This window comes from Phyllobates terribilis, unplaced genomic scaffold (genome assembly GCF_046119375.1).
Source record: "Phyllobates terribilis strain yellow unplaced genomic scaffold, ASM4611937v1 Scaffold_15__1_contigs__length_34870131, whole genome shotgun sequence".
In the NCBI taxonomy this organism is placed as follows: Eukaryota; Metazoa; Chordata; class Amphibia; order Anura; family Dendrobatidae; genus Phyllobates; species Phyllobates terribilis.
In genome coordinates, this window is record NW_027362775.1 from 25,880,819 (window position 1) to 25,952,907 (window position 72,089).

General features: G+C 46.5%; 1 long non-coding RNA gene across 1 annotated transcript; it reads right to left on the reverse strand.

The window, feature by feature from the left end:
* Nucleotides 1–14,633: 14,633 nt before the first annotated feature.
* On the reverse strand, nucleotides 14,634–51,801 carry LOC141175995 (uncharacterized). Its single transcript, XR_012253084.1, has 3 exons — nucleotides 51,717–51,801; nucleotides 49,486–49,581; nucleotides 14,634–14,790 (listed from the first exon to the last, which is right to left on the reverse strand). It is a non-coding gene; the product is annotated as an uncharacterized lncRNA (long non-coding RNA).
* Between the last annotated feature and the right edge of the window lie 20,288 nt (nucleotides 51,802–72,089).

Genomic DNA, 72,089 nt, shown 5'->3' on the forward strand with positions numbered 1-72,089 from the left:
GTCACGTGTTGTGACCACCAGCTATTCCAGACTCTTGCCCGCTCACCTGGGAGCGCTTCTCCATTACCTGCCTGCTTGCCTGCCCGGAGGCTCCGCTGTCACGTGCTGTGACCACCAGCTATTCCAGACTCTTGCCCGCTCACCTGGGAGCGCTTCTCCGCTACCTGCCTGCTTGCCTGCCCGGAGGCTCCGCCGTCACGTGCTGTGACCACCTGCTATTCCAGAGACTCTCGCTTGCTCACCTGGGAGCACACATCCTCCATCTGCCTTGCTAGCCTACCTGGAGGTTCAGCCATCACAGGTCATACCTACCCTTTACCTAGAGACTGCCCCGGTCACTTGCCGTGACCTCCAGCCCGTTCTTCCAGAGACTGCCCCGATCACTTGCCGTGACCTCCTGCCCCTACACCCAGAGACTGTCCCGGTCACCTGCTGTGACTGCCTGCCTGGTCGCCACCCGCTCCCTTACAAGGACCGCCCCCTTGTATAGTAGCCCAGAGGTTCCGCCTCCCAGACCCGTTACAGCTTATACCAAAGACAGGGCAAATACAATCATTACATAGCCCTTATTTGTTTACTGTTATGTATAACATTTCCTGTGCAGTTTTTCTGTTATTATTGATTGAATTTATTTAAATTTAATATAATATTTGTTATAAATAATAAAAAATGTTAATAGATAAATAAATTTCTTTGTCTATCTTTGATTTTGGGACTTTCTGATATATTGAGAATTCATAAAAAGTAATAAGAAAATTCCGTCACTCTGAAGTGAGTATGATGAAAAACATTAAACTTTTTGTAACATCCCTGGCGGCGTGTCGCCATGGCTTCCTATCGCTCACCATGCAAGGCTGCCATCCAGGCTGCGCACTGTGTTCCTCTTCTTGCTGTGTGCATGTTTCCTGGTGGAATGCCTAGAGCGGCGGCATCACTTCCTAATTCTTAAAGGAATATTCCTAATGCATCCCCAGCCTATTGCTGTGAGGCACTGGGTACTTAAGGCACATCCACCCAGTGGGAGGTCCCTGAGGAACAGTCGACGTTGGTATTGCCAATCCTTGGTGAGTTGACCCTCACCCCCATCTTCTAACCCCAAGAACGACAGACATTGTGGCTTGGATACAATTGGCCACAGTGGCCCTTTATTATAGCAGTAGCAATTAAAACCGTGTTATATAAACAAATTGTCTTAGGGTCCTTGAAGCCAAGAAGAGTCTGGTGACCCCAATGAGATAAACCACACTTACTCCCAGCTGCGAACCTCAAGCTCAGGAGCTCCAAGAACCCCCTCGAAAGGGGGTTCAGAAACGGTTAAAACCGCCACACCCGGGACTCGATATTCCTTTGTCATAAGTCCCATAAATCACCAGACCCAAATACCACTTATAACTGAGGGATCCATGTCCTGTTGACACTCCCATACCAATTTATAACCAACTTCAAGGACCCTAAAGCACGCCACCACAAGAGTAATTGACAACCTTAAGTACTCGAGACCCCCTTTCCTTTCATAAACATCGCCTGCTCGATGCCCCCTTGTAAAGCTAATGACCATAAATCAATTCCGAAGTTGTTCAAATGAACTCCGTCAGCCAACCAAAAATCTTCCGAGCCATTCTCCAAATCAAAATGCCGAATTGACGCCCCCCCATTTCTGGAAACAAAATTGGAAACCGCTCTGTTCACCTTCTTCTGTGCTCTATTCAAACTCTTTATGGACCAGGCATTTTGCCATTTCTTTCGGGGAACAATCTCGGAGCAGATCGTTATCATCCCCGGAAAAGATGCCCAAAGCCGTAATAAATCGCGTCTCTGATTAGATCCCTACACGGCCGAACCCTTAAATCATTACCCCCTACGTCCCTACGTGTAATAACAGTATGTCTGGGGGGGCGATCTAAATGGACAAAATTATTCACCTGCCGCAACAACCTGTTCCACCCCATACCCCTAAACCCAAGCCAGCGAGTAATAGCTTTCTCCCTTGAAGCACTGAGTTGCCTTCCATCTCGTCGTATGTCTGCCCACACCGAGCCCAGTGGACATAGGCGTGGCCCATTATCCAAATCAATAGAGGGAAACCTATCCAGAAACAACATGTGATCAGAACACAACAATACACATTTTTTTCACAAGTTAACTGTCGACTCCGGTCTCACGCAAGACAAAATCCGCCTCGATTCCCATCTCCCTATCCATTTTACAATGTTCAAATTCAGGACGCAAGCCACCGCCTCCATAGCGGCCCCTATCCGAAAAGAATGAGGGGCACAATTACACGGATCCAACCCCAACTTGTTCAAGCACATCCTAAAAAAGACGGTGAATTGATACTGCAATAATGTTCAATCTTCGTGACACAACAATGGTACGTCTGAATTCTGCCCCAGTCCCCTGGAGGACTCAAAAGTTTTTAAAGGACACATCCCTGACCCTTGCACCTCTCCTAACCATACCTTTTTTTCCCCTTCCTAACTGGTCTGTTTTTGAAAGCCTCAACCAAAATTCAACACCTTGTTTTGTTGCAAACACATCTCCTGCTAGTACCCCCCGCCTTTCTTCTTAGATGGAGCTACTAGCTCGCTAACCCTTAGGTTTTTCCTGGGCATTTTTTGGGGCACTAACAGGAAAAGCCTTACCTCATACTCCGAGCTACAAATACCTCCCAGTTCCTTTCCCAAATATTTCAGGAGCTTAAACGAAACCGGGTGCTGATCATCCCTCTGTGCCCGCCCCCTACGAATACCCTTAACTGTTTGCTTCACTAGGAAATTCTTTGTCAGATCCCTACCACCCCTGATCTTAAAGCCGAATGCCAAAGCTGCAATCAACCGATTAACCTTGAGCCCCCTCCCCTAACCGTAGGAGCAGCAAGCCTACCTGATCTTCTTCAGGCAAGGTATTTTTGATACCCCTCAGCCGACCCTCCCACAGCCCCCAAGCAGCTTGATAGGCCTTCCATGTGCTAAGGGATATGGATCATTTAATTAATGGTTGGGCTGCACAAATACCAAGTTCCATAAGTGTTGTGGGCACTCGAGCCCCCTCTCCTCTGCATCTGGGGCCAGCGACCGAAAGCGATCCCACTGGAAACGAGAAAGGGCATCAGCAATTGAATTCCTTTCAGCTGGAATGTGAGAAGCTGTTATACATTATTAAACATTCCAATGCCAGTTACCGTAACACCCTGATTACTGGTGGAGAAGATGCCGTAATATTGTTGATCGCCAACACTACCCCCATGTTATCACAGCGGAAACTAATCCGTTTGTTTTGAAATTGATGACCCAACAGTGTCACCACAAACATTATTGGGAAAACTTCCAGCAACGCTACGTTTTTTAACAGCCCTTCCACTCTCCAACTCTGGGGCCACTCCCCTGCACACCACTGGCCCTTGAAATAAGCGCCAAAACCTGTGCTTTTGTGTCCACTTTGTCTGTTACCTCTTCCATTATCAAAACGCCCATTATACGCTTCGAGGAAAGTGTCCCACACCGACAAATCTAATGTAATGATGAAGAGCCTTTACCCCCGCCGTTGCATTTACCAGCTTCTGGAGAAGACCCTCCCCATGGGCATTACCCTACATGCAAAATTCTACTTGCCTAGCAGCGACTGTGTCTCCCTCAATGTAATCTTTTTCAGCCACCTAGCCCTTGCCACCACCACTTTCTCCTCTTGTAATCTGAGTTTCCACTTCTCTGAATCAATAACGATCCCCAGAAAACAAATACAAGACGCCAGGCCCTCGGTTTTTTCAGAAGCCAGGGGGACTCCAAACAGCTCGGCAATCAATTTCATGGCATGCAATGTGGATTCACACAGCGGTGAATCCTTCGGGCTGAAACACAAAAAATCGTCCAGATAATGAATGATTGGTACCCCCCAGACACGTCTCGGACAACCCATTCCAGGAAGCAACTGAATGCCTCAAACAAGGAGCAAGAAATGGAACAGCTTATTGGCAGGCAACGATCTATGAAATATGCTCCGTCCCAGAAACAATCCAGCAGTCTAACGTTTTTCCTTATTTCTTGACCCATCCCACCGCCTCGTCAAAAGAGGTATAAAACAACGGAACATAATTCTGTTGCAATTCCATCATTCACCGACCTACCCCTTGGATAAGAGACATGATGAATTAACCTAAATTTGTTGGGCTCCGTTCTTGCAGGGAAGATGCTCCTGGTGCCGTCCGGGCTCCACAGTCGGCGATCCAGCCACTTGCTCATCCAGCCAGCCAGGGGGGTGATCCATTGCCGACATCCTAAGGGTCTCCAGCAGCAATATTTGGTATTGCCGCATCTGGAACGACCTGACCTATAAAACTGTCCCACTAGTTAATCTCTTTAGTTAACATGGTAAAAAAAATAAAATAAAGCAAAAAACGATGCTTTATCATCATACTGCCAAATAAAAAATGGAATAAAATGCGATTAAAAAGACAACTGTAAATAAATATGGTGGCGCCGAAAAGGTCATCTTGCCTCCCCCCCAAAAAAAAAAGCCGCCATACAGCTCCATCAGCTGAAATTTAAATAAGTTATATCTCTCAGAATAAAGCAATGCAAAAAAAAATATTTTTTCTATTGTGTAAAAGCACCAAAACATAAAAAGAAGATATCAATGTGGTACCGCTGTAAACGTACTGACCCGAAGAATAAAGCTACCTTATCAATTTTACCACACGCAGAACGGCATAAAAAAAATTTCCTGAATTGTTGGTTTCTGTTTATTCTGCCTCCTAAAAATCGGCATAGAAAGCGATCAAAAAATGTCACGTGCCCGAAAATGGTACCAATGGAAAAATTATAGCTCTCTAAATATGGCGATGCAAAAAAAAAGGGATTTTTTAGTGTGTGACAGCTGTCAATCATAAAAACCCGATATGAATCTGGTATCGCTGGAATCGCACCGACCTGGAGAATAAAGTCATCTAATCACTTATACCGCACGAGGAAAGCTGTAAAAAATAAACTCTAGGGTTAAGATTGTGCTGGGATTAAGGTTGTGCTAGGGTTAGGTTTTTGCTAGGGTTATGTTTTGCCAAGTATTTAAAGGGCTCGGATGCGGCTTTAAAGAAGGCAATTAATTTTTATTATAATTAAATGATTACAGAAAATAGGAAATAGTGTGATATTGCGTACACCTTTGCATAATATAAATCACAAAGGTAAAGTACTTACAGCGCACACTATACAGGAAAAACTTCACCAGGAGCAACATACATCATCTGTCTGGGAGACATCAGCCGTGAGGAGCAAAATAGCGAAGACCAAGAAAAGTCCTGGGATGAATCCACACTGCGTCGTCGGGGCATCCCCTTTTAGTCCACAGGTCAACAGGCTTCTGTCTTAGCTGAAAACTTCACTAGCTTATATCTTGTTTAAAAACAAAATGTTTGCGTAACCAAATGTTACACAAGTTCTGACAGAGTCTATTTGTTCAATATAGTATCTTTCTTCTGAGTGACCAGCTCTTCCGATGTCACTTAACACCGATCAAATATAGTTATATGAATAAGTTTGGGCACCCCTATTAATCTTAAGCTTAATGTTTTATAAAAATTGGTGTTTTTGCAACAGCTATTTCAGTTTGATATATGTAATAACTGTTGGACACAGTAATGTTTCTGCCTTGAATGAGGTTTATTGTACTAACAGAAAATGTACAATCTGCATTCAAACAAAATTTGACAGGTGCATAAGTATGGGCACCTCACCAGAAAAGTGACATTAATATTTAGTAGATCCTCCTTTTGCAAAAATAACAGCCTCTAGTCGCTTCCTGTAGCTTTTAATGAGTTCCTGGATCCTGGATGAAGGTATTTTTGACCATTCCTCTTTACAAAACAATTCCAGTTCAGTTAAGTTTGATGGTCGCAGAGCATGGACAGCCCTCTTCAAATGATCCCACAGATGTTCAATGATATTCAGGTCTGGGGACTGGGATGGCCATTCCAGAACATTGTAATTGTTCCTCTGCATGAATGCCTGAGTAGATTTGGAGCGGTGTTTTGGATCATTGTCTTGCTGAAAGATCCATCCCCTGCGTAACTTCAACTTTATCACTGATTCTTGAACATTATTGTCAAGAATCTGCTGATACTGAGTGGAATCCATGCGTCCCTCAACTTTAACAAGATTCTCGGTGCCGACATTGGCCACACAGCCCCAAAGCATGATGGAACCTCCACCAGATTTTACTGTGGGTAGCAAGTGTTTTTCTTGGAATGCTGTGTTTTTTTGCCGCCATGCATAACGCCTTTTTGTATGACCAAACAACTCAATCTTGGTTTCATCAGTCCACAGGACCTTCTTCCAAAAAGAAATTGGCTTCCCCAAATGTGCTTTTGCATACCTCAGCCGACTGTTTGTGGCATGCTTGCAGAAACGGCTTATTTCGCATCTCTCCCATACAGCTTCTCCTTGTGCAAAGTGCGTTGTATAGTTGACCGATGCACAGTGACACCATCTGCAGCAAGTTGATGCTGCAGCTCTCTGGAGGTGGTCTGAGGATTGTCCTTGACTGATCTCACCATTCTTCTTCTCTGCCTTTCTGATGTTTTTCTTGGCCTGCCACTTCTGGCCTTAACAAGAACTGTCCCTGTGTTCTTCCATTTCCTTACTATGTTCCTCACAGTGGAAACTGACAGGTTAAATCTCTGAGACAGCTTTTTGTATCCTTCCCCTGAACAACTATGTTGAATAATCTTTGTTTTCAGATCATTTGACAGTTGTTTTGAGGAGCCCATGATGCCACTCTTCAGAGGAGATTCAAACAGGAGAACAACTTGCAAGTGGCCAGTTTAAGTAGCTTTTCTCATGATTGCATGCACCTGGCTATGAAGTTCAAAGCTCAATGAGGTTGCAAAACCAAAAAAAGTGCTTTAGTAAGTCAGTAAAAAGTAGGAGTATTTAAAACAAGAAAATGATAAGGGTGCCCATACTTATGCACCTGTCAAATTTTGTTTGAATGCAGATTGTACATTTTCTGTTAGTACAATAAACCTCATTTATAGGCAGAAACATTATTGTGTCCAACAGTTATTACATATATCAAACTGAAATAGCTGTTGCAAAAACACCAATTTTTATAAAACAATAAGCTTAAGATTAATAGGGGTGCCCAAACTTTTTCATATAACTGTATATCACCGGAGATGAAACATGGCAAAGGCTCCTGGTACCAGATGTTTTACCATTCTATAAACACAGCATATTCTTACCAAATATTGTTAACGAATATAAACATGCATCGTTCTCACTAAACATTAATAAAAGAGCTATGTGGTACTGCTTGATACTATAAACTAAACATTGATAATAGAGCTATGAGGTCCAGGCGTTTGGAAAATGACAAGGCTAACATAAGCTGAACTGTTAAAGGGTTCTTTAACCACTTCGCACCAGAGCCCGTTTTTGCCTTCGTGACCGGGCCAATTTTTTCAATTCTGACCACTGTCACTTTATGAAGCAATTACTCTGGAACGCTTCAACGGATCCCCCTGATTCTGAGATTGTTTTTTCGTGACATATTGTACTTCATGATAGTGGTAAAATTTCTTTGATATCACATGCGTTTATTTGTGAAAAAAATCGGAAATTTGGTGAAAATTTTGAAAATTTTGCAATTTTCAAACTTTGAATTTTCATGCCCTTAAATCAGAGAGATATGTCACACAAAATACTTAATAAATAACATTTCCCACATGTCTACTTTACATCAGCACAATTTTGGAACCAAAATTTTTTTTTGTTAGGGAGCTATAAGGGTTAAAAGTTGACCAGCAATTTCTCATTTTTCCAACAAAATTTACAAAAACATTTTTTTTAGGGACCACATCATATTTGAAGTCACTTTGAGGGGTCTTTATGACAGAAAATACCCAAAAGTGACACCGTTCTAAAAACTGCACCCTCACGGTGCTCAAAACCACATTGAAGAACTTTATTAACCCTTCAGGTGCTTCACAGGAATTTTTGGAATGTGGAAGAAAAAAAATGAACATTTAACTTTTTTCACAAAAATGTTACTTTAGACCCCATTTTTTTTATTTTCACAGGGGTAACAGGAAACAATGGACCCAAAATTTTTTTGGGCAATTTCTCTTGAGCGTGCTGATACCCCATATGTGAGGGAAAACCACTGTTTGGGCGCACGGCAGGGCTCGGAAGGGAAGGAGCGCCATTTGACTTTTTGAATGTAAAATTTGTTTGAATAATTAGCGGACGCCATGTTGCATTTGGGGAGCCCCTGATGTGCCTAAACAGTGGAAACCCCCCACAAGTGACACCATTTTGGAAACTAGACCCCTTAGGGAACTTATCTAGATGTGTGGTGAGCACCTTGCACCCCCAGCTGCTTCACAGAAGTTTATAATATTGAGCCATAAAAATAAAATTTTCACATTTTTCCCACAAAAAATGTTTTCCTTTCCCTAATTTTGTACTATCATAAGGGTAACAGGATAAATTGCACCATGAAATTTGTTGTTCAATTTCTCCTGAACACGCCGATACCCCATATGTGGGGGAAAACCACTGCTTTGGTGTACGGCAGGGTTCGGAAGAGAAAGGAGCGCTATGTTGGCTGGGATAGGCAGCAGACACCATGTCACATTTGAAGAGTCGCTGACATGTCAAAACAGCAGAAACCCCCACAAGTGACCCCATTTTGTAAACTACACCTCTCAAGGAATTCATCTAGGGAAGTAGTGAGTATTTTTTAATTTTTAAATTTATACCATTGGGCAGTGAAAAAAGCATAATTATATTTTTACCACAAAAAAATGTTTTACCCTCAGATTTTACATTTTCACACAGGGCAATGGGTAAAAATGGTGCCGAAATGTGTCACACAATTTCTTCTAAAAGTGGCAATACCCCATATGTGGCTGTATCGTACCGCTCAGCCATATGGCGAGATCTGGGGGGGACGGAGTGCTATTTGACAATTGGAGAACAAAATATTGTAGAATAGGCATTTGGATTTGGGAGCACAAAATTTTTTGAATTTCTTTTGGGGGGCAAGGGCCATTTCGCTTTTCCAGAGCCTTTCTGCTACCAGTAACTTGGAAGTCCCTTATATTTTTAACAGATGACGGACCTGAGTGGGGACTAGCTTTTTTTGAGGACTGAGTTGAAGCTTTTATTGGGAACATTTTACGTAACATTTATCCGGCGCTCTAGGCTGAGCACTTACATCGGGGTTTCCATCTAAATTTCCAAGTGATGTAATTCAGATGAAACCCCTGCGGGATCCATTCACTGTAATGAGGCAGCAGAGTTACTCTGGACTCCATCTGGCCTCTGTTTAGCGGTGTCCTTTTTTTCAGAAGTGCACAAAACTGTGGCCAACCGCACTTTTATGCACGCCTAAAACAAATGACACCGTGGGATCACAGGCCAGAGGGCATCCACAGTGGCCTATATCTGCCTCATTACAGGGAATCTTCCGTCATGGGTTCTGGCTGAATCACATATTTCAGAGATTTACACGGAAACTCTGGCGTAAGTGCTCAGCGCAGAGCGCAGGATAAATGTGTGCCGAGCCATACTGCGATCTTTGGGAGACATAATAAACAAATCAGCAGGTGAAGAATTGGTTTTATTTATTTTTTACGCCGTTCCTAGTGTGATATAACTGATTAGATTACTTTATTCTTCGGGTCGGTGCGATTACAGAGATACCAGATTTATATCGGGTTTTTATGACTGACAGCTGTCACACACTAAGAGACGCTTTTTTTTTTGCAAAATCTAGTTTTTGCATCGCCATATTTTGAGAGCTATAATTTTTCCATATTTCGGCCGACAGAGTCATGTGATGGCTTGTTTTTTGCGGGACGAGTTGACATTTTTTATTGGTACCATTTGTGGGTACGTGACATTTTTTGATCGCTTTCTATTCCGTGTTTTTGGGATGTAAAATTAACAAAAAACAACAATTCAGGAATTGTTTTGAGGTTTTTTTTTATGCCGTTCTGCGTGTGGTAAAAGTGATCAGGCAGCGTTATTCTTCGGGTCAGTACGTTTACAGCGATACTACACTTACTGTATATTTTTTTATGTTTTGGCGCTTTTACACAATAAAACAATTTTATAGAAAAAATATTTTTTTTGAATTGCTTTATTCTGAGAGGTATAACTTTTTTATTTTTTGGCTGATGGAGCTGTATAGCGGCTTGATTTTTGCGGAACAAGATGACGTTTTCAGCGGTACCATTTCTATTTCCATTTTGCTTTTTCATCGCATTTTTTTCCACTTTTTGTTTGGCGATATGAGGAAAAAGCATAGTTTTTTGCTCCGTTTTTTATTTATTTTTATTACGGTGTACACATAAGAAGTTAATTAGTGTGACAGTTTTATAGCTCGGGTTGTTTCGGACGCGGCAATACCAAATATGTGTACTTTTTTTATTTTTGCATAACTATATGGATTTATCGGTTTAATATTTTATTTATATATTTTGTATTTTTTTTTTAACAGTTTCAAAACATTTTTTTTAACATTTTTACTTAGTCCCTGTATGGGACATTAATTTTTATTTTTCTGATCCCTGATCTCATGTAATGTAATAGACATGTATTACATTATATGAGATCTTCACTTCATAGATCGCAGCATATAGAAGACAGCAAAGGGTTAACATCACTGGGACCTGATCTAATCAGGTCCCGATGATGTTCCCTGTCAGAGCTAATGCTCTGCACCGCTCTCACAGCGCTTGCAGGACCCAGGGGGTCCTGAGCACTGCGAGACCACCCACCGTTTTTAAACGTCCGCGCTGTACAGAGCCCAGGCAGCGCGGACGTTTATCTACAGTGGGCGGTCGGGAAGCGGTTAAAGACAGGCTACCAATATGGATTCCTGATGGACATTAAAAACCTTAGTACTATAAACCACCCTTGATCATCTGGAAGCCATATATCATTTACATACAATACCATATCTCAAGAGAATATCTTCAGCAGATGAACGACACGTTGCTATAAAAGAAGGAATACATTGTATACAACAGCATAAGGCGATACAAGCACAGATTATAGCAAAAATTATTCCTAAAATATAGCGTAAATAACCAAAATCAGGCAACCAATAAAATAACCAATCCCACCATTTACCATTACTCTGTGTGATGTGATCAATGTCATCATGTAACTGATCAATCTGAAATTGCAAATCCTGACTATGATCTGACAAGTTAAAACAACACATACCTTCAAACTCTTCACATCCAAGGTGGTGAATTAATAACAAATAATCTATAGTCGCTCTATTCTGTAAGACAGCTTTTCCGGTAAATTTGTAAATCTAATAATATATCTTCTAAGGTTCTACTGGTAGCATTTATTGATCTAGCTACAAGACAAGAAAATCTCCCTACAGTCATAGCAGCATATGGGACTATGGCAGGAGATCCTACAATCGTAAGGGATAACCCTAGAATTTCTGATTTAGTTAAAAGGTTTACATTATACTTATAGGGAAAATATATATTCTTGTACCCTGTTAGCCAGTAGATAAAAAAATATTTAGATTTGAGAGTCTTCAGTGGTTGATACCTTTTAATGGCTAACTGAAAAGATGGTAACAAATTGCAAGCTTTCGAGACTACTCAGGTCTCTTCATCAGGCATAGTATACCATAAAATCTGAAGAGTCACATATTTATACACAATAAGACATACAAAAAAATGCAATAGGTAAGACAGGTGATGAAAAGCAGAGTTATTATGGAAGAGAAACAGATCTGGCTATAAATATTTTAGCAGTTAATAGATAAAGAGTGTGAAGGTTTTATTGTCCTGCGATTAGGTCCAGTGTTATGATGGCCTCACAAGTCTGAGGAGCAAATTCCTTAGTTGATGTAGAATGACATAAATCCATGCGACACATTCATTCCTGCTCTGAAAGTGTTAAAGGTCACCATCAGTTTATATTCTGAAATTCTTCAGACCCCCAGCTGGACATTTGGTACATATAATTAAGTACACTACATTAGATGTGATGCAGCTGAACGTACCTGGGATCTTATAGTCCTGATGTGAATTGGGAATATTTATCTTGTCTGTGGTCGTTATAAACGGACAGGTTTAAAAAAATTTCTGGTTGCAAGGAAAGGTTACTGTGCGCCACGGTTGCGGCGATGGGGCCGCGTCACTCCATGGCCAGGCATGTAGCGGGGATGGCGTCCCTGACGACGGGGGCGGTACTTCCGATCGCGTGACTGTGGATCATGTGACGCCTCTCCATGGTGACTGGGATGCGTCTGTAGGAAGTCAGGTGATTGGCCTGTGCGCGCCGCTGGATACTTCCGGTATGGCGGTATAGCATGCGCACACTTCACTAATTGTCACAGGGTATATTAGGGTGGGTGATCAGTATGCATGAATACCCCTTGAAAAAGGTTCTTACCGAAACGTGCGTCGGGGTGACGCCAACAGCGGTTCGTTTGGTGGCCAAGTGACTATCCAGGTATATGTTTGAGCAATGCCATTCATTTGAATATGGGGTATGTTCTTTAATAACCATAATTTATAAGTATTCTGGATGTCATAATTAGATTTAAACAAATTGGGAGGATGAAATACTCTATATTTTATTGACAAATTTACATGCAACATTTATATATTGGAGATAGAATGTATATATTTTTTTCATTACCTCCCCTTAATCATCTACTATACGTAGGCTCACCAATTGTGGCCGCTGTGTCACATGGTTTTTATGGTGTAACTTTGTAATCCAATAGTTTTGGTCTCCAGCATTGTGTCCACATGATGTGGTCTGTTTGTGCATAGATACGAATTGTTTTGATGTGGTATTTATATTTTCAATAAAGATATTTTTATGAATTTGTACGAACTCTAGTGGCCATCTTTTTTTCTCTGCTCAGCAGAGACCTCCTAGTATATTTATATGATGGTCCGTTCTGACTTAAAGTCCAGCATGCAATAACATGGGTCCATATGGATTTTATGTACTTCAACCCTGTTTATTGATTTGGTTCTTTAGCCTTTCATTTCCTGTAGATATATGTTGTTATCAAATTCAATGTAATTGTGTGTGAGGATGAATTCTGTAAGTTTGACCACAGAATCAGCAACAATTCCTGTATTTTCTATGAAGATTTTGCAGGCATTTAATCCATCCTTGTGTGGGATATTAGAATACAAAGATTCCACATCCATGGTGGTCAGGATGGTTCCTTCTGGTAGAGGACCTATTGCTGCTAGTTTATTCAGTAGGTCTGTCATGTCCTGAATGTATCTGGGTGTACTCTTTACCAGTGGTTTAAGAACACACTCTACCCATCCAGAAACTTGCTCAGTAAGGGTGCCCACACATGAAATAACTGGTCTTCCTGGATTTCCAGATTTGTGGATTTTGGGGAGCATATAGAATGTCCCTATTCTTGGACTCTCTGGTATCAGGTCATCGGCTCTTATGGATTCGTGAGGCAGACAAGATACCAACTTGTTTAGTTCCTTGTAATAGTCCTGTGTAGGGTCAGACTCCAGTTTTTTGTAGTAGCGCGTGTCCATCAGTTGTCTGTTTGCTTCCTTCATGAATATAAACTGATGGTGACCTTTAACACTTTCAGAACAGGAATGAATGTGGCGCATGGATTTATCTCATTCTACATCAACTAAGGAATTTGCTCCTCAGACTTGTGAGGCCATCATAACACTGGACCTAATCACAGGACAATAAAACCTTCACACTCTTTATCTATTAACTGCTAAAATATTTATAGCCAGATCTGTTTATCTCTTCCATAATAACTCTGCTTTTCATCACCTGTCTTACCTATTGCATTTTTTGTATGTCTTATTGTGTATAAATATGTGACTCTTCAGATTTTGTGGTATACTATGCCTGATGAAGAGGCCTGAGTAGTCTCGAAAGCTTGCAATTTGTTACCATCTTTTCAGTTAGCCATTAAAAGGTATCAACCATTGAGGACTCTCAAATCTAAATATTTTTACATTATACTTACAATCTTCAGCTAAACAGGAAAATCCCCTCTTTGGACGTTTAGCTTTATGGGATGGAAACAAAGGATACATCATTAGGGCTAATCTAGAAATAACACATGGCCCACCTATTATGTTAGCTGAAATATAATTAAAAGTTGTATTCCCACAAGAAAACATCCACCCCTTGGGCAATTTTACATGTTGTATATGTGAGAGAGAGAGATTACTGTTTTGTTGCACTTCATGTTTTTCGCTACCTCATTCTCTTGAAATTTTTATCTGAACGTGAACCGCACATGATATGTTCATTGTGCCTTTTGTTACCTTCTATTTTTACCTATTTTATTTTGATTACAAGTCATTTGATAACATAACTCAGCAGATGCATTATTTTGAGTCTTTATAGTTATCATGTCTTCAGTAAGGAAGTCCTCTCCAGTACAGTTTATACAAGCGTAATACAGGTTATATGTATCATTTTGGATCACATCTCCTTCAATCTCCTCATCTTGGACAAACCCCCCTATTGAGTTTGTCCACAGTTGTAAGGGAGTTGGTATAGCTACCATACAATTCTCTAGTATATTGGTAGCGGTAGCAGTATTTGTCATACAAAAATGGCTCATGTTCATCAATTGTGCCAAGTAACTCCATAGGTTCTGTTTAATTTTACACAATGCCACATTTTCTTTGACTGGCACTTCTTCTCTTTGTTGATACTACGGTTGGGTAGAGACAGAGACCGAAAGGACCATGCCTGTAACACCGATCAGCCACCATCTCCATATTTGAATTGGACACTAAAAAGAAAGAGCAGATTTATTATTCTCTGAGATAACACCTGTCTGCTGGAATATGTTCCCATTTTTCCTGTCCTGGCTTCATCACTATTAACACATTACCTGCCCCTCTAGCAATCACCTCTGCAGGCTCTGGGGGACCTTTATCCCCAGCTTGTTTTATCCATGTTTTTGCACCATCATTTAAAGAATGACTGGAACCAAAATCTTTATCTCCTCTGACAGTTATTACTGTGGGGGCTGTTCCCTTGATCACCTTCATTTTCTGGATGGATAAAATCAACAATTGAGCTACCCTGTCTCCTTTTTGAATCAACCAGTCACTATCCCCACTATTCAGCAGGAGTACCTTAATTTCACTTTGATAGTCCTGATCTATCACTCCTCCCATCACCTGAATTCCCTTTAAGGCTAAATCTGACCTTGGAGCTATAAGACCAAAATGTTCAGGAGGCATTTGTAATCCTATAGCAGTTCTGATTGCCTTTATAACTCCTGTTCCAATCTGATTTCCTCATGGGATTGTAGATCTAATCCTGCAGCTTGTGGAGTAGCCCTATAGGGTCCTAGTGCTCCCGTCTCCAATTCCCAATAGAGAACCGTCTGTTCTGTGGTAGAAGCTTTTAAGGGCATTATCTGTAAATTGGGGGTAATCATCCTCATTGATGGTGTTTCCTGTTCTCCAATTGGCCTGTTAAGAATGTTAAGGGCTTCATTTAAATGTTTTCTCCACCCTTTGTAAGTTCCATCTCCCAATTTCTTTAATTGTTCTTTGAATAACCCATTCATCTGCTCTACCAATCCTGCGGCTTGGGGATAATATGGGATATGAAAGATTCACTCAATGTTATGTTCTGAGCAAAATTCTGCAACCTTCTTGTTCCTGAAGTGACTACCATTGTCACTCTGAATTTGTTACGGAATTCCGTAGTATAATACTATGGTTTCCATTGTTTTGATCGTACTGTTGGCATTGGCCGCTTTACACGGACAAGCCATCATGTACCCTGAGTATGTATCCACAGCCGTGCATACATACACACATCCTCCATCTTGTGGAAGGGGACCAATATAATCCACCTGCCAAATTTGTCCAGGCAATTTGCCTCGGGCTATATGGCCCCTAACCACATGGGGAATAGGTCTCTGTTGTGAATGTTGACACACTGGCCATTTCATAATTGTTTCCTTAATTACATGTAACCTGAGGGGCACTCCTCTGGTTTGTGCCCATTCATAAGTAGCTTTTTCTACAAGATGCCCACATTTCTGATGTGCCCATTGAGCCAATCCAAGTTGCTTTTCAGCTGAGTCAGGCTCCTCACTGGCATCAGCAACTGATATTTTGGAATGTTCATCCGCTATTGAATTGAAGAGTCTTTCTAGGTTATCTGAAGCACAATGGACGTCAACGTGAAATACGGTCACTTTAATTCTTTGCACAATTGCCCAAACATCTTGCCACAGTTCTTTCCCCCACACATCTTTGCTGTATATTTTCCAGCATATGGAGTGGGACAGACTTAGGTCTATATCATCAAAAGGAGTATTTGGCTCTGATCTGATGAGTGTTTATAAATGATGATGGAATAGCAACCTCTATAGGTCATGGGGAATACTAGATGAATCTCTAAATAAAAGCTACAGCAAGAGAGACACTAGAAGAAGATTTATTTGTTGATTTCTCAGTGGAGTAAACAGAAACTGTTATCTGTAATGTGTTATACATAACCATATATTGGCTTGTTAACTTGTGTTGCCCCTGAAGAGCCGCTACGACAGTTGGTGGTGAAACGCGTCGGGCATTAACCGGTTCCCGACCGCCCACTGTAGATAAACGTCCGCGCTGCCTGGGCTCTGTGCAGCGCCGACGTTTAAAAACGGTGGGTGGTCTCGCAGCGCTCAGGACCCCTAGGGTCCTGCAAGCGCTGCGATTCCGGTGCAAAGCGTTAGCTCTGACAGGGAACATCATCGGGACCTGATTAGATCAGGTCCCAGTGATGTTAACCCTTAGCTGTCATCTATATGCTGTGATCTATAGTGATCACGGCATATAGGAGACAGCAGGAGGAGAGGGGGGTCGTCAACTTACCTCTCCGAAGACCTCCGTGTCCTTCCAGGACCTGGGGTTGCTATGGCAGCTGGAGGTCACATGACCGCCTCCAGCTCTGCCATATATGGTGTCCTGTCTGGCTCAGCTACAGCTGAAGCCTGGCAGGACACACTGACTGTGTGAAGATCTCATGTAATGTAATATATGTCTATTACATTACATGAGATCAGTGATCAGAAAAATAAAAATTAATGTCCCATACAGGGACTAAGAAAAAATGTGAAAAAAAGTAAAAAAAAAGTTTTTAAACTATTAATAAAAAAATCACAAAATAAATAAAAATAAATAAATAAAATATTAAACCAATAAATCCGTATATTTTTACAAAACCAAAAAAAGTACACATATTTGGTATCGCCGCGTCCGAAACAACCCGAGCTATAAAACTGTCGCACTAATTAACTCCTTCTGTGCACACCGTAATAAAAATAAATAAAAAACGGAGCAAAAAAATATGCTTTTTCATCATATTGCCAAACAAAAAGTGGAAAAAAATGCGATCAAAAAACAAAATAGAAATAAAAATGGTACCACTGAAAACGTCATCTTGTTACGCAAAAAAAAAGCCGCCATACAGCTCCATCAGCCGAAAAATAAAAAAGTTATAGCGCTCAGAATAAAGCAATGCAAAAAAAATATTTTTTTCTATAAAATAGTTTTATTGTGTAAAAACGCCAAAACATAAAAAAATACAGAAAGTGTAGTATCGCTGTAAACGTACTGACCCGAAGAATAACGCTGCCTTATCACTTTTACCACACGCAGAACGGCATAAAAAAAAACCTCAAAAAACAATTCCTGAATTGTTTGTTTTTGTTAATTTTACCTCCCAAAAAACGGAATAGAAAGCGATCAAAAAATGTCACGTCCCCAAAAATGGTACCAATAAAAATGTCAACTCGTCCCGCAAAAAGCAAGCCGTCACATGACTCTGTCGGCCGAAATATGGAAAAATTATAGCTCTCAAAATATGGTGATGCAAAAACTAGATTTTGCAAAAAAAGCGTCTTTTAGTGTGTGACAGCTGTCAGTCATAAAAACCCGATATCAATCTGGTATCTCTGTAATCACACCGACCCGAAGAATAAAGTAATCTAATCAGTTATATCACACTAGGAACGGCGTAAAAAATAAATAAAACCAATTCTTCACCTGCTACTGATTTGTTTATTATGTCCCCAAAGATCCCAGTAAGGCTCTGCCCACATTTATCCTGTGCTCTGCGCTGAGCACTTACACCAGAGTTTCCGTGTAAATCTCTGAAATACATGATTCAGCCGGAACCCATGACGGAAGATTCCCTGTAATGAGACAGATATAGGCCACTGTGGACGCCGTCTAGCCTGGGATCCCACGGTGTCATTTGTTTTAGGCGTGCATAAAAGTGCGGTTGGCCACAGTTTTGTGCACTTCTGAAAAAAAGGACACCGCTACACAGAGGCCAGACGGTGTCCAGAGTAACTCTGCTGCCTCATTACAGTGAATGGATCCTGCAGGGGTTTCATCTGAATTACATCACTTGGAAATTTAGATGGAAACCCCGATGTAAGTGCTCAGCCTAGAGCGCCGGATAAATGTTACGTAAAATGTTCCCAATAAAAGCTTCAACTCAGTCCTCAAAAAAGCTAGTCCCCACTCAGGTCCGTCATCTGTTAAAAATATAAGGGACTTCCAAGTTACTGGTAGCAGAAAGGCTCTGGAAAACCAAAATGACCCTTGCCCCCCAAAAGAAATTCAGAAAATTTTGTGCTCCCAAATCCAAATGCCTATTCTACAATAATTTGTTCTCCAATTGTCAAATAGCACTCTGTCCCCCCCAGATCTCACCGTATGGCTAAGCGGTACGATACAGCCACATATGGGGTATTGACACTTTTAGAAGAAATTGTGTGACACATTTCGGCACCATTTTTACCCATTGCCCTGTGTGAAAATGTAAAATCTGAGGGTAAAACATTTTTTTGTGGTAAAAATATAATTATGATTTTTTCACTGCCCAATGGTATAAATTTAAAAATTAAAAAATACTCACTACTTCCCTAGATGAATTCCTTGAGAGGTGTAGTTTACAAAATGGGGTCATTTGTGGAGGTTTCTGCTGTTTTGGCATATCAGCGACTCTTCAAATGTGACATGGTGTCTGCTGCCTATCCCAGCCAACATAGCGCTCCTTTCTCTTCCGAACCCTGCCGTACACCAAAGCAGTGGTTTTCCCCCACATATGGGGTATCGGCGTACTCAGGAGAAATTGTACAACAAATTTCATGGTGCAATTTCTCCTGTTACCCTTATGATAATGCAAAATTAGGGGATGAAAAACATTTTTTATGGGAAAAATGTGAAAATTTTATTTTCACGGCTCAATATTATAAACTTCTGTGAAGCAGCTGGGGGTGCAAGGTGCTCACCACACATCTAGATAAGTTCCCTAAGGGGTCTAGTTTCCAAAATGGTGGCACTTGTGGGGGGTTTCCACTGTTTAGTCACATTAGGGGCTCCCCAAATGCGACATGGCGTCTGCTAATTATTCAAACAAATTTTACATTCAAAAAGTCAAATGGCGCTCCTTTCCTTTCAAACCCTGCCATGCGCCCAAACAGTAATTTGCCTCCGCATATGGGGTATCAGCGTGTTCAGGAGAAATTGCACAACAAATTTCATGGTGCAATTTATCCTATTACCCTTATGATAATGCAAAATTAAGGGATGAAAAACGGTTTTGTGGGAAAAATGTGAAAATTTTATTTTTACAGCTCAATATTATAAACTTCTGTGAAGCACCTTGGGGTTCAAGGTGCTCACCACACATCTAGATAAGTTCCCTAAGGGGTCTAGTTTCCAAAATGGTGTCACTTGTGGGGGGTTTCCACTGTTTAGGCACATCAGGAGCTCTCCAAACGCAACATGGCGTCTGCTAATTATTCAGACAAATTTTACATTCAAAAAGTCTAATGGCGCTCCTTCCTTTCCGAGCCCTGCCGTGCGCCCAAACAGTGGTTTTCCCTCACATATGGGGTATCAGCACGCTCAAGAGAAATTGCACAAAAAATTTTGGGGTCCATTTTTTTCCTGTTACCCCTGTGAAAATAAAAAAAATTGGGTCTAAAGTAACATTGTTGTGAAAAAAGTTAAATGTTAATTTTTTTCTTCCACATTCCAAAAATTTCTGTGAAGCACATGAAGGGTTAATAAAGTTCTTAAATGTGGTTTTGAGCACCTTGAGGGGTGCAGTTTTTAGAACGGTGTCACTTTTGGGTATTTTCTGTCATAAAGACCCCTCAAAGTGACTTCAAATATGATGTGGTCCCTAAAAAAATGTTTTTGTAAATTTTGTTGGAAAAATGAGAAATCGCTGGTCAACTTTTAACCCTTATAGCTCCCTAACAAAAAAAAATTTTGGTTCCAAAATTGTGCTGATGTAAAGTAGACATGTGGGAAATGTTATTTATTAAGTATTTTGTGTGACATATTTCTCTGATTTAAGGGCTTAAAAATTCAAAGTTTGAAAATTGCAAAATTTTCAAAATTTTCGCCAAATTTCCGATTTTTTCACAAATAAACGCATGTGATATCAAAGAAATTTTACCACTATCATGAAGTACAATATGTCACGAAAAAACAATCTCAGAATCAGGGGGATCCGTTGAAGCGTTCCAGAGTAATTGCTTCATAAAGTGACAGTGGTCAGAATTGAAAAAATTGGCCTGGTCACGAAGGCAAAAACAGGCTCTGGCGCGAAGTGGTTAAGCATTTTTCGGGCATTAAGCATTTTTCATCTGAAAGGATGGTTATAGTTGAAATTGGGTACTAGGCATCTTCCTTTGAGTGGATGGTTATAGATATGTCATACTGAAATCATCTAACCAATATACTACTTGTTTAGGTATACCTAGGAGAGTATAGGCTGACCTCGGACAATATAACTACTAACAGTAGATGGGAAGCTGAACCATGATTATAATCTAGGTTATTGGTTGGGGTTTTTTTCTGTTTGATTGGTAATTAGTATACAATGTTTAGTCTGTTAGCCTGTGAGTCAGGGTTGTTTTGTTTTTTTGCACAATTGTTTGGTATGTTTTTAACTTTATACCTTAATAAATATATAATTTTAAAATGTCTTCCCTTTAGTTTATATACTGTGATTGGTTAAGATTAATAACATTTATTGTTGTGAGCCCCTATTCTTATTTTGCCAATTAATGACCAAATTTACATGAGGGCGTCTATCTATGTGGAGGGCTCGGCCAAGAAGTCAATCACTTGTGTCTCCCTCTGACTGGGAAACCTCTCTGGGAGAAAAAGTCAACTCCTGTCGCTGTGTTTTGACCTCCTGCAACAGCAATTTTACTTCAGCGTAAAGATCCTCAAACCCCGGCGCTGTGGGTTTCACTGGGGACGAAGTGGGAGTGGGCCCTCCCGCTCTCTCCGTGTCCAACTACGCCCACGCTGTGGGGATCCAGAATCTTCCACTGTCACCTTTTTATTTTGTGAACTTCCTGATTTCTTATGAAGCCCTCGCTTTTGGTATAATTTCCACATTTCATCAGTACTAGTGATGGGCGAGCACTAAAATGCTCGAGTCGAGCAAATTGGAATGCTCGACCCGAGCAATGAGCCCAATGTAAGTCTATGAAAAATTCGAACATTTTTCAGGCGGCTCCCCCCGGAGGTCTGCAGAGGCCTAAAAATTGCCCAAATCGATGGGAACAGTGCTCAAATGACATGGGAACAGCATGGGGAAGACCCCTGAAAGCATTTCTGACTCCCAGGTCACTGCTGTGAACAACGTTGTCAGAGGTATTACGCCACTTTTACGAACTCACAATAAAACATACAAAAACGAAACCAAAATGGATTTTCCTGGGAAATATGTTAAGGAACATCCTTTACAGGGTAATGACTTGTATATAAGGCAAAATAAATAACCAAAACCAAAAATACTCCTCCACACCAGCGTTTTTTGATGCCTTTTTGCATTCAACCGTGACAAATGCATTCACCGGGAGATGTAATTTTAATATTTTACAACCTTATCTGGCCATGTGGTGTGTGACACATCATCAGACACATCCTGTTTCATTTATGAAGGAGGCACTCTGAAAGTCACAAAGCCTATTTTTATAGGGTTATCAGGCGGCCTTTTCTATTCTTAAAGGGCCAGCAGTCGGCCCTTACCATTCTTAGAGAGCCATCAGCCGGCTGTGCTTTGTTGTTCCCATTACTAAAGAGTGGGTCTCCTATACTATTATTGCGTATGCAGTGAGTGGCAGGGCTGCACAAAATTTGGACGCACCCCAATACCCCTTTGAAAATTTGGACGCACCCCAGTACCCCTTTGAAGAGACTTAGAGGAGGACCTCCTGAAAACAATGTTCCCATTATTAGAAAGTGGGTCTCCCATGCTGTTTGCCTATGCAGTGAATGCAAGGGCTGCCAAACATTGGGAGGCACTCCAATGTCCCTTGGAAGAGACGTGGAGGTTAGAGGGCCTCCTGAAAACAATGTTCCTATTAATAGGAAGTGGGTCTCCCATTGTGTTGGCCTATGCAGTGAATGCAAGGGCGCCAAAAATTTGGAGGCACTCCAATGCACCTTGGAAAAGATGTGGAGGAGGGCCTCATAAAAAAATGTTCCCATTAGAAAGGAGCGGGTCTCCTATACTTGTAATGCCCATGCACTAAGCGTATGGGCTGACAAACATTTACCCCTGGGGGGTATAAATGAACATATTGAAGACCAGAAGCAAATATCCAAAATCAGGAAGCGTATACCCATGTGTGGCTGTGAAAAGATGCATGGGAATACACCTCCCAAAAAAAGACACTGGATTTAAGTTTATGTTACGCTGCTATCATGGTGGTGTTAAGAAGTCTGGCCCAATCCAGCCCTTGTTCATTTTTATAAGAGTCAGCCTGTCAGCTTTTACAGTTGACAGGTGGATGCTCTTATCAGTTGTAATTTCACCAGCGGCACTAAAAACCCTCTCTGATAAAATGCTAGCGGCCAGGCAGGCCAGGACCTCCAAGGCGTAGAGAGTCAGTTCATTCCACGTGTCCAGCTTGGATATCCAATAATTATAAAGGCACAGAGGAATCATGGAGGACATTGGTACAGTCGGCAAGGTACTCCCTCAGCATCTTCCCAAACTTTGCACTCCTTGTGAGAGTAACCCGCACCTCAGGGCCTGTGCAATGGGAGGGGCTGAGAAAACTCTCCCAGAACTTTGACAGTGTTCCCCTGCCTCTGCTGGATTGGAGTTGTGTCTCTCTCGGCTGTACTCCTTGGTTGTCCAATGAACTGTGACCTCTGCTGCCAGCGTTTTCAAAAGGGAATTTTTTTAATAGTTCCACAACAAGGGCCTTCTGGTACTGCCCCATTTTTGTAGACCTGTCCGCCTCAGGAATAAGAGATATAATGTTTTCCTTGTAGCGTGGGTCTAGAAGTGTCATCAACCAGTAATGACTGTCACCCAAAATTTGGAGAACGCAAGGGTCACGGGAAAGGCAGCGTAACACAAACTCAGCCATGCGTGCCAGACTGCTAACAGGCAAGACTTCCGTGTCCTCACCAAGAGGATGACTGATCATGCTCTCCTCCTCCTCTTCCCTGTCCTCAGGACATCCACGCTGAACTGACGGTATGACAGTTGTGCAGGTAGTACCGTCTATAGCGCAAGAAACTAGCTCCTGTTCTTCCTCCTCCTTCTCTTGCTCATTGTCACCCAATCCCCGTTGGGATGAGATGAGGCTGGACTGTGTGTAATCATCCTGTATGGTTCCTTGCTCCATCTCATTGTGCTCCGCCTGCAATGCATCCTCTTTGCTTCTGAGCAGAGAGCGTTTCAGCAGACAGAGAAGCGGGATGGTGACGCTAATTATGGCGTCATCACCGCTCACCATCTTGGTGGAATCCTCAAAATTTTGGAGGATGGTACAGATGTCTGCTATCCATGTCCACCCCTGAGGTCTTGTGTGGAGTCTGAACTGAATACAGCCTTGTTGATGCTGGTAGTGAACAACTGCCCTCTTCTGCTAACAAATTCTTTCCAACATCTGCAGTGTAGAGTTCCAACGCGTGGAGACATCACACACCAGTCGATGAGCCGGAAGCTGCAAACGCTGCTGAAGCACGGCAAGGGCAGCGGAAGCTGTACCTTACTTTCTAAAATGGGCACACAGGCGGCGTACTTTGATGAGCAGATCCAGCAGCTCTGGGTAGGTTTTGAGAAACCGATGAACCACGAGGTTAAACACATGGGCCAGGCATGGTACATGTGTGAGCTCGCCTCACCTCAGAGCCGCCACCAGGTTCCGGCCATTGTCACACATGACCATGCCTGACTGTAGGTTCAGTAGTGTCAGACACAGATCTGCTTGCTTTTTCAGAGCTGTCCACAACTTTTCAGCATTGTGCAGTTTGCCACCTAAGCATATTAGCTTCAGCACAGCCCGCTTGGCTGAGGCAGTGCTTCCAGCTTGTGACTGATGAAGTTGACGCGCCCCCTGGGCCATATTCTTTAGGGGAATACCCGGAGCCGGATCAGATGGGGGTTGTAGTCTCCGAGTGGCGGTGACCCGGTCCGTGCCCAGGGCGTCAAGCTCAGTGTGTGGCAGTCCTTACTGATGTTACTAAAGTTCTTTATGTCGACTACGCCACCCGTTGTATTGCGGTCACTACGGCCGCCGCTGCAGCAGGGTCCACTGAGGCTGATGGTGTGTGCGCAGCTTAGGTAGTATAACCCCCAACGGGAGGGGTATAGCCTCAGGGGGTCAGGTGCAGAGGATGGTGGTTGTAGAGGTGCAGAGAGGATGGTAATGAGAGACAGAGTCGGGTTCTGCAGTTCAGGGTTTTTACTTACTGCTGTTGTTCCGGTCACTCCGGCCTTGAGTGACCACCCGAGCCGTGCTGCGTCCACCAGGTCCTGGACTCGGCCAACCCCCAAGTAGTTCTGGAGCGTGGTTCTGAGCTCCCTTTCTGTCCTGTCCTCGTCTCTGGCCGTCCCCACCAGGGATCCACCTATGTCCGGCTCCCTCGGGCCTCTTGTTGGTGAACCCTTGTCACTGGGTTCCCTGACCCTACTCGTGGTCTGCCTTCCGGGTGGATTTAGTGGGTGGTCGTGGCAGATGCTGCCCACGACCTCCGGTCTCTGGCTGAGGTGTGCTGTAGCCTCCACCAGCTTGGGATCCGGTACCCTGTTGCCAACTCTTCACCCTCTGGTCTGATTTGGGTTCTCAGAGTTCTTTCTTTCTCCCCCTCTGGGTCCTTCGTTCTCCTCTCTCTCTCTCTGGGCCTGGGGCTGCTCTGCTCTTCTGCTTCTTTCCTCCACAACAGGCTGGCTGGTGACTGTCTGCCTGTCAGACCCTCTACAAAGACCCTGTTCTAAGATGGTTCCCACCTTATATACTCCCTCTATGTGTGAGCTCAGGTGACCAGCACCCAATGAGCTCCTAGCACTACCCAGACTGCTCCCCCTATCTGCCCCTACACTACTGGGATATTCCACCCCCCTCCCACTCCAGCCAAGGACAGACTCGATCGTACCTGCACATTTCTAAGTGGGAGTACCGTTGGTCTGCCCTCCGGAAATGGGATGTGTGTAGTGCATGCAGCTAACCGAGCTCAGCTCCACACTCCATCCTTACCCGGGAGTGGAATATCACACCTCTGGGTTGAGGTGCAATACCCCTGTAGCAGCCGAATCCTCAGGGTGCTACATGGTCATTTCGGAGATTGAGGCTGAAAAGGAGGAGAAGGATGAGGTGCAGGAGCTGTAGACTGTGGGGGGCAACCCTGATTGACCTAGGGCCTGCAATCCTCGGCATCGGGAGGATGTGTTCCGTCCCAAGGTCCGACTGGGCTTCCACTATGTTAACCCAGTGTGCCGTCAGCGAGATGTACCGTCCCTAACCACAAACACTTGTACACGTGTCCCTGGTTAGGTGGACTTTCCCTGTAACTGCATTGTTGAGGGCATGGCTAATGTTGTGGGACACGTGGTTGTGTAATGCAGGGACGGCACATCAGGAGAAATAGTGGCGGCTGGGGACCGAGTACCGAGGGATGGTCGCTGCCATCAGGTCGCGGAAAGCTTCCGTCTCCACGAGCCTAGAAGGCAACATTTCGAGCGCAAGCAGTCGCAAAATGTGGAAATTTAGTAGTGTGGCCTATGGGGCGTTGTCTGCGTATTTGCGCTTGCGTTCCAAGGACTGGGGTATGGACAACTGAATGCTGCGCTGGGACAAGGACGTGCTTGCTGATGATGCTATTTGAGATTGTGCAACGACAGGTGCAGGGCAGGAGGCATCTTCGCATGCACTATGGACAGGGGATTGGCTTGCACACAAAACAGCGGAAGAAGCAGTGGTGTCACCTGCAGACACTGTTCCTGGACCCTGGGGTTCGGCCCACAAAGTCGGGTGCTTTGCTGCCATGTGCCTAATCATTCTGGCCTAATGCTGGCCTGGCAGGTGGTGTAAATGGCCTTTTTGGGGTTATCGGCAGAGTCTTTAAAAATCAATTAGACTCGAGAAGACCTAACAGTTGCACTGGCAACGTCCGTCGAGTTGGTGTTACTGGGAACTCTTTCTCGCCTTCTGTTTGCGACCACCACAGTGCATCTTCATGCCTGTTGGGGTGCTCTTCCTTCCTCCCCCTGTGTGCTGCTGTCCTCATTCTGCATGTCCTCCTGCCAGGTTGGGTTAGTTACTATATCATCCACCACCTCGTCTTCCACCTCCGCACAATGGTCCTCCTCCTGACTTTCTGGCAATTGTGTCTCTCAGTCCACCTCTCGTGACACTTTCCCACCATCGCCTTCGTATCACCGTGGCTGCTCAAATATTTGGGCATTGCTAAATGCGATCTTCTCTTGCCCCGCTTCAAGTGGACCAGGCAAGAGGCCCGAATCTATAAATGGAAAAGTGAACAGCTCTTCGGAGTGTCCAAGTGTGGGATCAGTTGTCTCTGGGCACTCGGCATGGTGGGAGGAAGGGGAGGATCAGGGTGAGGAATATGCAGTCCAGACTCACGGCTACTGAGACTTGACCTGTGTGGAAGACAGGGTGGTGGTGGTGGTGGTGGCTAAGTGACTGGAAGCATTATCTGCTATCCAACCACTAACCTTTTCACACTGCTCTGTGTTCAATAGTGGTGTTCTATGGTCCCCTATTAATTGGGACAGGAAGGTCGAGCGAGAAGCAGTGGGTGTTTGTTGTGGCACAATTTCAGCTTGCCCACGGCCTCTGCATGCACCATCACCATCACGTCCAGTTCCCCGTCTCTTGCCACGTGCCTTGTCCATTTAAAATGGACGACAATATCTTCCACGCTCACTACAAATGGCTCAAATTGGAGCGCAATTATATGTGATCCGTGTGATGGACAAAGCAGTTTTAAATAGCTGCATTTTTAGCGCTGTAATATGAAAAGGACCTGGCTGTACTCTGCAGTGCCAACAAGCAAATGACGATAAAAAATTGTGTTCTCTGGATTGCTTTTTAAGTATATAATCAGGATTAAAATAAAAATATATATATTCCTGACCCGATACCTAGGGCTATTTTCTGGAAATATCTGGAAAAGCAGCAGACAGAACTGGAATGGACCCTCTTGCTATGTGCACTGCAGTCTGCTATATACTCTGCCTGCCTGCCTAGCACTGATATCTCTGCAGCTGGATTAGTCCTCAGAAGGACTGTTAGTTGAGATGAATATGTGTCTCTAATATAGTCTGGCATACCTACACTAACTAGAAACAAGCAAATCTCTCCCTAGCTTAGCAGCAGCTCTCCCTACACTGTCTGATTCCGGAGTGACTGTGACGAGCATGGCGGCGCCAGGTCTGATATAGACCTGATGACGCTGTGCGGCCAGCCAATCACTGTAATGCCACAACCAACATGGCTGCGGCATTACAGTGTGTGGCAGACCATCCCTGCATGTTGCTTGGCGCTCTAAAGAGCACCAAACATGCAGGGAGGAGACCCGAGTTCCCGCCAAGCAACCCCCGGAAATACTCGGCGAGCGCCGAGCATCTGCGACGCTCCAGCCTTCCCTGGGATATGGGTTTACTCGGAGCCGGGTCAGTGTAGGGGTAGCGGGGGAGGCAGTCGTGGCCTGGACCGTTCCGTGCCCAGGGCCGTCACATAAAAATATTGGCCTTTCAAGTAAGAGTGATATTTCGACTACGCCACCTGCGGTTTCCGGTGATGGACACCAGCGCTGCTACAGTCCACTGAGGCTGGTGTTACGGGCTGCTAAGATGGGACAGCTCCCCACAGGCGGAGCAGGCCTCAGGGCAGTGTGAGAAGGAATGGTGGGTGCAGTGCCGCGCAGGAAATAACAGGCTGAGGCGGTGTGTGAAGTCATCCAGGGCTTTTACTCACTTTCAGATGAACTTCAGCCGCAAAAGCTTCCCTCTGCTACTCACGGCGTACTGCGACCACCGGGATGGTGGGTCCAGCACTTTCCAGGTAGATCAGGAGCACCTGTCGAGACCCCTCTGGTGTGTGTTCCTCTCCTTGGTAAGTTCTCCCACTAAGTCTTCTCCTGACTGTGTGTGGTTAGAACGAGGTGTAAGGCCGGGTCCCACTGGATAAACGCAGTGTAAGAGATACAGGTGGCGTAAGCCACTCCGTCCGTATCCCCCCTGGGATCCACTAAGCCTCCGGGCTTTTCTGACTGAGACGTGAAGTAACAAAGTCAGATATCGGGGGCCAGTCACCCCTCTTGCAGCAGGAATCCCTCTGACTAGGCCAGAATAAAGAGTACAGGTGGCCACTCCGCTCCGTCCGTATCCCCCCTGGGATCCTTTTGCCTGCTCCCCTCCAGGCCTTCTTAGGTCAGGACCTTGACCGGGTAGAGACAGTGGTTAACTCAGACCCGCTCCTCGTCTCAAGGCCAGAGAACGAGGACCGTGTATCTTCAGTCAGCTGCAGACTTTTGCTGGACTCTGGCAGAAGACCACAATCACAGACGAATACCACAATCACAGACGAATATCACAATCAAAGACCTTGAACTTAAGATGGCCGGAGATTAAATATGAAAGAATAAGTGTTTCCTAAAAGTATGTTCTCCACCCTCACCCACTACATGGTTCCCCCCATCTTTGGTTCCCCCCCATCTCCTCTATCCCGGGCTGGGGCAGCACCCTGGTGCATTTAGACCCCCTACTGGACAGGAGTGGTTTAGTGTTGAGTGGTAAAGTGGGGTCCTGAGAAATGCTCCATCCTTACCTGGAAGAGGAGATACCACACTTCGAGCTGAGGTGCAGTACCCCTGTGGCGACTGAACCCTCAGGGGCGCCACACATCTCGAGCAGTGAAATGCTCGGGGGAGCACCGAGCAGTAGCGAGCATGCACGCTCATCACTAGTCAGTACCAATCCCATCAATTTCCTCTTTGGGAACCTCATCTTTCAACAAGGCAATAAACATATCCTTGCGCGATATGCGGGAGCCATTGTTATTGTTTTTAGATTCTCTACGCTGCTCTCCGGAAACAAAATTACCACTAGTCCTGGGGCCCCAATCTCCCAAATTACCCAATTGCCGAATTGCCTCTAGGGTGTTGGAGATGGTCTTCCCAGTCTGGTTTACCATTAGGGTCATCATTATATGTTTATAAGCTGGGGAGCAGCCCTGATTATGCGATTTCTGACAGACACACTAACTAGCACTGCCATGTAGTCATCATAGGTCCTTACAGAAATAGCATTTTTTCATGACCTCTTCCTTCAACCTATGGGAACAATCTTTTAATGTAAACCATGGCTTCTTATTAGGGGGCCAATCTGCTTCAGATGGATTTTTAGGCTGTAATGCCATAGCCACAACATCCAGTATACTGCAAGTCGAATGTTGCAACCGAATCCGCAGTGTACAGAACGCTTCCTTCACTACAGGATCATGACTTAGTTGCACAAACTTGGGACCATCTACTGTATCCACTTGTACTCCATGGGCCCCTATCTCCCACAGTCTTACCTCCCAAGTAATCAATGATTCATTGGCTTTTTGAGAAAAACAATCATGAAGAATATTAAGTTCTTGCTGACTATAATCCTCCAACACATCTCTCTGTTGTGCACCTACAGGGGTATCTATGATCCGCCTGCGATGTATGGGATGTGCTTTTACTGAGTCAGTGGGGGAATTAACCTCTCTTTCCGCATTAAAGCACTCATCCTTCTGATCAGAATCAGTGGAATCCCACTTATACACGTAATTTCAGTTATATACATTACTTTCCTATAAAGCTTGTTGTGTGTATATGTGTCACCCCAGGTCTGGATGCCACAAATATTAAAGGCTGTGTCTGAGAGCAGGAGGGAGGTTCCCTGGTTAGGGACAATTAGTATACAGCACCTCCTGTCCTAGGCCAGTAGGGGGAGCTGGCTGCCCCTATAAAAGCTGGAACTGGGGGTAGGGTTAGAGAGAACTGGACGACCTAGCTCAGGACTGAGACTAGTCCCAGAGAAGAAGGGACAGTTCAGCTGTAGCTGAGGAGTCCGTGAGGCAGAGGAGAAACTGCAAGCCAGGGACAGAGGCGATGAGAGCCGCTCCTGGCTGAGAGAATCACACAACCGGACATTGGAGTCCGAAGCTGTCAGGGTTGTAAGCCCAGCAGCAGAGAACCAACTCGCAAGGGATTGCAGGTCCCTTGGCCTAAGAAGCCTGGAGGCTCCACCACACAGAGGGACCAGTACAGCGAGGAGAAAGCAAAAGGTACCCAAGGCCCGAGTCGCAAGCCATACAGGCGAGAAGTACACGGCCAGCTCAGGGACGTGGGCTATTACACCACAAAGAGGGGGATAGTCAGAAAGAGCATAGAGAGAACGGTAGGCCTACACACTCACCCTGACCAGTGGGGCTCGCCCGAATGGTCTCAGACACCCAGGCCCATTCCTAACCTGTACTACTGTTGGGTCATTAATAACACCTACAATAAAGACCCTGGACTGTTTGAAGCGGACTCTGAACTCTTACTATTGTGGCCTGCACTATCACCCCCAGCATTCACCTACACTGCCCTGAGGCTACACTCTTCCCGTGGGGAGTTATCCTACCCCTGTGCTGCACACCAACACCAGCCTCAGCGGTCTGCCTTGCAGCGGCGGTTATCCCTGACCGCAATCCACGGGTGGCGTAGTCGGACATTCACAAATCTATAAATAGACTGCCACAACATTTGGTCTGACCATCCTGAGCCACGGAATCGGGTTGCCACTACTACCCCCAGCGTCGTACAGAAGCCCGGTTCCGGGTATCCCACAGCCCAGGGGGTGAGTCAGCTTTTTGGCGTAGTCGGCAGGATTGTGACCAACCCGCCACAAACGGGTATTGTGTGCCTGAAAAAGACTTTATACATACCTGGGTGAAGTTTCCCGCCATTCGGGCCATTTCCCGCCATCCGTTGCAGTTTCCCGCCATCGGGCGCCATCTTCGGGACGCCGCGCGGGAAGAAGAGGGGCATGGACGTCAAAAATGTGCAAGACCTATAGCCCCGCCCTACGCTGAGACGCTGCGCAAGGTCCTGGAAAGAGATCCAGCGGACGCCGGCGTCATCACCGTGCGACGCAAGGTCCTCGCCCAGAGCATCGCGAGCGGAGCCACGGCCTACAGAAGAGGATCGCCGGAAGGTAGGCCACGGTTAACTTAGGGGGGAGGAAGATGTCGGACGCGGAGGGACCCTCTACCACCAGCGTAGCCGCTGCAGCTTGTGATGCCGTTTTCCATGCCCTATATCCCCGGAGCGGCCTGGCTGCCACAGTATGCCGGCGAGTCGCATACCTTGGGCGACTTTAAAGAAAGGCTGTATAGCCTGTTCAAAGTTTATCCCCTGACAGAAGAACAGAAAGTAAGCATACTGATAGGGCAGTTAACTGGTGCGGCCCAGCGGGAGGTAAAGTCTTGCACAGCTGAGGAGAAAAGGACTGTAAGGGGGGTTCTGACCCATCTACGGGACACCTTTGATACCCGTACCTCAGCAGAAATCAAAATGTGGTTCTATGGATGTAAGCAGCGAGCTCAAGATAGCATCAGAGATTATGGCCTAAATTTACAGGAAGCCTTGGGAGCAATCAAGCAAGCTGACCCTGGCAGCGTGCAGGATACAGATAAATTATTGACTGAGCAGTTCATAGAAGGTCTGCTGTCCAGCGCCCACAGAACCCAGCTGCGCCTCATGGCCCTACAGAACCCCGATTTGACTTTTGCACAGTTCAAAGATAGGGCCATCCGGGTGCTCCGAGAACCCGCACCAGGTGGCGCTGTAGTTTCCCGGCGCCCTGCCATCACTTACCACCAGGGGGCGGCGCCCTACCCCGCAGACCTTGTGGGGGCTGATGTGCAGGCTCTAAACCCATCCCCGCCAGCAAACCTGCACCACCAGGTCCAAGAACTAACAAAGAGTGTTGCTGCATTGACCAGGACCGTACAGTCATTACAGATGGACTCGTCAGGACCAATCAAGCTGGCTTCAAGTCCGGAGGATGTCCAGTGGCGTCGACAGAGGAGGATTCTGTCGTTCAGAGGGAGGCCCACCGACTGTTACACTGAGGATGGACAGCCGATTTGCCGCCGTTGCAGCCAGCCGGGACACGTAGCCAGGTACTGTACTTTAAATGGGTCTGACCTGGGGCAGAGGGCCAACCCCCAGGCATAAGGTCATTAGGCCCGTCTAATTGGCGTGATGAATACATGGGGGGACGCACAGTTTTACCCATAGTGCTGGACGGTATCCCCATGAGTGTACCGCTGGATACCGGGTCACAAGTAACTACCATCCCCTATGTACTTTTTAAGCAGTATTGGAGTGACACTGACATAACCCACTACCCAGACAATGACTTGAGCATCATCGCCAGCAATGGCCAGCCCGTGCCGCAGGTGGGGTTCAGAGAGATGACCGTTAAGATTGGTAAAGTTGAACTGCCGGCACAGGGAGTGATCATTGTGGACATTGATCGTCGAGAAAGTCACCCTAAAATAACCTTGGGTACTAACGTGATTGAAAATTGTCTTTCAGAAGTAATTGTAATTTTGCAGCAGGTGGCGATGAATGTGAGCTCCAGCCAACAGAGGGTCCTCCAGAAGGAGATAAGAGCCCTGATGAGACAGCAACAGGTAGAACTGTCTGGTGGTGAGATCGGTAGTGTGAGGATGAGCGACCCGTTCCCCATTGCCATGCCTCCCAAAAGTGAAATGATGATCTGGTGTCGGACTGCAATCGGGTTAAGAGGGGAAGACTACCAAGCCATGGTAGAACCAGTGTACTCAGACAGCAGGCCCACCATTTTGACAGCCTGGGGGGTGGTTGATGTCCGCCATGGAAGGGTGCCCGTCCGGATCTTAAACATCGGGGAAAGGGAAGTACACTTGCCCCGGTACGCTACACTTGCCAAATTGTATACTGTTGAACACAATGCTGTCAGGGCCGTGGAACCCTTGCCTCCATCTCCCCAGGCGGAAGGTAATGGCTCCCAGAAACACAAGGAGGACTGGTGCCAGAAACTCCAAGGGGGTGCTGACTCCACAGCCCTTGCACCAAAAACAAGGAGTCTACCGGGTGGTTCAGGAGTACAAGAGAATCTTTAGTAAGCACCCGCTAGACTTCGGCAGAGTGAAAGGGGTAGAACACCACATCCCCACGGGGAGCCACCCACCAATAAAAGAGAGATACAGACCTGTACCCCCCGCACACTATCAGAACGCAAAGGGCATGCTGAGAGAAATTAAAGAATCCGGGGTCATTAGAGACAGCTGTAACCCCTGGGCAGCCCCCTTGGTTCTGGTAAAAAAGAGAAAGACGGTACCATGAGAATGTGCGTGGACTATAGACAAGTCAATCGTATCACCCATAAAGACGCATACCCGAGGCCTAGAATAGAGGAGTCTTTGGCCGCACTATAATCAGCTAATTTCTTCTCTACGTAGGACCTTACTAGCGGGTACTGGCAGGTGCCTGTGGCAGAGGCTGACAAGGAGAATGCCGCCTTCACCACCCCGATGGGATTAAGTGAATTCAACTGTATGCCATTCAGGCTCTGCAATGCACCCGGGACCTTCCAGAGGCTGATGGAATGCTGTCTAGGGCACCAAAACTTTGAGACGGTCCTACTCTACCTGGATGACGTGATTGTCTATTCGAAGACTTACGAGGACCATCTAAAGCACCTGGCTGAGGTGTTCGAGGCCATGGCAGGCTTTGGCATGAAAGTGAAACCCTCCAAGTGCCATCTGTTAAAGCCGAAGGTACAGTACCTAGGACACGTGATGAGTGCAGAGGGAGTAGCCGCCGACCCTGACAAGGTTACAGTAATCCAGAGCTGGCCAAGCCCCTCTAACATCAAAGAAGTGAGGCAATTCCTCGGGTTGGTAGGCTACTACCGAAGGTTCATCCCCGGGTTCACAAAGATGGCAGATCCAATGCAGGACCTCCTGATAGGTCAGTCTAAATCCAGAAGTCACAAGCCACCCTTCAAGTGGGACAAGCCGGAAGAGGAGTCCTTCCGCCAGTTGAAGATGGCCCTCACGGGGGATGAGATCCTGGCCTACCCAGATTATGACCAGCCTTTTATCCTCCACACAGACGCCAGTAATGTGGGGCTGGGAGCCGTACTGTCACAGAACCAACAGGGCAGAGAAAGGGTGATCGCGTACGCCAGTCGGAAGCTGAGGCCCACTGAAAGAAACCCGGAGAATTACAGCTCCTTCAAGCTAGAATTCTTGGCAGTGGTGTGGGCCGTCACAGAACGGTTTAAACATTACCTGGCCTCCGCAAAGTTCACCGTGTACACGGACAACAACCCGTTGACACACCTGGACAATGCAAGACTTGGTGCCCTGGAACAGCAGTGGATGGCCCGGCTATCGAACTATGACTTCACAATCAAATACCGGGCAGGCAGGACCAACGCCAACGCAGATGCCCTATCGAGAATGCCCCACCTACCCGAAGGGGAAGAAGACTCGGAGGAGCTGGAGGAAGTAGAGCTCCCTGCGTTCCACCGGTATGGGGCCACTCAGTATTCTCACCGGGTAAGAGACAAAGACCTAACCACCATCATGTTCAACTCCTTACCCCACCACGGCTGGGCTGAAACGCAAGATAGTGACCCTGCAATTCGCCTGGTGAAAGACCTGTTGACCCAGGCAGGCGCTAGCCCTGGCCCGGACGCTCTAGAGGAAGCCAAGCAGTTATGGAAGAAAAAAAGCAGGCTATTCCTCTACAAAGGTAAACTGTGCAGAAGGCTTGTCAACCACCGGACGCACGAGCTGACCTGGCAGGTAGTGGTCCCGAGACTAGATGCAGCAATGGTCCTGGAGGCCTACCATAACAGAGCAGGACACTTCGGGTTGGAAGAAACTGGAGTTCCTACTGAGAGAGCGGTTCTACTGGGTCGGTATGAGAGGGGCCATAGAGAAGTGGTGCAGGGACTGCGGCCCATGTAACCTCAGAAGGAAGGACTTACCAGCCAGAAGACACCCTTGAGGCCCATTGTCACCAGGCAGCCTCTTGAGCTGGTAGCTCTGGACCATGTGAAATTGGCTCCAAGCCGGTCGGGCTACGTCTATGCCCTGACAATAGTGGACCACTATTCCCGGTTCCTGGTGGTGGTTCCCGTTAAAGACTTGACAGCCCAAACAGCGGCCAGAGCCTTCCAACAACACTTCTGCCGTCCACACGGGTATCCGGAACAGGTCTTGACAGATCAAGGTCCAGCGTTCGAGGCGGAAATCTTCCAGGAGTTCTGCAACCTCTACGGCTGTAAGAAGATTCGGACAACGCCTGGTTTCAGAGTCAGGAGGGAATTTTTCCTCACGTGAAGATTGGCTAAATCATTTGGGGTTTTTGCCCTCCTCTGGATCAACTTTAGCAATTACAGAACTTACAGGTCGAACTTGATGGGCGCAAGTCTTTATTCGGCTTTACTAACTATGTAACCCGCAAACAAACGGGCTGTGTGAGAAAATTAATAATATGGTCATTGATCTCCTCAAAACGTTGCCCCTAGAGGAACGCAGCCTGTGGCCGGAAAAACTGCCGGACCTGATAGACTTATACAACCATATCCCGATGAATGCTACCAATTGCACCCCGGCTTACCTGATGCGAACAAGACCAGGTAAGCTGCAGATAGACCTGGAGATGGGAGTCCTGACACCCGAGGACACCTCCCCCAGACGCGGACTGGGATACGGAATGGCAGCTGCAGTACAAGAAGGTACAGGAGAGTGTGGAGAGGAATCTGGCTCAAGCGAGAGAAAAGCAAGAGAGCCCTTGCTGGTCCCCTGAAACCTGGCGAGCAGGTCCTGAAGCGGAAGAGAAAGCTTCACAAGCTGGATGACCAGTGGGAGAGAGACCCGTAAACAGTACTGCCGTCCAACCACGACAACTCGAAGGTATGTGTAATTACCAAGGATGGAGGAGAAACCACTAGCACTGTCTCCAGAGACCACCTAAAACGGAGCCCCGAGCAACTACAGAGTGCAGGAGAAGATCAAGATGACCTTGAACTTGCAGAGGACAAAGAAGAAATGATCAACACAGTTCTTGGAGAGTATCCTGGACTCGGATAAACGATGCAATAGTGGTACCCGTCCTACACTTCCTTCAGCCAACCCAGCAGGAGCCTACAGCAGAGCAGGAAGAACAAGAGGAACAAGCAGCCCCGGAGGCAGAAGAACCCATGCCAGCAGCCCAGGAGAGTCAACCCTCTGCTGACAGTGATCCTGCCATGCCTGCGGTAAGCCAAAGGACCTGCAGACAGCTGCCTGCCCTGCCTGTAAACCCAGCTAGTAGCTGTACCCTAAATGCTAGTGGGGAAAGCCAGGTTAGACCACCACCAGACAGTGGGTTACGCAGGTCAACCCGGATTACTAGGGGTCAAATACCAGCTCGCTGGAAGATCTAAATGTAAAGTATGTAGTTAATGTGTTATACTTGTTACCTGGTTACTAATACTGTTTTCCCAGTTTTCCTAGATACAATGGACTGACAGGTTATGGACGGTGAATAACCGGAACTACCACGTAGATAGTTGCACCTGGTGCCCTCTTGTGAAGATTGCCACAGAAGAAAAACCTGTCCGGCGTGGCCTCCTTGTGGTCCAAAGTAGTTAGCTTTTACCTTGCCGCCATGCCCAAGGCCAGGAACTTGGGGTTTATGGAGACAGGTCCCCACACTGTGGAAAACTTCACCTTGTTGGGTGATATGGACACCCGGTCACGGAAGCGCCGTGGCCTTAAGGACAAAATGTACTTGTAAATATGTTATGTTGTCATTTATACCCTGTATTTGTGTTTCCTGTTTAGTCCGGAGTACTAAATTTTACTAGGGGGGAATGTGTCACCCCAGGTCTGGATGCCACAAATATTAAAGGCTGTGTCTGAGAGCAGGAGGGAGGTTCCCTGGTTAGGGACAATTAGCATACAGCACCTCCTGTCCCAGGCCAGTAGGGTGAGCTGGCTGCCCCTATAAAAGCTGGAACTGGGGGCAGGGTTAGAGAGAACTGGACGACCTAGCTCAGGACTGAGACTAGTCCCAGAGAAGGAGGGACAGTTCAGCTGTAGCTGAGGAGTCCGTGAGGCAGAGGAGAAACTGCAAGCCAGGGACAGAGGCGACGAGAGTCGGTCCTGGCTGAGAGAATCACACAACCGGACATTGGGGTCCGAGGCTGTCAGGGTTGTAAGCCCAGCAGCAGAGAACCAACTCGCAAGGGATTGCAGGTCCCTTGGCCTAAGAAGCCTGGAGGCTCCGCCACACAGAGGGACCAGTACAGCGAGGAGAAAGCAAAAGGTACCCAAGGCCCGAGTCGCAAGCCATACAGGCGAGAAGTACACAGCCAGCTCAGGGACGTGGGCTATTACACCACGAAGAGGGGGATAGTCAGAAAGAGCATAGAGAGAACGGTAGGCCTACACACTCGCCCTGACCAGTGGGGCTCGCCCGAATGCTCTCAGACACCCAGGCCCATTCCTAACCTGTACTACTGTTGGGTCGTTAATAACACCTACAATAAAGACCCTGGACTGTTTGAAGCGGACTCTGAACTCTTACTATTGCGGCCTGCACTATCACCCCCAGCATTCACCTACACTGCCCTGAGGCTACACTCTTCCCGTGGGGAGTTATCCTACCCATGTGCTGCACATCAACACCAGCCTCAGCTGTCTGCCTTGCAGCGGCGGTTACCCTGACCACAATCCACGGGTGGCGTAGTCGGACATTCACAAATCTATAAATAGACTGCCACAACATTTGGTCTGACCACCCTGAGCCACGGGATCAGGTTGCCACTACTACCCCCAACATCGTACAGAAGCCCGGTTCCGGGTGCCCCACAGCCCAGGGGGTGAGTCATATACATATATAGTTCTCCTGCTCTCTTGTCCCCTTTCTCTCTATGACCAGTGATAGACTATTTTTATATCACATTTAGGCATCCATTTAATGTATACGCTGGGACATATAAGATAAACCGATACCTCTGACGGATGATGCACACTTTTAATGTTTCTTTTATGACTCTAAAACTATAAATCTGTTACACAGCTCCTTCCCGATCAAATAATGTGGACAGCTCCATTCCTCCCTCTGTGTATACATTGTGTAATGTGAAAGTATTGTGCTCTGTGAACTGTATATGGGCTACAGAGAATGATACTTGCCACACGATGACCAGTAAAAGGATGATGGAATCCTGTAAAAATGAAAAAAGGGGAAATGGGGGAGGGTACAAATGGGAGGAAAAGGAAAAAATGACAAAACATTGTGCCTTTATGGCTAAAAACTCTCCGGATGCTCCTTGTAGACAAGTCGCTGTGCTCGCTCTCTCATTGCAGGTGCCAGGAATGACCAGTAACTGCCAATCACATGACCTCCTCACTGCAGCCAGAACATTTCTATTACATTTGAAACTTTCAAGTAAAGATTTAGCCCTGATTCATCAAGACTGGCAGTTCTCATATCGGAATGTGGTGGTTTCTGGTCCCTTAGTCTGACATTTATTTTCTAAACACTGTGTATTCATGAGCTCCTGAGTATTTGGGGGGGGGGGGGAATTCAGTATTATGGGTACCACATAGTCCTCCATACAGTATAATGTTCCCCATATAGTGCTCCATACAGTATTACGGGCAACACAGTCCTCCATACAGTATTATGGACCCCATATAGTCCTCCATACAGTATTATTGGCACCACATAATCCTTGGAACAGTATAATGGGCCCCATATAGTGGTTCATACAGTATAATGGGCACCATTTAGTGCTCCATACAGTATTAAGGGCACCATATAGTGCTCCATACAGTATTATGGGCCCCATGTAGTCCTCTATACATATAAAATAAATAAACAAATACTCACCTCTCCCTTATCCCTCGCAGCTCCAGCCCCTGCACTGCTCAGCACAGAGGGCGTGCTGTAGTGATGTCATCGCGCCTTCTACACTGAGACATCACAGAGTTCAGCTGGAGAGGGGGAATGATGGGAGAGGGAGCAACAGCTGATGGCTCCCTTTCCTATTGTTGTTTTCAACTGTATCGGCATCCATGATATGGATACACACGTTCCATTAATTTGGGGCAAAAGCAGAAATTGTTTTTAATTGGTTTTTCACCTTTTCAGCAACAAGCAAAACAGTGAGAGTAACACCAACCAATATTGAGATATGTTCTCACTATAGATTAGATACTAGACAGCAATTAAAGTGAGAATCTAAAACATAACTTTTAATATTTAATAGTTAAGAACAATAAACAGATAATGCCACCCATAAAAAGAGAGATGGATCTCAATGCTGGAATGATTATTACCATTAACACAGTCAGGGGACCATCTCTATATTAAATATGTGTAAAAATACATAAAGAGCTTGTACTCTATCTTCAGGTGTGAAGACCAGGCTCTGGATAGAATCTGTAGAGGGAAGAGGGTGTATACGGGGGACACAGTAAGTCGCCCTCCCCTGAAACACCAATTTTTAACAGATCCAGATATACATCAATTAAACTAGGGGAAAATCTCTGTTCTTCCCTTTATTCCATGGATTAAGCATTTATTTCTATCTCCAGGAATCCAGACATTTAAATGAAAAACAGAGATTTCTCAAAACACAAGTATGAGGTCTGAGTGCAGATCCTACATATTTATAATAATTCATACATGATTGTGTCAACAAAATGTCAAAGGGAAAGTGCAGGGCCTCCATACAGGGCTGGCTGTGGTCTGCCCTTGTCAGAGCGGGAGCTTTGTGGGGATAGTTTAAGTTTGAGCCTAAAGGGACTAACAGGGCCAGCTTATACAACTACTTGGTCCAGAAGGAACTCCCCAGACAGCAACTTTCATCCCGGAGAAACAAAGAATGGGTGAGAGAATTCCATTTTGTTGACACAATCATGTATGATGAGTATTACTGTGTATCTACACAATGTTACTTTACTGTGTCCTGTTTGCTTTTTACACCTTCCACCATGTATTCTAGTTTCAATTTATGCGAGACCCCCCCCATAATCCCAGGCGTGGGGAGCAGTGAATATTCTGGCAGCTGATGTCGGCATGTGAGGGCCGCTGCGCCGTTTATACACTGAAGTAAGTTGCCAGCCTCAGAAGATGGTGCCGCACCGTGTAGGAGCAAAGGGAAGGTGAGCAGAATGGTTTATTTTTTTTTAAGTATGCGGCATGATGGGGATCATATATACTAGAAATGGCGACATATATACCAAGATAGAGGGCCACATATACAAGGATGGAGATCATATATACCAGAATGGGAGTGCCATATACACCAGGATGGGAGGGCCAAATACCAGGTTGGGGAGGACATATATACCAGGATGGGGGGGGGGGGGGCATATATACCAGGATGGAGCGCCACACATACCAGGATTTTAGATCATATATACCAGGAAGGAGGGCCACATATACCAGTATTTTAGATCATATATACCAGGATGGAAGGGCCATAAATACCAGGATGAAAGAGCCATATATACCAGGATGAGAGGGCTATATATACCAGGATTGGATGACCATATATACTAGGATGGGAGGGCCATATATACAAGTATAGGGGGAACATATATACCAAGATGGGGGACACATATATAACAGGATGGGGGGGATATATATACCAGGATGGGAGGGCATATACAGTTGAAACCAGAAGTTTACATACACTATATAAAAAGACACATATACATGTTTTTCTCAATATCTAACATGACATCAGGATAAACCTTTCACGTTTTAGATCAATTAGGATTACCATCATTTTTAATATTTGCCAAATGCCAGAATAATGAGAGAGAGAATGTTTTAAAGCATTTTTATTACTTACTGCAAAGTCAAAAGTTTACATACTGTACATTTCATTAGTATTTGGTACCATTGCCCTTAAACTGAATGACTTGGGTCAATCGTTTCTCACAAGCTTCTCACAATAGTTGGTCGGAATTTGGGCCCATTCCTCCTGACAAAACTTGTGTAACTGATCCAGGTTTGTAGGTCGCCTTGCTCGCACCTTCGTTTTCAGCTTTGCTCATAAATTTTCTATAGGATTGAGATCAGGGCTTTGTAATGGTCACTCCAAAACATTGACTTTGATATCCTTAAGCCACTTTGTTACCATTTTGTCAGTATGCTTCGGGTCATTGTCCAATTGGAAGACCAATTTATGCCAAAGCTTTAACTTCCTGGCTGATGTCTTAAGATGTTGCTTCAGTATTGCCACATAATCTTCTTTTCTCATGATGCCATCTATTTTGTGAAGTGCACCAGTCCCTCCTGCAGCAAAACAAAACCACAACATGATGCTGCCACCCACGTGTTTCACATTTGGGATGGTATTTTTAGGCTTCCAAGCTTCTCTCTTTTTCCTTCAAACGTAATGATGGTCATTATGACCACAGGACATGTATCCAAAAATTAAGGTCTTTGCTCCTGTGCGTTGCAAACATTAATCTGGCTTTTTATGTTTCTTTTGGAGTAATGGCTTCTTCCTGGCAGAGTGGCCTTTCAGCCCATATTGATAAAGTACTCGTTTCACTGTGGATATTGACACAATCTTACCAGCTTCCACCATCATCTTCATAAGGTCTTTTGTTTTTGTCCTTGGGTTGATATGCACATGTTGGACTAAAGCATGTTCATCTCTGGGACACAGAACCGTTTCCTTCCTGAGTGGTATGATGGCTGGACATTCCCATTTTGTTTGTACTTGCATATAATTGTTTGCACAGATGAATGAGGCACCTTCAGGTATCTTGAAATTGTACTCAAGGATGAGCCAGACTTGTGCAAGTCCACAATTCTCTTCCTGATATCTTGGCTAATTTCTTTAGACATTTCCATGATGCTATACAAAGAAGCAGTGCGTTTCAGGTGTGCATTAAAGTACATCCACAGGTGTGTCTCTAATTAACTCAGATGTTGCCAAAAAAATAGAAGCTTACAAACACATGACATCATCATATGGGCAGTCCAGAATTGTTTAAAGGCATAGTAATCTTAGTGTATGTAAACTTCTGGTTTCAACTGTTTACCAGGATGGGTGACATATAACAAAATTGAGGGACATACAGTTATATATTTGGACAGAGACAACATTTTTCTAATTTTGGTTCTAGACATTACCACAATGAATTTTAAACAAAACAATTCAGATGCAGTTGAAGTTCAGACTGTCAGCTTTCATTTGAGGGTATCCACATTAAAATTGGATGAAGGGTTTAGGAGTTTCAGCTCCTTAACATGTGCCACCCTGTTTTTAAAGGGACCAAAAGTAATTGGACAGATGAAATAATTGTAAATAAAATGTTCATTTCTAGTACTTGGTTGAAAACCCTTTGTTGGCAATGACTGCCTGAAGTCTTGAACTCATGGACATCACCAGATGCTGTGTTTCCTCCTTTTTGATGCTCTGCCAGGCCTTCACTGCGGTGGTTTTCAGTTGCTGTTTGTTTGTGGGCCTTTCTGTCTGAAGTTTAGTCTTTAACAAGTGAAATGCATGCTCAATTGGGTTGAGATCAGGTGATTGACTTGGCCATTCAAGAATATTCCACTTCCTTGCTTTAATAAACTCCTGGGTTGCTTTGGGTCATTGTCCATCTGTAGTATGAAACGACGACCAATCAGTTTGGCTGCATTTGGCTGGATCTGAGCACACAGTATGGTTCTGAATACATCAGAATTCATTCAGCTGCTTCTGTCCTGTGTCGCATCATAAATAAACACTAGTGACCCAGTGCCACTAGCAGCCATGCATGCCCAAGCCATCACACTGTCTCCGCCGTGTTTTACAGATGATGTGGTATGCTTTGGATCATGAGCTGTACCACGCCTTCGCCATACTTTTCTCTTTCCATCATTCTGGTAGAGGTTGATCTTGGTTTCATCTGTCCAAAGAATGTTCTTCCAGAACGGTGCTGGCTTTTTTAGATGTTTTTTTAGCAAAGTCCAGTCTAGCCTTTTTATTCTTGATGCTTATGAGTGGCTTGTACCGTGCAGTGAACCTCTGTATTTACTTTCATGCAGTCTTCTCTTTATGGTAGATTTGGATATTGATACGCCTACCTCCTGGAGAGTGTTGTTCACTTGGTTGGCTGTTGTGAAGGGGTTTCTCTTCACCATGGAGATTATTCTGCGATCATCCACCACTGTTGTCTTCCGTGGGCGCCCAGGTCTTTTTGCATTGATGAGTTCACCAGAGCTTTCTTTCTTTCTCAGGATGTACCAAACTGTAGATTTTGCCACTCCTAATATTGTAGCAATTTCTCGGATGGGTTTTTCTGTTTTTTGCAGCTTAAGGATGGCTTGTTTCACCTGCATGGAGAGCTCCTTTGATCGCATGTTTACTTCACAGAAAAACCTTCCAAATGCAAGCACCACACCTCAAATCAACTCCAGGCCTTTTATCTGCTTAATTGAGAATGACATAACGAAAGGATTGCCCACACCTGTCCATGAAATAACCTTGGAGTCAATTGTCCAATTACTTTTGGTCCCTTTAAAAACAGGGTGGCACATGTTAAGGAGCTGAAACTCCTAAACCCTTCATCCAATTTTAATGTGGATACCCTCAAATGAAAGCTGAAAGTCTGAACTTCAAATGCATCTAAATTGTTTTGTTTAAAATTCATTGTGGTAATGTCTAGAACCAAAATTAGAAAAATGTTGTCTCTGTCCAAATATATATGGACCTAACTATATACATAATGAGGAGGAGGAGGAGTTAAGGAGCTGGTTGTTAGAGCTCTCCTGTTAGGTTTTTTTTAGTTTGCTGGTCACATGACCATTTTTGCCTATTTTATCCGGCTCCGCCCTCCTGGCCTTGCTGGACTTCATTGTATTTACTACTCTTGAGCTAGCTTGGTGCTCTGTTGCCGTTCTCTGTTAGTTTTGCTAGGTCTTCTGACCTCTATGCTTTTTGTTGTGTGTTTGTCTTTGACTGCTACTATTTCTGCTAGGAGGTGTCCAACTTATCCCAGTCCCTAGTTCTTGTAGGGATCCCTCCCTCACATCTATAGGTCTTCGTACAGACTAGCCGAGGACTTTAGCGGGTCTGATCGCAGGATCAGGTTCCCCGTTACATCGTAGGGATCTAGTTTAGTTTTATTGTAGGGACAGATATCCTGTATTTCCTTAGTCCCTGTAGCTGATCATAACACTGGTTGCCTGAGCTACAGACGGTACTACCCACACCACCTTCATCCAATCAGTACAGTGAGGATGGCCTGAAGAGGAGGAGTAGAGGAAGGACGAGGTGGAGAAGATGGACAGGTGTCCTCTTGGTGGGGACAGAAGTCTTGGCTGTTGGCAGTCTAACACACATGGCTGAGTTTATGTTCCACTGCATTTCCTGCGACCCTCACGTTATATGCATTTTGGCCAACACTAATTACTGGTTGGTCACCCTTCTAGACCTACGCTACAATGAGAACTTTCCATCTCTCCTTCCCGTGGCGGAGAGGTCTAATAAAATGTTGCAGTACTCGAAGGCCCTAGTTGAGGAATTATTAAAAAAAAAATTCCATCTGACAACGCAGGCAGCAGAGGTCACAGTTCCTTAGACAACAAAGGAGTACTGACGATTGAGACACACACCAGATGGAGCAGAGGCAGGGGAACACTAAAAAAGGTCTGGGACAGTTTTCTCAAACCCTCCCAGCGCCCAGGCCCTGATGTCTGGTGTACTCTGACAAGGAGGGAAAAGTTTTGGAAGATGCTGAGTACCTTGCTGACCGTACCAGCGTCCTTCATGATTCCTCTGTGCCTTACAACTATTGGGTATCCAAGCTGGACACATGGCATGTACTGTCTCTCTACACCTTGGATGTCCTGACCTGCCCTGCTGCTAGCGTTTTGTCAGAGCGGGTTTTTAGTGCCGCCGGGAAAATTATAACTGATAGGCACATCCGCCTCTCAACTGAAAATGCTGACAGGTTGACCTTTTTATGTCCTCCTCCTCCTTCTCCTCCACCACCATATCAACAGGGTGATCATGCTACCCTTACTATAAATCTTTTAAGGGTGTTTATAATACCCGCATTGAGAATTTTGAGAGGCCTATCGCTAACATTTTCTGATATAAATGTATACCCCCTCCGGGGGTAAGGCTGTGTGCCCACGTAGCGTTTTCAAGCGTATATGCTGCGGAATTTCCGCAGCGTAAACGCTTGAAAAACGCATGTATATCCGCACCCCATGGTCCCCAATGGCATTCCGCAATGTCAATGCCCATGCTGCGGATTTTTCCGCAGCGTATATGCTGCGGTCAAAAATCCGCAGCATGTTCATTAATTTTGCGGAAGCGCAGCGGAATCAATGTGCGGATGGTACCCAAGTCTGGATGAGAGGAGACTCTCATCCAGACCTGGGTACCAAAGAACCTGTAAAAAAAAAGAATAAAATAAAGTTTATACTTATCTTCTGATGTTTTCCCTCCGTCGCGCTGTTGTCTGAAGGACCTGCCACGTCACTGAGTCATGTGACCCACCACATGACACAATGACGTCACCGCAGGTCCTGCACACAACAGCGTGAGCCGCTCAAGCCTCCGGACGGGGCAGAGAATGCATCAGAAGGTGAGTATAAAGCTTATTTTTTACCATTCTGAACAAGTTGTCAAGCACTTTTCCAAGTGATGCTTGGAGAAGTGCTTGATAACCCGCATGCGGAAATGCATGCAAAGACGCCTCACAAACGCTTCTACCTGGCGGGAAAACCGCATGTAATATCCGCATGCGATTTTCCCGCCAGGGAGAAGCGTAAAAAATATGCTTCAGGTCCGAAACGTGGGCACATAGCCTAAATGTTTTCCAGCCCATGCACTTAGTGCATGCGCATTATCAGTCTAGGATACCCACTCATTAATAATGGGAAAAAAAGGTTTTCTGAGTCCCTCCACTACGTCTCTTCAAAGAGGTATTGGAGTGCCTCCTTCTAATTTTTGGCAGTCCTTAAAGCGCATGCATTACCAGTCTAGGACACCCACTCCTTATTAATAGTAAAAAATGCTTTTCTGAGGCTCCATCTTCTTGTTGAGGGAGCATTTTTGGAAACCAAAAGAGCCGGATTCTATTAGTATATGATCCAGTGCCTTGTTGTGGGCTGTCAGGTGGTCGTCACATTGGGAGTTCTCACACTGCATACAGGATGTCACAGCCAGGACAGGAGACTTTGTACAGTAAGTATAGAAGATCCTGGTCTCCTCCATATTAGGCTGAGTAGATACGAAATGCTCCACTATATTCCCCAGCAGGGTTGATGAAATAACAGTCCTTGGTGCTGCTACGTTAAACTAATAGCTTTTTTCAGGGCTAATTCAAATAGATTATATTCTCTAATAATACCGTTCTTATCTGTAGTTCATGTAGTTTGAGCTGTCGCAGTAGGGATAGCTATTACAGGCATCTAGTCAAGAATTATTGCCTTATAGTCCTTGCTGCTGCAACCTAAAAAAAATATCAAGGTAACATCTATTCTATTCCCTATTAATACCGCTGTTAGCTGTATTTAGTGTAGGGATAGGTCATAGGTATCATCTGCTGGAAATGAGTGTTCATTTTGGTCACATATATCTCTTCCACAGTCCATAACTTGTTTGCTTTTTCCCATAAACTCATTGACAGATTCGTGTTTTTTATGGTGATCTTTACTCAGAAATTAAGTAATAAAAAGGATGGTGGTGCTTGCAGTTGAGCCCTTGAAACCTGCTGCAAGAAAGGACGATTACCACAGTCGTCTAATGGGTAAAGTAGATAAAATGGTATATATCTGATATATACAGACTTGCGCTTGTAACAGGGCTGGGGTAAAAGGAGAAAGGGAATGACAAGAATCAGGTAGTTAAAAAATGTAAATTCATTAGAGTACAATAAAAGAACTGAAAAAGTAAAAATGGCGGGAGGATATTCTGTTTTTTTATTTTTAATTATATACGGTATATATATGGCGCCCCTGAGGGTTCAGTCGCCACAGAAGTACTGCACCTCACCCCGAGGTGTGGTGTCTCCCTTCTCTCAGGTAAGGTGGGAGTGCTGCACGGAACCCCAAACACCTGCATCCAACACTACCCTACTCCAGGCCGGCTGGGGGGGCAACATGCAGAGCGCAGCTGCTGAGCCTTGTCCCTGGCTGGATGGGGGGAACCAGTAGTGGGTGTGGGTGGAGGAAGTAGTTAGAGAAAGCACTTTGATAGGAGTATAAATAGGGAAGCCATCTTAGAGAGAGTGTGTTCAGTCAGAGGAGGAGAGTGAGATATGAAAGTGGGGTTCTGCCAGGTACACCCGAGCTGCCTGAGGAAGGACTGAACCCTTGCCCGGTGAACGCAGTGCGACGCGGGAGGCTTGCGCCGGTACAGTGCACCTGTGGACTGTCTAAGAACTGTGAGTAAATCTTGGATGACTGCACTGAGCTGCCTCCGCTCCTTTATTTCGCCGGTGCCATTTCCCTCCCTGCACTATAACGCCCAGCACACCTCCTCCATTTATCTACACTGCCCTGAGGCCTGCTCCACCTGTGGGGAGCCGATCCATCACAAGCTGTCCTAACATTTGCCTCAGAGGACTGTTGCAGCGCTGGTGATCCTCACCAGACACCGCAGGTGGCGTCACGGCAAATTCCCCTACAAAATATCCCCCTTTTTACACTGACCCGCCCTGGGTTACGGACCGGGCCAGCCACCGTGATCTCCCCCAAAAGCAGCCATAAGGCTCGGCTGTCGAGTACCCCATGGCCCTGGGGGCGAGTCATATATATAACAATAAGGACACTCGAGGTATATTCCTGTTGGTCCTGGATAAAGTGCGCTGTGCTTCTGATGTTAGAGGATAATAAGTGTGTGTACATATATCTCAGACATTAGCGCCAACAGACTAATCGTTAGCAAAACTGATAGAAGGGACAAAAAAATAATAATTAAGTCAATATAGCGATTCATAAATAAATGTCATAAAAGATTAACTTTATTGATGAAGTAAAAAGGTGCAGTGGACATACAAAAACAGGAAGATGGTGCAGATCACACATATAAATAGTAAAATGTAAAGGAGACTCACTGCTTAGTATAAAATCACAAATACAGTATACTGTATATAACCATCATCTGAAATATATATAAGCAAATATGTGTAAAAATACATGTATACTATTGATGATGCTATGAGAATATACGGGGGTATGGGGACTAAATAATGGTCAAGTATACAAGATTGGGGTAAAAGGTATATATATATTCCCATACATGGCACGGTCAAATAGCGTACACTCAGGATGGATGGGAAAAAATGAGTTTACTGCATACTTTGTTCACAGCAGGAGCTGCCTTACAATGTGCCCACCCCGACACATCACAGGAAGAGAGAGAATAAAAATGCTGCGCTAGCCAATAGGAGAGGGACGCAGAGTGTAGTGACGCATGCGAGAACTGGTGAAGTCCGGGAGCTTGCCTCGACCCACATCACATGACCGACCGTGACACAAACTGGATTGTGACGCCGAAGGGAACAAAAGATACAGGAAGAGAACTGGCAGGGCACCAGATGAGAATGCGTGCCACCGGGGCAATCTGCAAAAGTAGTGTAGCATTCATAGTTCATAGAGAGAAATCAACACTGTGCATAGTGGGAGCGTAATACTCAAAAAAGGCCACAAGATGGTGCAAAACAGCATGGTGTTATCTGTATAAAGCACAATGAAGATAACACAATTATGTGATATTATGACAAAAGGATAATAATATTGCCAGGGTCGGACTGGGGTGCCTAGGGCCCACCAGGGTAATTGACTCTAGGCGCCCACACTACAACTCTGTAATCTAACGAGATGCAATTTGCAGCTTGTCACTACATTACAGAACAGGAGGAAGCGCTGGGCATTGTATATGAGTATATGTAAGTGTAATGCCGGCACGATCTTCCTCCAGAGCGGATATACCAGCAGCGTGTTTCACACAGTAGATTCACTTGTGTGAAACTAGCCTAAATTCCATTTAGTATTCATTGTATTTCTGAGTCAATGTTCTACCAGTAAAACAAAAAGCTAGCTATCAATACTAGATTTCATGTATCACCTACCCTGTATCACTTTATAACTGGCTACCAACTGATCCGGTGGTCTACGCAGTATTCTCAGCTCTTGCTTGTTCACAATGCACAGCATTCACATTGGTCCTACATAAAAGAACATGTAATACTATTAGTTCTTTCATTGTAAAGAGGAAACTGTTGTATATTGTCTTATTTTGCAATTGTACTGTTTGCAGCGTACTTTGGCCTGTAAAGGGGATGTTCTGGAAAAATTATTTTCTAGCAAGTGCCCTCAGCATGCCTCTCTAAACAGAAGATTCGTACCTAGGCACTGTTCACACCGTGTCTAAAATGTGTACGTTTCATCCATGAAGGGTCCGTTTCACGTCTGTGTGCCCTCAATGGGTCATCCGTATTCCATGGACACTGCTCAGCTCAGAAAATAATTTCCAATGCATCTATCTGTTAAAAACGGACCAAACATGGATGTCATTCCCGTGATTTTCACAGACCCATAGAATTTAGTGTGTGTGTGTTTGGTCCGCATCACGGACCAAAAATAGTGCATGTGTTCATGAATTTTTTTCATTGACCCATGGTCCGTAAAACACTGATGTGTGAACACACATTAAAATCAATGTGTATGCGTGCTGCAAATGAGAAATGTGGACAACACATGTCAGTGAAAAATTGAAATGTGAATAGGTCCTTACCCGCTATGCACCGCTACGGTCTTCTACATCACCTTCTCCATGTCCATGGAACAGTCCACATAGTGTTTCCATCTATCACAGCCGGCACAGGAGCCAATAACTGGTTTCAGTGGTGACATGTGAAGCCAGTCATTGACTGCAGTGGAGCATGTGGCCATTGCTGTGGCAGATATAAGCACAGCGAGACCCAGAGCATTGACATGCAAGAGGCATGGAGGACCTCAGCGGTAGGGAGCAAGTAAGTATGAAACATCTGTTTATAAAAGCAGGATGCAAAAATATGGTAAAAAATCATGAAGATCATCCCAGCATTTTTTCCTTAAATTATACACAGGTACCTGTTACAGCTTACCATGGGAATGTGCCAGGCAGAGGCGATTTCACTGCTCCAATATGAGTCGCCTCCCTCTGCTTTACGTCACAGATTCTACAATTGCTATTGAACGTGGCATCTGAGGGTTTAAATAACTGGGTATGGTGGCATCGCCAGCCCTGATCTTTGCAGTTCGGTGCCTGCTGTATTATACTGCCTGCACCTGGCATGTATAGAGCACAGTCAATGTAGCAGCGCGCTTGCCTATTTTGCTGGCTCACGACCAGCCTCCCTTTATAGTCAAAGGGAGCATCAGGCTGTATCAGGAAAGTGCTGGAATTTTGTGAAATCTATCCGACTCTTTCCAGGCAGAAGAGTTGGACGGATTTCACAACGCAAGTGTGAAAATAGCCTTACAGTGTGAATGACTTGGTGCTGTGGGCTCGGATGCAATACCCGTCCCCGCATCATCAGTGCAGTAACAAACCTACAACTCCCAGTAAACCCTGAAGGATTAAATCTGACAGGGCATGCTGGGAATGGTAAGTTTCAGAGGGGAAACCACTCACATTATTATTATTATACATTTTATTTTAGCAGTGCAGTGTGTATATACAGATACTGAGAATTACACCCAGTATACAGTGCAGGAGAATTGGTACTATCCAGTGTATATAAAGGATAATACATAGAGAATTATGCCCAGTATACAGGACAGAAGTGGTACTCTGCAATATATATAAATATATATATATATTTATACACACACATTATATATACTGTAAGGCAGCGCTTGTCATTATCCTGGGGGGATACTCGCTTCGCTGCGTCAATTTAAAACACACCTGCCATATTTTCCGGTATTTCTCAAGTCAGCAGTTTATTAACTCCATAAACTGCTGATTTCCGGGTCCAACTCCGTGGCCCACCGACACAGATATAAAGTCCACGAGCCCAAGTGGCAGACCGGCCCACTTGGCTCTAGTTACAGCCTCCCGCAAGGTAATAATAAAATAATGTCCATGAAAATGTCCATAACACAAATAGTATTACCTACGTCGGGCTTTAGCTGCTTTGGTCCATTTGTTTCCCAGATGGGGTCTCTAGCCTCTGGCCCTCCAAGGCTTACTGACATCCACACGGGATCCAGGCTTCACCCGGCCTCACTAGGCTTCAGACAAACAGTGTCCCACCCACCCGGGGAACAGGCCTCATGCCTCTCTCACAGGTACACTGCACACTGCTCAACTCACCAGGTTTTTATATATCCTGTAGACACAGCCACAGGACCTGTGCTTATCTCACAGTCACGTGTCCATACCTTCTGTGAGCAAAAGGACCTGTGTGATGTCACAGTCATGTGACCAGTCAGCTGAGGGGGAGGAAATAGCCTAAACAGACATACTAGATCATTATAGCAATGCCGCTGCACCACATATTCCCCCCCTCTGTTCAAACCTGTGGGGTTGAACACATAATATACACAACAGTTTAAAACCCACAGTTCACACAGAGACCATGCACTTGACCCTTACGTTGTCCAGCCCCTGGAACATTATTCATTGACATTAGCCCATTCCTTAGGGACCTCCCATCTGTCAATGTCACTGACTTCGTCAGGTCACCTTTCCGGGTCGTAACCTTGTCAGGCCTCCCCCGCTCCCAGCGGTCAGTCGAAACCCTGTCAGGTCTCCCCCGCTCCCAGCGGTCAATACGGCAGTGCAACTCACATGTCCTTGTACCTAAGGTCTGGTTCGACTCCGTATTGTCCAGTCCTCTATTGGGTCGTTTGTATGGGCCACCCACACCTGAGTTACTGGAGGTCTCACTACCTCTAAACCCACGCCCACTACTCTCAGGACACCTTGAAGGGTCCCTAACTTCAGGTGTTCTGTTATTTAGGGGCCCCCTTCTCTGTCGGGTCCCACCATTTCCAGACGGCTGCCATCCTCTACTGCTCAGATGATGCTGTCCATCTACTCGCAGTCTAGCGAGACTCAATTGTTCCACCTCTCGCAGGTAGGTCACTCGGTACTCCACCAGCATGCTCATATATGCCAGACTTTCTCCGTTCCTATAGCGTAGAATGACACCATGCCGTCTTCATCCGGTATCCAGTCCTGACGATCATGTGGACTGCTCACCACACCAGACTTCTTCACCATCATCTGCATGGCTCGGCCATTTCTCCCAATGAGCTCTCTCACCAGAACATGAGGCACCCGGATGACCTCTTCTAGCAGACTGTGAGCCTCTCTCATCAGCTCCAGTTGTCTAGCGGCTTGCTCAGTCTTCAACCGGAGAAACCGCTTCGTGCGAATACATCGCCAATGTATGTCACTCAGGATTGCCACCCTCTTCACTGTGACTTCAGGTCGTGGACAGGACCACCAGCTGTTTGGCCTCTGAGGTCAAGTACACCTTCCAGGCTCCCACGGCCTTCTTAAACTCCTCATGCACGAACTCACGGGTGCATTCTTCCCTCAGGTCCTCGGGTACATCTACGAGGCACTTGTACCGAGACGTTTCGGTCTCACCAGTGGTTTCCAGACGATCAACCAGCTCAGGTTTCAGGGACAACTGACTTCCAGCTTCTTCACCCTGGATGCTTCCCCTGAGCGGACTCACAGCTACAACTTCTCAACTTTTCGTCTTGACCACCTCCACTTCACCATTATCTTTCAACACCATACTCTTAGCTCTCCTCAGGTCCACCTTCTCATGGTCTAAGGGAGTAAGTGCAACTTGTTTGCCTTTTCCCTTCTCCAAGGAGACCTCGTTCACCGCGTGACACTTTGCTAGGCGGCCTTAGAGCTCTAAAACTTCTCCTTTTAGCTCAGTTACTCGCCTCTCAGCAGTCCATCTCTGAAGCTCTTCCTGCTTCAACTGCTCTTCCAGCAGGAGAGCTCTCTCAGACCTCTCCGTCTCCAATGTGCCCACTCGGCTCTCAATAGCCAGTCTCTCACGCTTCTCTTGCGTCCACTGGGCTTGTAGCAACTCCTTGAGCTGCTTGATCTCGGCTCCGACATCCACCGAATCATCAGAGCTCACATCACTCGAGGAGGTATCTGCTTCATACCTCCCATCACCAGCGGTCAACTCCTGGCTCTGGTCTGTGGCTTTTCCGATGGACTCCTCCATCTTCTCTCGCTCAGCTTCCATCTTGCTGACTGTTTCCTTAAGGTACGTCTCCGCCTTCTGGAGGGTATCACAGGACATCTGTAGCTCCTTCACCTGAGCTTCCAGATCTAGGGTCTTTCCCCGGAGATCATCATTCTCCTCACGGATATCTTGCAGAGTGGTCTCAACCACTTGGCGCTCTTGCTCTGCATCCGCCTTACCCTCCTCTAGTTTTCCTTTAAGCTTGAGGAGGTCCTCATAATCTCTCCTAATCTGTTGCAGTTCCTCACTGAACCTTTCATGCCTCTTTTCTGCCTCATGGTCGTGAGCAGACACTTCAACTTTTATTGCTTCTTTCAGGGCGGATAGCTCCTGGTCTCGCTGGTACAGAGTCCTCCAGTCGCTCCTTCTCCTGCATTAGAGGCTTTACTTGGTCCTGGAACTGCTGCAGCTCCCTCATGAGTTCATCATACTCCTTTTTAGATTCACACAGCTCCTGGTTGAACTGTTCGCGCAGTCGTTCTAGTTCCGGATGACGTCCAGAAACTCCATCCTGCCGCGTCTCCTTCTCAAGTTTCAACTGCGAAACCTCCTCCTTAATTTTGCGGCGGTCCTCCTTAATTGCGTGGAACATCTCCTTCCACTGGACAACTTCCTCGTTGCTTTCCTTTAGACTTCGCCGTAAGTCCTTCACAACCTGGAATACCCTCTGCCGTTCAGACTCCAGGCTCTGCTGGTCTGAGGACACGTTCTCCAGGTCCGTCACCTCCTCTTCTGCCTCTGAAGTAGGATCCACCCTTGTAACAACGGCACACACCATTACATTTTCTTTATTTTCACTTTTAGTCAAGACTACAGGAGCAACCTTTCTGTGGCCCTTGCGCCGTCTACGTCGAGATGTGGACTCTCTCCCCTCGTCTAGTCCCTCCTGACCGACCTCTCCTACTTCCGTAGTGTCACCGTCAGCTATCAGGTCTGTGTCACTCCCCATGATGTTGTGGACTACCAGGTCACCTCCCACTTTGACTTCAACCCCCTCCACTGGAGTCACACCGTTCTCAACGGTCAAATTATCATTTCTAGGAGGTACCAACCCACCATCAACAATTTCCAGTTTTCCACACTCTACGCTCTTGTGAAAATCCGCCCCTTTTTAGACTCCGCCCCCTTTTGTACAACCACACCTGTAAGGGAATTTTTACAAAAAACATCAGCGACAGTCTTAGGACTCAGTTCACAAGACCTCTTACCACCTCCCCGGGCACTCTGGGACAACACGGGCGCCCCCGGAGGGTCCATAGAATGGTCCACGGCCACCATTCTATACGGTGCCCACAGCTCCTGCGGTTCCCGCACCATGTCCAGTAACAGTTTCTCAAATACCTGCTCCGGACCCAACCGTCCCTTCAAACGCTCATTAGCTCCAGACACCTCTGTTGCTTTGCACACAGCCATCACGGTACACTGTTCACACTTGAACTTCACCGCTCCCCCCGAAAAAATCTTCGTGGCCCCGCCGAGCCACCGCAAAACAGGATTTGAGAGCGATGTCAATCTTCGCAACCCCGCCGAGTTGCAGCAAGATGCTTTGACTTCGTGAGCCCCGCCGAGCCACAGCAAACCAGGTTTGAGTGTGACAACGACCTTCACAACCCCGCCGAGTTGTAGCCAGATGCTTTGACCTTCGTGAGCCCCGCCGAGCCACAGCAAACCAGGTTTGAGTGCGACGACGACCTTCACAGTTGCTCCCAGCAACCAGACTGCAGATGCTCCCAGCAACCAGACTGCAGCTGCCCGCGCTCTCAAACCACATGTAAGGCAGCGCTTGTCATTATCCTGGGGGATACTCGCTTCGCTGCGTCAATTTAAAACACACCTGCCATATTTTCCAGTATTTCTCAAGTCAGCAGTTTATTAACTCCATAAGCTGCTGATTTCCGGGTCCAACTCCGTGGCCCACCGACACAGATATAAAGTCCACGAGCCCAAGTGGCAGACCGGCCCACTTGGCTCTAGTTACAGCCTCCCGCAAGGTAATAATAAAACAATGTCCATGAAAATGTCCATAACACAAATAGTATTACCTACGTCGGGCTTTAGCTGCTTTGGTCCATTTGTTTCCCAGATGGGGTCTCTAGCCTCTGGCCCTCCAAGGCTTACTGACATCCACACGGGATCCAGGCTTCACCCGGCCTCACTAGGCTTCAGACAAACAGTGTCCCACCCACCCAGGGAACAGGCCTCATGCCTCTCTCACAGGTACACTGCACACTGCTCAACTCACCAGGTTTTTATATATCCTGTAGACACAGCCACAGGACCTGTGCTTATCTCACAGTCACGTGTCCATACCTTCTGTGAGCAAAAGGACCTGTGTGATGTCACAGTCATGTGACCAGTCAGCTGAGGGGGAGGAAATAGCCTAAACAGACATACTAGATCATTATAGCAATGCCGCTGCACCACAATACATACAGTGCTGGCCAAAAGTATTGGCACCCCTGCAATTCTGTCAGATAATACTCAGTTTCTTCCTGAAAATGATTGCAATCACAAATTCTTTGGTATTATTATCTTCATTTAATTTGCTTGCAAGGAAAAAACACAAAAGAGAATGAAGAAAAAATCAAATCATTGATCATTTCACACAAAACTCCAAAAAAGGGCCAGACAAAAGTATTGGCACCCTCAGCCTAATACTTGGTTGCACAACCTTTAGCCAAAATAACTGCAAAAAAACGCTTCCGGTAACCATCAATGAGTTTCTTACAATGCTCTGCTGGAATTGTAGACCATTCTTCTTTGGCAAACTGCTCCAGGTCCTTGATATTTGAAGGATGCCTTCTCCAAACTGCCATTTTGAGATCTCTCCACAGGTGTTCTATGGGATTCAGGTCTGGACTCATTGCTGGCCACCTTAGAAGTCTCCAGTGCTTTCTCTAAAACCATTTTATAGTGCTTTTGGAAGTGTGTTTTGGGTCATTGTCCTGCTGGAAGACCCATGACCTCTGAGGGAGACCCAGCTTTCTCACACTGGGCCCTACATTATGCTGCAAAATTTGTTGGTAGTCTTCAGACTTCATAATGCCATGCACACGGTCAAGCAGTCCAGTGCCAGAGGCAGCAAAGCAACCCCAAAACTTCAGGGAACCTCCGCCATGTTTGACTGTAGGGACCGTGTTCTTTTCTTTGAATGCCTCTTTTTTTTTCCTGTACACTCTATGTTGATGCTTTTTCCCAAAAAGCTCTACTTTTGTCTCATCTGACCAGAGAAAATTCTTCCAAAACGTTTTAGGCTTTCTCAGGTAAGTTTTTTGGCAAACTCCAGCCTGGCTTTTTTATGTCTCAGGGTAAGAAGTGGGGTCTTCCTGGGTATCCTACCATCCGCACAATCTTGCGTTGAAATCTCTCGTCAATTTTTCTTTTCCGTCCACATCTAGGGAGGTTAGCCACAGTGCCATGGGCTTTAAACTTCTTGATGACACTGCGCACGGAAGACACAGGAACATTCAGGTCTTTGGAGATGGACTTGTAGCCTTGAGATTGCTCATGCTTCCTCACAATTTGGTTTCTCAAGTCCTCAGACAGTTCTTTGGTCTTCTTTCTTTTCTCCATGCTCAGTGTGGTGCACACAAGGACACAGGACAGAGGTTGAGTCAGCTTTAATCCATGTTAACTGGCTGCAGGTGTGATTTAGTTATTGCCAACACCTGTTAGGTGCCACAGGTAAGTTACAGGTGCTGTTAATTACACGAATTAGAGAAGCATCACATGATTTTTCAAAGGGTGCCAATACTTTTGTCCACCCCCTTTTTTAGGTTTGGTGTGGAATTATATCCAATTTGGCTTTAGGACAATTCTTTTTGTGTTTTTTTCATTGAAGACAAATTAAATGAAGAGAATAATACCAAAGAATTTGTGATTGCAATCATTTTCAGGAAGAAACTGAGTATTATCTGACAGAATTGCAGACGTGCCAATACTTTTGGCCAGCACTGTATACACTGTGTTCAAGAATATAGAGTGGAGCAGTGTATATACTATATAATGTATAGCTATGGCAGTGTATATAGTGTGGATTCCACACTATATACGCAGCACCTTAGTATCTAACCATCTGTACACCATATACTGTGTATACTGTAGTAGCATATATAGACCCTTATACACAGAACGGCCTTCATCTTTTAGAGTCGTGGCGGGAAGACAACTAGAAAATACATAGCTTCTAATGGCCACAAGCCTACTCAATATTAAATATGAATATAACAGGAGAAACAGAGTTTATATAGGCATAAAACCAGTATAGCTTTATTAGATACAAGATAGTAAAAAAGCCACAACAGTGGCGACACAAAGTAAATAACAGATTACAAAATACAGTACATGGTAACATATGTAGAGAGTATATGTGGCAAAGCCCCCCCCAAAAAAAGAGGGAGTGATAAGCAGAGAGCATATAGAATATACCATAAGTAAAGAGTATCCGCACAAGTGTGCAGGTATGCATCAAATGTCGAGGAGAATTCAAATACCGCTTACCAGTCACTAATAAGGGAGGGCCAGCAGAAGAAAGGTGACAAGTAGACCAGGAACAGGATAAACTCAAGGCACCAAGAGACCAAAAGGGAGGCTCGACGCGTGTTTCGCCCCGATGCTATGGGCTTTCTCAAGAGGCATAAGCTTGTAAAGGACAGGGACCTTTTTAAAGTCTTTTCACACGGTCACGTGACCGCGATACTAGTCACGTGACCGGAAGTGAATAAGTGACCGATGCTCGTCGGCGCATGCGCTAGGCGCCGGAAACTGTCGGTGCGGGCAGAATCCGTCACCTGGTAACGTGCACGCCGGAAACACATGGTATGTGCACCGGAAGTGCGCGGCCAGGAGAAAGACGGCCATGCCCGGGCCGAGAGCAGCGTGCCCAGAGCGCATGCGCACCGCATCGTGTGTCACCTAGCAACATAATGGCCAATAGCAGAGGCTGGCATCCAAAAAAATAACAAAGGGTCAAGCAATCATTAGTCCTGCAATGCATTATATATATAATGGCCGATAATACAAGTCACGACAGTATAGCATCAAATGTGTAGAGATGTCCATGTATACAGTATGCAGGGCCGGTCTCATTAAATCCAGTGATGTTGATCAGCGCATAAAATAGGATGTGGTTCCGTTCTCATGCTATATATGGACCAAAGAAAAAAGGAGCCAAGAGGAAAAATAAAGAAAAATAGGGATTAAAAGGTAAAAAGCAAATATTGAAAATACCAGATAAATATTAAAAACAAAAATAGCCAAAAGGGCCAAAATTGGTTATATAACATCTAAGGCGGAGAATGATATAACAGGCGAGGCCCATGTCACAGGAAGGGGGCAAAGCTAAGTGCCTCATTAAGGCCCCGAGGAGACATGGTATTCAGACATACAATCCATTTTACTTCCTTTTGACCAAGAGCCTTTGTCCAGTCACCTCCACGGGAGCCAAGGTGTGAAATATCAATTCCACGCACCTTTAAAGATTTTGGATCGCAGTTATGTTTGCATTGAAAGTGACGTGGGATAGTTTTTGGCTCCCGTTGGTCGGCCACCGTTCTGGCCGCGCCAATGTCGCGCACGTGTTCCCGTATCCTCACTCTTAGCTCTCTCGTGGTCAAACCGATGTAAATTAAATCACAGGCACAAGTTGCGTAATAAATCACATGGGTTAAACCACAGGATATATAATTACAAATTTGGTATTCACGAGAGCCGTCGGATGAGGAAAAGGAGACAGAGCGCACGGCATTGGCGCATGCCAGACAGTGGCCGCAAGGAAAAAAGCCAATCCTTGGTCCTCAGGACCCAAAAGGGTTGGTAAGTGGGGGAACATAATGACTCCGTGTCAACATGTCACCCAGGTTATTGGCTTTCCTGGGTGTCATGAGTGGATAGTCCCCCACATATTCTCGTAGGGAGGGCTCCGCACCAAGAACACCCCAATGCTTGGAGAGGATCCGCCGCATCTCCCCCCACTCATGATTAAAGGTGGAGATGTAGCGGATCCTTCCCATGTCTTTCTTCCCAGCGGAAGCTGTTGAATATAACAATTGATTGCGGGGAGTACCCCTTGCCCTTCTATAGCCCTTTTTTTTGGGGGGGGGGGGGGTTTGCCACATATACTCTCTACATATGTTACCATGTACTGTATTTTGTAATCTGTTATTTACTTTGTGTCGCCACTGTTGTGGCTTTTTTACTATCTTGTATCTAATAAAGCTATACTGGTTTTATGCCTATATAAACTCTGTTTCTCCTGTTATATTCATATATAGACCCTTGTAGCATCTGTGTACACACCCTCCATGCACTTAATAGTCCCCTGTATTGGTACTGTACACATGCTGGCTGGTGCAGACCCTATTTAGTTTATAATGGTTGTATCGCACAATATCAGCACATTTTATCATTTACCTTTCGTGTCTCCCTATTTCTCCATAGATTGTAGCTTGCGAGCAGCAGGTCCCTCACTCCTCTTGGTATCTGAGTTGTGTGTTATCCTGTACTGTCTTTATTTTCTGTACATGTCCCCTCTGTAATGTAAAGTGCTGCGGAATATGTTGGCGCTAAAAATATATTATATACACAACGCTACATAATATTATACAAACACAGCACCATACTATACACTTTATTATGCTGTATACACTACATAAGGAACAACGAGACTGCGGTCTATACATCATACAGGAGGCAGAGAGTGCGAGTTTATAGGTCGTGTACAGCACTCTCTGCCTCCTCTGACATACAGACCGCATGCTCGGTCTCCCCTAATATATGCTTTATATAGGAGGCCGCGAGTGCGGTCTGTTTGTCATATATGAGGCAGAAAGTGCGATCTATACATCATATAGGCCCCACACATGACATACACCACTCTCTCGGCCTCCTATATGAGATATAGACCGCACTTTCCTTCTCCTATAATATATACTTTACATAGGAGGCTGAGTGTGTTGTATATGTAATATAGACCCGCACTCTCAGCATCCTATATGACATATACTCTGTATATGTCATATAAGAGGCCAAGAGTGTGATCTATATTTCATAAAGGAGGTAGAGTGCGATCTATACATTATACACAGTAGGCCCCATATATTACATATACCGCACTCTCGGTCTCCTATATGACATACAGACTCTCGGCCTCCTATATGACATGGGGCTCTTTCACATGTCCGGATATTTCCCATACTGGAAAAAACAGTACCGGAGATATCCGTGTCTGTGTGGCATCTTTGTACCGGCGCCTGGGAACAGCACGAACTGTACTGCTGATTCCCAGGCGCCGCTACGTGTCACACGGAAATCATCTGTGTGTCATCAGTGTGTCATCAGTGCGTACGTGTGCAGGCGTTTTTCGACCCGTGCATGGTGTAAAAAAACAAACATATCAGCGTGTTTTTCCCACGGACACACGGTCTGTGGAAACGCACTGACATGTGCACAGACCCATTCATCTGAATGTGTCTACGTGTGTCAGTGTCTCTGATACGTGTGGAAACTGTCACAACACATACTGGAAACACTGATGTGTGAAAGAGGCCTTATAGATTGTATATGTGGTATAAGAGGCCAAGAGTGTGATCTATATTTCATATAGGAGGTAGAGAGTGCGATCTATATATCATATAGGCGGCGGCCCCATATATGACGTATACCGCACTCTCAGCCTCCTATAGTGTATACTTTATATAGGAGGCTGAGTGCGTTGTATACATCATGTAGGCCCGTCCCTACTCTAAGCCTCATATATGACATATACCGCACTCTCAGCCTCCTATATTCTGTACTTTATATAGGAGGCTGATTGTGTTGCATACATCATATAGACCCGCTGCCCGCACTCTAGGGCTCATATATAATGTATACTGCACTCTCAGCCTTCTATAGTTTATACTTTATATAAGAGGCTGAGTGCGTTGTATACATCATATAGACCCACCGCCCGTACTCTAGGCCTCATATATTACGTATACTGCACTCTCAGCCTCCTATAGTCTATACTTTATATAGGAGGCTGAGTGTGTTGTATACATCATATAGACCCGCTGCCCGCACTCTAGGCCTCATATATGACGTATACCGCACTCTCAGCCTCCTATAGTCTATACTTTATATAAGAGGCTGAGTGTGTTGTATACATCATATAGACCCACCGCCCGCACTCTAGGCCTCATATATGACGTATACCACACTCTCAGCCTCCTATAGTCTATACTTTATATAAGAGGCTGAGTGTGTTGTATACATCATATAGACCCACCGCCCGCACTCTAGGCCTCATATATGACGTATACCACACTCTCAGCCTCCTATAGTCTATACTTTATATAAGAGGCTGAGTGTGTTGTATACATCATATAGGCCCGCCGCCCGCACTCTAGGCCTCATATATGACGTATACTGCACTCTCAGCCTCCTATAGTCTATACAACACACTCAGCCTCCTATATAAAGTATAGACTATAGGAGGCTGAGAGTGCAGTATACGTCATATATGAGGCCTAGAGTGCGGGCGGCGGGCCTATATGATGTATACAACACACTCAGCCTCCTATATAAAGTATAGACTATAGGAGGCTGAGAGTGCGGTATATTTCATATATGAGGCCTAGAGTGCGGGCGGCAGGTCTATATGATGTATACAACACACTCAGCCTCCTATATAAAGTATAGACTATAGGAGGCTGAGAGTGCGGTATATTTCATATATGAGGCCTAGAGTGCGGGCGGCGGGTCTATATGATCTATACAACACACTCAGCCTCCTATATAAAGTATAGATCATATAGACCCGCCGCCCGCACTCTAGGCCTCATATATGACATATACCGCACTCTCAGCCTCCTATAGTCTATACTTTATATAGGAGGCCGAGTGCGTTGTATACATCATGTAGACCCGCCGCCCGCACTCTAGGCCTCATATATGACGTATACCGCACTCTCAGCCTCCTATAGTCTATACTTTATATAGGAGGCCGAGTACGTTATATACATCTGACTCGCCATCTGACTCGGCCGTGGGGCACCCGGAACCGGGCTTCAGTGCAATGTTGGGGGTAGTAGTGGCAACCCGATCCCGTGGCTCAGGGTGGTCAGACCAAATGCTGTGGCAGTCTATTTGTAGGGTTTTGAATGTCCGACTACGCCACCCGTGGATTGCGGTCAGGGATGACCGCCGCTGCAGGGCAGACCGCTGAGGCTGATGTTGGTATGCAGCACAGGGATAGGATAACTCCCCATGGGAAGAGTGTAGCCTCAGGGCAGTGTATTAGGATGCTGGGGGTGATGGTGCAGGCCGCAATAATAAGGGTTCAGAGTCCGCTTCAAACAGTCCAGGGTCTTTATTGTAGTTAGTACTAATGACCCAACAGGAGTACAGGGTAGGAATGGGCCTGGGTGTCTGAGAGCATTCGGGTGAGCCCCACTGGTCAGGGTGAGTGGGTAGGCCTACCGCTCTCTGTCTGCCCTTACTGACTATCCCCCTTTTCGTGGTGTGATAGCCCACGTCCCTGAGCTGGCCGTGTACTTCGCCTGTATGGCTTGCGACTCGGGCCTTAGGTACCTGTAGCTTCTCCGTGCCGTACCGGTCCCTCTGTGTGGCGGAGCCTCCAGGCTTCTCAGGCCAAGGGACCTAAAATCCCTCGCAGGTCGGTTATCTGCTGCCGGGCTTGCAACCCTGACAGCCTCAGACCCCAGTGTCCGGTTGTGTAGTTCTCTATCAGCCAGGACCGGCTCTCGTCGCCTCTGTCCCTGGCTTGCTGTTCCTCCTCTGACTCCCGGACTCCTCAGGTGCTGCTGACCTGCCCCTTTCCTCTGGGAACCCTTCTGGATGCTTCAGAAGTGGGTCCTGGTCTCCCTAACCCTGCCCTCAGTTCCAGCTTTTATAGGGGAAGCCTGCTCCCCTTACTGGCCTGGGACAGGAGGTGCTGCATGCTAATGGTCCCTGACCAGGGAACCTCCCTCCTGCTCTCAGACACAGCCTTTAATATTTGTGGCATCCAGTCCTGGGGCGACACACATCATGTAGGCCCGTCCGCACTCTAAGCCTCATATATAACATTTACCGCACTCTCAGCCTCCTATAGTCTATACTTTATATAGAAGGCCGAGTGCGTTGTATACATCATGTAGGCCCGTCCGCAATCTAAGCCTCATATATGACTTATACCGCACTCTCAGCCTCCTATAGTCTATACTTCATATAGGAGGACGAGTGTGTGGCGCCCCTGAGGGTTCAGTCGCCACAGAGGTACTTGCATCTCAACTAGAGGTGTGGTGTCTCCCTTCTCTCAGGTAAGGAGGGATTGCTGCCTGGAACCCCAGCACCCACATTCAACACTACACTGCTCCAGGCTGGCTGGAAGGGCAAGATGCAATGTGTTTTCTGCTGAGCTCTGTCCCTGGCTGGAGTGGGGCGAACCCAAAGGTAGGGGGAACCAGTAGTGGGTGTGGGTGGAGGAAGTACAGTAGTTAGGGGGAGCACTGGGAGAAGTAGGTATATAAAGGGAAGCCATCTTAGGGTGGCAGGTCAGTTAGTGAGAGCACAGTTCAGAAGAACAGTCTGGGAGCAGAGTCTCTTTAGGAGCTCTGCTCCACCAGTATGGCCTAGTCCTAGAGGCCCAGGAGGGGAGCAGGGAGTAGGCTCCAATCTGTTGAAGGGATCCTAGGGGATACGGCGAGTGCAGGACGGCACCCGTACGCCCCGAATCTGTCAGAAGTCAGAGGGATCGTAGGCCACAAGAAGGGGACCGGCCCCTGGTCCAGCTGTGTTACTCTAAGTCTCGGCTGGGAAAACCGGAGGCTTTTGGCTTGTATAGTCAGTTGCTGAAGCCTCATTCTAATCCCTGTGAGGGTCAAGCAGGTCCGGGAGTGGGGAAGCGCAGGGCAGAAGGGAGAAAGACCCAACGTGAAGACGGTCTAGCTAGGAAAACAAGAAAGTGGGGTTCTGTCAGGTACTCCTAACCTGCCTGAGGAAGAACTGAACCCCTTCCTGGAGAACGCAGCACGATGTGGGAGGCTAGCACCCGTACAGTGCACCAGTGGAACTGTCATAAGAACTGTGAGTAAAAACTCGGATGACTGCACTGTACTGCCTCCGTCCATTCTTTCATCTGCGCCAGCTCTCCCTCCCGGGACTACAACGCCCAGCGCAACTTACACTTTCTACACTGCCCTGGAGCTAGCTCTACTTGTGGAGAGCCACACCATCCCTGCTGCCGAACACCAGCTCCAGAGGACTGCTAGACAGCGGCGGCTCCCTTTAGCCGCAATCCACAGGTGGCGTCACGAACTTTACAAATCCTCTATAAATTAAAACCCCCCTTTTCACTGACTGCCCTGGGTCACGGACCGGGCCAGCCACCGTGATATGCCCCAAACCGGCATCCATAGGCCCGGCTGCCGAGCACCCTACGGCCCTGGGGGCGCGTCAAGCGTGTTATATACAACATGTAGGCCTGTCCACACTCTAAGCCTCATATATAACATTTACCGCACTCTCAGCCTCCTATAGTCTATACTTTATATAGGAGGCCAAGTGCGTTATATACTGTACATCATGTAGGCCCGTCCACACTCTAAGCCTCATATATAACATTTACCGCACTCTCAGCCTCCTATAGTATATAGTGCATTGTATACATCATGTAGACCCGTCCGCACTCTAAGCCTCATATATGACGTATACTGCACTCTCAGCTTCCTATAGTCTATACTTTATATAGAAGGCTGAGTGTGTTGTATACATCATGTAGACCCGCCGCCCGCACTCTAGGCCTCATATATGACGTATACTGCACTCTCAGCCTCCTATTGTCTATACTTTATATACGAGGCTGAGTGTGTTGTATACATCATGCAGACCCGCCGCCCGCACTCTAGGCCTCATATATGACATATACCGCACTCTCAGCCTCCTATAGTCTATACTTTATATAGGAGGCTGAGTATATTGTATACATCAGGTAGACCTGCTGCCCGCACTCTATGCCTCATATATGACGAATACCGCACTCTCAGCCTCCTATAGTCTATACTTTATATAGGAGGCTGAGTGTGTTGTATACATCATGTAGACCCGCCGCCCGCACTCTAGGCCTCATATATGACATATACCGCACTCTCAGCCTCCTATAGTCTATACTTTATATAGGAGGCCGAGTGCGTTATATACATCTGACTCGCCCCCTGGGCCGTGGGGCACCCGGAACCGGGCTTCAGTGCAATATTGGGGGTAGTAGTGGCAACCCGATCCTGTGGCTCAGGGTGGTCAGACCAAATGCTGTGGCAGTCTATTTGTAGGGTTTTGAATGTCCGACTACGCCACCCGTGGATTGCGGTCAGGGATGACCGCCGTTGCAGGGCAGACCGCTGAGGCTGATGTTGGTATGCAGCACAGGGATAGGATAACTCCCTACGGGAAGAGTGTAGCCTCAGGGCAGTGTAATAGGATGCTGGGGGTGATGGTGCAGGCCGCAATAATAAGGGTTCAGAGTCCGCTTCAAACAGTCCAGGGTCTTTATTGTAGTTAGTGCTAATGACCCAACAGGAGTACAGGGTAGGAATGGGCCTGGGTGTCTGAGAGCATTCGGGTGAGCCCCACTGGTCAGGGTGAGTGGGTAGGCCTACCGTTCTCTCGCTTCCCTTGCTGACTATCCCCCTTTTCGTGGTGTGATAGCCCACGTCCCTGAGCTGGCCGTGTACTTCGCCTGTATGGCTTGCGACTGGGGCTTTAGGTACCTGTAGCTTCTCCGTGCTGTACCGGTCCATCTGTGTGGCGGAGCCTCCAGGCTTCTCTGGCCAAGGGACCTAAAATCCCTCGCAGGACGGTTATCTGCTGCCGGGCTTGCAACCCTGACAGCCTCGGACCCCAGTGTCCTGTTGTGTAGATCTCTCTCAGCCTGGACCAGCTCTCTTCGCCTCTGTCCCTGGCTTGCTGTTCCTCCTCTGCCTCCCGGACTCCTCAGCTGCTGCTGACCTGTCCCTTTCCTCTGGGAACCCTTCTGGATGCTTCAGAAGTGGGTCCTGGTGTCCCTAACCCTGTCCTCAGTTCCAGCTTTTATAGGGGCAGCCTGCTCCCCCTACTGGCCTGGGACAGGAGGTGCTGCATGCTAATGGACACAGCCTTTAATATTTGTGGCATCCAGGCCTGGGGTGACACATTCCCCCCTAGTAAATTTTAGTACTCCGGGACTAAACAATAAACACAAATACAGGGTATAAATGCATGACCATAAACACAACAGGGAAAGAAATAACAAACAACACCACATATTGAGTTCTTTAGGTCACAGTGTGGTCTGTGCCTGGGTGTCCATATCACCAACAAAAGAAGAGAGTCACAGTATGATCCGTGTCCGGGTGTCCATTTCACCCAACAAGGCGAAGTTTTTGAGCGATGTGGGGACCTGTCCCTATAAACCCCAAGTTCCTGGCCTTGGGCGTGGCGGCAAGGCTGAGCTAACTACTTTGGACCACAAGGAGGACACGCCGGACAGGTTTTTCTTCTGTGGCCAACTTGGAAAGAGGGCACCAGGTGCAACTATCTACATGGTAGTTCCGGTTATTCACTGTCCATAACTTGTCAGTCCATTGCATCTAAGAAAACTGGAGAAACATTATTAATAACCAGGGTACAAACATAACACATTAAATATATACATTATACATTTAGATCTTCCAGCAAGCTGGCATTTGACCCCTAGTGCTCCGGGTTGACAAGCTAGCTGGGTTTACAGGCAGGGCAGGCAGCTGTCTGTGGATTATTTGGCTTAACGCAGGCATGGCAGCCTCACTGTCAGCAGAGGGTTGACTCTCCTGGGCTGCTGGCATGGGTTCCTCTGCCTCTGGGGCTGCTTGTTCTTCTTGTTCTTCTGCAGGCTCCTGCTGGGTAGGTTGAAGGAAGTGTAGGGCGGGTACCACTATGGCATCATTTATCCGAGTCCAGGTCCGGGGGAACTCTCCGAGAACGGTGCTGACCATTTCTTCCTTGTCCTCTGCGGGTTCAAGGCCATCTTGATCTTCACTTGGACTCTGCAGTTGCTCGGGGCACCGTTTTAGTTGGTCTCTGGAGACGGTGCTAGTGGTTTCTCCTCCATCCTTGGTAATCACACATACCTTCGGGTTGTTGTGGTTGGACTGCAGTACTGTGTACGGGTCTCTCTCCCACTGGTCGTCCAGCTTGTGAAGCCTTCTCTTCCGCTTTAGGACCTGCTCACCAGGTTCCAGGGGACCAGCAGGGGTGTGTTGGTTGAAGAGCCTCTCTTGCTTTTCTCTCGCTTGAGCCTGACTCCTCTCCACACTCTCCTGTACCTTCTTGTATTGTAGCCGCCGTTCCGTATCCCAGTCCGCGTCTGGTGTGGTGTCCTCGGGTGTCAGGACTCCCATCTCCAGGTCTATCGGCAGCTTACCTGGTCTTGCGCGCATCAGGTAAGCCGGGGTGCAATTTGTAGCATTCACCGGGATATGGTTGTACAAGTCAATCAGGTCTGGCATTTTCTCCGGCCACAGGCTGCGTTCTTCCAGGGGCAACGTCTTGAGGAGATCAATGACGATATTGTTCATTTTCTCACACAGCCCGTTGGTTTGCGGGTGGTAAGGCGTTGTTCGAATCTTCCTACAGCCGTAGAGGTTGCAGAACTCCTGGAAGACTTCAGCCTCAAACGCTGGACCTTGATCTGTCAAGACCTGTTCCGGATACCCGTGTGGATGGCAGAAGTGTTGCTGGAAGGCTCTGGCCGCTGTTTGGGCTGTCAGGTCTTTAACAGGAACCACCACCAGGAACCGGGAGTAATGATCCACAATCGTGAGGGCATAGATGTAGCCGGACCGGCTTGGAGCCAACTACACATGGTCCAGAGCTACCAGCTCAAGAGGCTGCCTGGTGACGATGGGCCTCAAGGGTGTCTTCTGGCTACGGTCCTTCCTTCTGAGGTGACATGGGCCGCAGTCCCTGCTCCACTTCTCTATGGCCCCTCTCATACTGACCCAGTAGAACCGCTCTCTCAGTAGGAACTCCAGTTTCATCCACCCAAAGTGTCCCGCTCTGTCATGGTAGGCCTCCAGGACCATTGCTGCATCTCGTCTTGGGACCACTACCTGCCAGGTCAGCTCGTGCGTCCGGTGGTTGACAAGCCTTCTGCACAGCTTGCCCTCGTAGAGGAATAGCCTGCTTTTCTCCTTCCATAACTGCTTGGCTTCCTCTGGAGCATCCGGGCCAGGGCTAGCGTCTGCCTTGGTTAACAGGTCTTTCACCAGGCGAACTGCAGGGTCACTATCTTGCGTTTCAGCCCAGCCGTGGAGGAGTAAGGGGTTCAACATGACGGTGGTTAGGTCTTTGTCTCTTACCCGGTGAGAATACTGAGTGGCCTCATACCGGTGGAACTCAGGGAGCTCTACTTCCTCCAGCTCCTCCGAGTCTTCTTCTCCCTCGGGTAGGTGAGGCACCCTTGACAGGGCGTCTGCGTTGGCGTTGGTCCTGCCTGCCCGGTATTTGATTGTGAAGTCATAATTGGATAGCCGGGCCATCCACCACTGTTCTAGGGCACCTAGCCTTGCATTGTCCAGGTGTGTCAGCGGGTTGTTGTCCGTGTACACAGTGAACTTTGCGGAGGCCAGGTAATGCTTAAACCGTTCTGTGACGGCCCACACCACTGCCAAGAATTGAAGGAGTTGTAATTCTCTGGGTTTCTTTCAGTGGGCCTCAGCTTCCGGCTGGCTTACGTGATCACCCTTTCTCGGCCCTGTTGGTTCTGTGACAGTACGGCTCCCAGCCCCACATTGCTGGCGTCTGTGTGGAGGATGAAAGGCTGGCCATAATCAGGGTAGGCCAGGATCTCATCCCCCGTGAGGGCCAACTTCAACTGGCAGAAGGACTCCTCTTCCGGCTTTTCCCACTTGAAGGGTGGCTTTTGGCTTCTGGTCTTAGACTGACCTATCAGGAGGTCCTGCATTGGAGCTGCCATCTTTGTGAACCCGGGGATGAACCTTCAGTAGTAGCCTACCAACCCGAGGAACTGCCTCACTTCTTTAATGTTTGAGGGGCTTGGCCAGATCTTGATTACTGTGACCTTGTCGAGGTCGGGGGCTACTCCTTCTGCACTCACCACGTGCCCCAGGTACTGTACCTTCAGCTTTAACAGATGGCACTTGGAGGGTTTCACTTTCATGCCATAGCCTGCCAGGGCTTCGAACACCTCTGCCAGGTGTTTTAGATGGTCCTCGGAGGTCTTCGAATAGATCACGTCGTCCAGGTAAAGTAGGACAGTCTCGAAGTTTCGGTGCGCTAGACAGCATTCCATCAGCCTCTGGAAGGTCCCGGGTGCATTTCAGAGCCCGAATGGCATACAGTTGAATTCGCTCAATCCCATCGGGGTGGTGAAGGTGGTCTTCTCCTTGTCAGCCTCTGCCACAGGAACCTGCCAGTACCCGCTAGTAAGGTCCAAAGTAGAGAAGAAATTAGCTGATTTTAGTGCGGCTAAAGACTCCTCTATCCTAGGTAATGGGTCTTTATGGGTGATACGATTGATTTGTCTATAGTCCACGCACATTCTCATTGTACCGTCTTTCTTTTTTACCAAAACTAAGGGAGCTGCCCCGGGGGCTACAGCTATCTCTAATGACCCCAGCTTCCTTCATTTCTCTCAGCATGCCCTTTGCGTTCTGATAATGTTAAGGGGGTACAGGTCTGTGTCTCTCTTTTACTGGTGGGTGGCTCCCCGTGTGGATGTGGTGTTCTACCCCTTTCACTCTGCCGAAGTCTAGCGGGTGCTTACCAAAGATTCTCTCGTACTCCTGAACCACCCGGTAGACTCCTTGTTTTTGGTGCGAGGGAGTCGAGTCAGCACCCATGTGGAGTTTCTGGCACCAGTCCTCCTTGTGTTTCTGGGAGCCATTATTCTCCACCGGTGGGGATGGAGGCAAGGGTTCCACGACCCTGATAGCATTGTGCTCGACGGCAAACAATTTGGCTAGTGTAGCGTACCGGGGCAAGTGTACTTCCCTTTCCCCGATGTTTAAGATCCGTACGAGCACCCTTCCATGGCGGACATCAACCACCCCCCGGGCTGTCAAAATGGTGGGCCTGCTGTCTGAATTCAGGGGTTCTACCTTGGTAGTCTCTCCCTCTTAACCCGATTGCAGTCCGACACCAGATCATCATTTCGCTTTTGGGAGGCATGGCAATGGGGAACGGGTCGCTCATCCTCACGCTACCAATCTCACCACCAGACAGTTCTACCTGTTGCCGTCTCATCAGGGCTCTTATCTCTTTCTGGGGGACCCTCTGTTGGCTGGAGCTCGCATTCATCGCCACCTGCTGCAAAATTACAATTACTTCTGAAAGACAGTTTTCAATCACATTAGTACCCAAGGTTATTTTAGGGTGACTTTCACGACGGTCAATGTCCACAATGATCACTCCCTGTGCCGGCAGTTCAACCTTACCAATCTTGATAGTCATCTCTCTGAACCCCACCTGCGGCATGGGTTGGCCATTGCTAGCGATGATGCTTAAGACATTGTCTGGATAGCGGGTTATGTCAGCGTCACTCCAGTACCGCTTGAAAAGTACGTAGGGGATGGCAGTCACTTGAGACCCGGTGTCCAGCAGGGCGCTCATGGGGATACCGTCCAGCACTACGGGTAAGACCGGGCGTCCCCCCACGTACTTATCGCGCCAATTTGACGGACCTGATGACCTTATCCCTGGGGGTTGGCCCTCTGCCCCACGTCGGACCCATTTAAAGTACAGTACCTGGCTATGTGTCCTGGATGGCTGCAACGGCGGCAAAACGGCTGTCCATCCTCAGTGTAACGGTCGGCGGGCCTCCCTCTGAACGACGGGATCCTCCTCTGTCGACGCCACGGGACATCCTCCGGACTGGAAGCCAGCTTGATTGGTCTTGATGATTCCACCTGCAACGACTGTACGGTCATGGTCAATGTGCAGCCACACTCTTGGTTAATTCTTGGACCTGATGGTACAGGTTGGCTGGCTGGGATGGATTTAGGGCCTGCGCATCAGCCCCCACAAGGTCTGCGGGGTAGGGCGCCGCCTCCTGGTGGTAAGTGATGGCAGGGCGCCAAGAAACTACAGCGCCACCTGGTGCGGGTTCTCGGAGCACCCGGATGGCCCTATCTTTGAACTGCGCAAAAGTCAAATCGGGGTTCGGTAGAGCCATGAGGCGCAGCTGGGTTCTGTGGGCGCTGGACAGCAGACCTTCTATGAACTGGTCAGTCAACAGTTTATCGGTGTCCTGCACGCTGCCAGGGTCAGCTTGTTTAGTTGCTCCCAGAGCTTCTTGCAGGTTCAAGTCATAGTCTCTGATACTATCTTGGGCTCGCTGCTTACAACCATAGAACCGCATTTTGATTTCTGCTGAGGTACGGGTATCAAAGGTACTCCACAGCCGGGTCAGAATGCCCTTTACTGTCCTTTTCTCTTCATCTGACCATGAT